The sequence below is a fragment of the Drosophila innubila genome (genome assembly GCF_004354385.1).
Source record: "Drosophila innubila isolate TH190305 chromosome 3L unlocalized genomic scaffold, UK_Dinn_1.0 0_D_3L, whole genome shotgun sequence".
Classification (NCBI taxonomy): Eukaryota; Metazoa; Arthropoda; class Insecta; order Diptera; family Drosophilidae; genus Drosophila; species Drosophila innubila.
The window spans coordinates 14664286-14731479 of NW_022995376.1; the positions used below are offsets into that span (position 1 = coordinate 14664286).

General features: G+C 38.1%; 12 protein-coding genes and 1 long non-coding RNA gene across 17 annotated transcripts; 6 read left to right on the forward strand and 7 right to left on the reverse strand.

Moving 5' to 3' along the window:
- Positions 1-5282: 5282 nt before the first annotated feature.
- Positions 5283-7040, forward strand: LOC117788465 (zinc carboxypeptidase). The gene is made up of 5 exons (XM_034627244.1): positions 5283-5454; positions 5522-6037; positions 6219-6312; positions 6442-6738; positions 6804-7040. The coding sequence occupies exons 1-5, from the start codon at positions 5305-5307 to the stop codon at positions 6995-6997; spliced, it is 1251 nt and encodes a 416-aa protein (XP_034483135.1). The 5' UTR covers positions 5283-5304; the 3' UTR covers positions 6998-7040.
- A 2951-nt stretch (positions 7041-9991) lies between these two features.
- Positions 9992-22742, forward strand: LOC117789007 (PAX-interacting protein 1). Of its 5 annotated transcripts, XM_034627993.1 has the most exons (7): positions 9992-10016; positions 11913-11917; positions 18124-18374; positions 20262-20445; positions 20516-20573; positions 20632-21597; positions 22097-22742. In XM_034627993.1, exons 3-7 carry the CDS (start codon positions 18296-18298, stop codon positions 22322-22324), a joined length of 1515 nt encoding a protein of 504 aa, XP_034483884.1. In that variant the 5' UTR covers positions 9992-10016; positions 11913-11917; positions 18124-18295; the 3' UTR covers positions 22325-22742. The 5 variants fall into 5 exon arrangements, with proteins under 5 accessions (XP_034483884.1, XP_034483881.1, XP_034483880.1 ...); XM_034627990.1 differs by lacking the exons at positions 9992-10016; positions 11913-11917 and adding an exon at positions 16436-16614 and having other exon boundaries at positions 17943-18374; XM_034627989.1 differs by lacking the exons at positions 9992-10016; positions 11913-11917 and adding an exon at positions 16436-16614 and having other exon boundaries at positions 17992-18374.
- Positions 22743-23428: 686 nt separating this feature from the next.
- Positions 23429-29262, reverse strand: LOC117789006 (DEAD-box ATP-dependent RNA helicase 20). Its single transcript, XM_034627987.1, has 4 exons — positions 29060-29262; positions 27450-28825; positions 25057-25235; positions 23429-24981 (listed from the first exon to the last, which is right to left on the reverse strand). The coding sequence occupies exons 1-4, from the start codon at positions 29065-29067 to the stop codon at positions 24205-24207; spliced, it is 2340 nt and encodes a 779-aa protein (XP_034483878.1). The 5' UTR covers positions 29068-29262; the 3' UTR covers positions 23429-24204.
- A 154-nt stretch (positions 29263-29416) lies between these two features.
- On the forward strand, positions 29417-30564 carry LOC117789009. The gene is made up of 3 exons (XM_034627995.1): positions 29417-29564; positions 29670-29841; positions 29900-30564. The coding sequence occupies exons 2-3, from the start codon at positions 29676-29678 to the stop codon at positions 30502-30504; spliced, it is 771 nt and encodes a 256-aa protein (XP_034483886.1). The 5' UTR covers positions 29417-29564; positions 29670-29675; the 3' UTR covers positions 30505-30564.
- On the reverse strand, positions 30524-31678 carry LOC117789008 (ubiquinol-cytochrome-c reductase complex assembly factor 1). Its single transcript, XM_034627994.1, has 4 exons — positions 31522-31678; positions 31233-31424; positions 30917-31168; positions 30524-30856 (listed from the first exon to the last, which is right to left on the reverse strand). The coding sequence occupies exons 1-4, from the start codon at positions 31576-31578 to the stop codon at positions 30569-30571; spliced, it is 789 nt and encodes a 262-aa protein (XP_034483885.1). The 5' UTR covers positions 31579-31678; the 3' UTR covers positions 30524-30568.
- A 344-nt stretch (positions 31679-32022) lies between these two features.
- Positions 32023-33442, forward strand: LOC117787418 (SURF1-like protein). The gene is made up of 4 exons (XM_034625937.1): positions 32023-32308; positions 32368-32489; positions 32550-32744; positions 32803-33442. Exons 1-4 carry the CDS (start codon positions 32096-32098, stop codon positions 33185-33187), a joined length of 915 nt encoding a protein of 304 aa, XP_034481828.1. The 5' UTR covers positions 32023-32095; the 3' UTR covers positions 33188-33442.
- LOC117787417 (UDP-glucose 6-dehydrogenase) lies at positions 33244-37755 on the reverse strand. The gene is made up of 3 exons (XM_034625936.1): positions 37459-37755; positions 34781-34919; positions 33244-34704 (listed from the first exon to the last, which is right to left on the reverse strand). Exons 1-3 carry the CDS (start codon positions 37606-37608, stop codon positions 33563-33565), a joined length of 1431 nt encoding a protein of 476 aa, XP_034481827.1. The 5' UTR covers positions 37609-37755; the 3' UTR covers positions 33244-33562.
- A 613-nt stretch (positions 37756-38368) lies between these two features.
- LOC117788023 (glutamic acid-rich protein) lies at positions 38369-39483 on the forward strand. The gene is made up of 3 exons (XM_034626678.1): positions 38369-38560; positions 38619-38765; positions 38825-39483. Exons 1-3 carry the CDS (start codon positions 38452-38454, stop codon positions 39442-39444), a joined length of 876 nt encoding a protein of 291 aa, XP_034482569.1. The 5' UTR covers positions 38369-38451; the 3' UTR covers positions 39445-39483.
- A 356-nt stretch (positions 39484-39839) lies between these two features.
- LOC117788022 (cilia- and flagella-associated protein 52) lies at positions 39840-42992 on the reverse strand. Its single transcript, XM_034626677.1, has 5 exons — positions 42553-42992; positions 41337-42041; positions 41049-41278; positions 40593-40809; positions 39840-40533 (listed from the first exon to the last, which is right to left on the reverse strand). Exons 1-5 carry the CDS (start codon positions 42975-42977, stop codon positions 39888-39890), a joined length of 2223 nt encoding a protein of 740 aa, XP_034482568.1. The 5' UTR covers positions 42978-42992; the 3' UTR covers positions 39840-39887.
- A 1894-nt stretch (positions 42993-44886) lies between these two features.
- Positions 44887-46897, forward strand: LOC117786219 (putative serine protease K12H4.7). Its single transcript, XM_034624328.1, has 4 exons — positions 44887-45919; positions 45979-46117; positions 46176-46647; positions 46706-46897. Exons 1-4 carry the CDS (start codon positions 45120-45122, stop codon positions 46837-46839), a joined length of 1545 nt encoding a protein of 514 aa, XP_034480219.1. The 5' UTR covers positions 44887-45119; the 3' UTR covers positions 46840-46897.
- Positions 46898-47414: 517 nt separating this feature from the next.
- Positions 47415-48485, reverse strand: LOC117786221. The gene is made up of 2 exons (XM_034624330.1): positions 48241-48485; positions 47415-48168 (listed from the first exon to the last, which is right to left on the reverse strand). Exons 1-2 carry the CDS (start codon positions 48311-48313, stop codon positions 47519-47521), a joined length of 723 nt encoding a protein of 240 aa, XP_034480221.1. The 5' UTR covers positions 48314-48485; the 3' UTR covers positions 47415-47518.
- Positions 48486-48649: 164 nt separating this feature from the next.
- LOC117786220 (G protein alpha i subunit) lies at positions 48650-55494 on the reverse strand. Its single transcript, XM_034624329.1, has 5 exons — positions 54958-55494; positions 50009-50480; positions 49850-49944; positions 49602-49790; positions 48650-49531 (listed from the first exon to the last, which is right to left on the reverse strand). Exons 1-5 carry the CDS (start codon positions 55076-55078, stop codon positions 49341-49343), a joined length of 1068 nt encoding a protein of 355 aa, XP_034480220.1. The 5' UTR covers positions 55079-55494; the 3' UTR covers positions 48650-49340.
- Positions 55495-59350: 3856 nt separating this feature from the next.
- On the reverse strand, positions 59351-60156 carry LOC117787065. Its single transcript, XR_004617658.1, has 3 exons — positions 59815-60156; positions 59647-59753; positions 59351-59579 (listed from the first exon to the last, which is right to left on the reverse strand). It is a non-coding gene; the product is annotated as an uncharacterized LOC117787065 (long non-coding RNA).
- Between the last annotated feature and the right edge of the window lie 7038 nt (positions 60157-67194).

Here is a 67194-nt window from a genome sequence, read left to right on the forward strand (position 1 = left end):
TTCGCTTCGCTTCGTTTCTTTTATTTTATTTTGTAGCTTTTTTGGTATAAATTGTAGTCCTTTTTGGATATTTGCTTAAATCTGCGCGCATGTTTTTTTTTTTTTTGGCAAAATAAAAAATGCAAAATAAATGCGTAAATCTCTAACTGAAAAAAGGGGCCAGCAGCTGCCATTTGGGCCATTTGGGCCATTTGTGGGGCATGGTAAATGTGTCTGCAAAGTTTTGCAGGTGCCATGTCTTTTGTGTGTGTCTGGACAATTTCAGTTTCAATGCAGACGAGAACAACGACAACGACAACGATGACAACGAACAGAGACAGTTCATCAACTTGACTTGTGATTTCCGGTTTACTTTTTTCGCTTGTTACTTACTTTAAAAGCGGATTAGGCTGAGACAACGCCCACGGTGGCATGAGGCAGAAGAAGACCAAGTCTCAGGCTTAGCATGCATGTCTGATAGTTGAGTTGGGTATGTAAAGCCTGGCTGAAATGTCAGGCCTGGAAACCAACAAACATTATGAGAAGCGCAAAGAGAGGTGCTAGTAAGAGAAAGAATCTACAACTGATAGAAATTAGTGTTGACAGAAATTTCTTAATTTTCAGACCAATATGTCCAACATGGTTGAAAATATTACCTTCTAAAAAAAAATATATAATTGTAAATATTTAAATATTTCTATCAGTTTTCAGAAAGCTCTCAGAATCAAGTTTAAAGTGATGTTTTATACTAATTACGATATAAGGAGTTGATTAAAAGTGAAAGCTTGAGATTTTCAAAATATCAAAGGGGTTACCCTTACCAACAAAATCAAAATTTAGAAAACAATTATTTTTTTTAAGTTAATAAAATTTAAATGCAGAATGAATTTAGAGGCCAAACCATGATTAAAATGACATTCCGCTTGAAAATCGTCTTAGTTTTGACAAAGTTATGACGGATTAAGTTGGTCAGACATTGAATTTAGTAACTTTACAAGTCAAAATTTTTGTTCAATTTCCCATGATTTTTGACAAGAAAATGAAACGTCTCAGAACCAAGTTTTAAGTGTTGTTTTATACAAATTATGATATTAGTTGATTGAAAGTGAAAACTTGAGTTTTAAAATTTTCAATTTTCAGAATTTCAAAGGGGGTACCCTTACCATCATCATGGAACCATGGCTAAAAAAGTGGAAAATTAAAAAAAATTTCTAAATGAACAAAATTTGAATGCAAAATGAACTTAGAGGCCAAACCATGATGAAAATTACATTCCGATTAAAAATCGGGTCAGTTTTGTTTAAGCTATGATGATTGGAAGTTGGTCGGACCCGTAATCTAGCAAATTCTCCACGAAAACTGAAACTTATCGCAAATGCTTTAACTATTTTTGAATGCTTTGATCTCACCTTTGTTTTATTTTTCCTAATCTCAACACAAGAAGCAGGAACAGCACATCCATTTCGAGTATTCAACAGCTGCCGTTGCTTGTTTGGAATTCTCATATCCACAACCACGTTTAGAAGCCACCAACTCCCAGCTTTGTTTTCCGAAAGGTGTGTGTGCCGCAAAGCCACCACTTCAGACTAAGGAGGGTATGCCAAATATACATATATATACACATACACATACACATACATATATCTGGCATATTCCCGCACTGCTTTGCAGTAAAAACAAATTTTCGAGCGTAGAAAAAATAAAGCGAAAATGTTTTAACGCTTCGCCGCATAATGACAACAAACAAATCGCTTCATTTAACAAATAATAGCTGCCAGCAGCGACGCTGAAGAACAAACAACAATAATAACAACAACGTTGTCAGTAAAAACAATTTACGGCACAAAGAATTTTCAACTGAAAAAATAATCGCTTATTGAACACGTCGCAAAGACACACGGCAATGTGCCACGCCCACTCTCACTGCCATTTCAACTCCCACATCATGCCAAGTCAAACGAGACGAAAGCCAAGTGGCACTTGTTGTTGTTGTTGTTGTAAGATTGGACTGTGCCTCGGATCACACGAGCGTGCATATTTGGCAATTAGAAATGGATGCCAAAGCTACACAAGGTAGTACAACAGGTGTGTCTAGGCACATTAATTATGCCCCTCCCCCCTGGTTACGTTTCCTTGTCTTTATCAGAGCGTAATTGACGCACAAGGGGGCGTGTATCGGGTGCAGGGAATGCCTGAACATTTTGCTGCAACTTCAGCTACAACTTCAGCTACAACTACAAGCTGGCCTTAATTAACGTTGAGGCAAGCTTACAATAGACAAGCCGTAATTATCAAGATAATAACCACAATTCATTTATGAGGAATGGCCACAAAGCACGCAGCAAACATGGACACAGAACCACAGAGTGTACAAAGGTAGGTCCAAGTATGGCAAGATATCTAGAAGGTGGGGCCCTTGGCCCTAGTTCTGCCAATTATCCAATTGTTCTATGAGAAACTAGAGCTGCCATCAAAATGGTCATAAGGTTATCTCTATCATTTTCGAATATATTTTATACACATTTTTGCCAATTACGCTATTATATAAAATCAAAAATACACCCAAGGATTAAATTCTTAGACAGATTTTGAATAAAAATCTGTGTTACTTATAAAAAGTCTAGATAACATTTATTATGTTGTTGATACTTTTCAACAAATCTGAAGTTGCAAATATGTGCAAAATCATATTATTACTTCATGTTGCTCGCTGAAAAGCGGAAATCTGTGCCGGAATACTGAAACTACTTGAACATAATTCATATAGCGAAAAAACCTTGACATGTGCCCCACAACTTGGGCCAACTTCATAGGTGAGCTGTCCGAAATGCTGAAACTAGCAAATTGAACTTGAAGCAAACATGCAACTTCCTTCCTAACCAGGCTGTTCTTTGGCTTATCCTTGGTTCTTAGCCAGAACGTGGACACTTTATCGAATGGCATGCAAAGTTGCCATTTTGTTAGACATTTTAAGGCTAATTAAATCCACAACATGTTGGTACAACCAAATAAAAAAAATAAAGGGGAGAATGCTAAGCACTTTCCGGCATTGACATTTTTTCCAGTAAGCTGCAAATATTGCGCATACGCCACGTCCGCCAGACGAGCAGCAACAACGAGTTAAGTAGCACGGTGTTCAGATTTATGTAATGTTGCTGGTTTTTTTTCTTTTTTTTTAAGACAATTAACAAAAGAAGTAAAAGAAATGTAAGGCAGGAAGCGGCTGTCCGCGATATTTATGACATTTTAAAGGTTGTCATCCGGCGAACAACTCGAGTCCTTCTCTTAAAGCAGCTCGAGAATATTCCTCCAACGTCTGACCAATTAAAAATGCAGCTTTGTCTTATCGCACGCGCACCCTTGAGTTTTCTTTGGTTAAAAAGTTTTACAGAATTTCCACGCCTCATGCCAAACGGTAAAGGTGTTGAAACTTTGGCGCAACTTTTTCGCCACAGGATACACGCTATCCTTCCATTCCAGAGACGGCTTTAATCCGGCTTGCTTGCTTTATAGCGCTGATAAGAAATTAATGTGCTTGAATTTATTGGTGCGAGTTGCTGCCTGCTCTGGCAATTAGTAAGCTAATCAAATAAGCTGCAGATAATTGTGGCTCAGAAGATTCTCTCCCCAAACCGCCACCGACTCCGCACCCAATTGCACATTATTATAACCATCTCCAACAGCGAAATATACTGCAGAACAAAAATCAGCAACAGAATCAGATGGATGTTGAAAAAGTCAGTCGACTGAAGCGATAATGGTGTCTCTAACACGGCCATCGTATACATGACGTTATTCCAATAACTATTGATGCAGTGCATCAGATAAGGCATCATATACATCCAGTTCAAATTATATCGCAACATATTATTGCCCCTCTGCGGCATCCGGGCCTTTGGTCGATGTGCCCACATTGCTGGTATCGTATAGACATTGGCCTGAACAAATGCTGGCCATATGTTTGAGACCTTTACTCCCAACTTGACTTTATTTGCTTTCGTAACTAACGGCACTGCATACTCAAACAGCTTAATGCGCAGATTAATGATCCAACAGGTAATCAGCAATGTAAGATAGATTTGTAACAGCTTCAACCTCGAGATCATCATTGAAATAACGGATTGCTCTATTTAGTTAGATAAAACACAATTTTTCTATCGTTTGTTGAATTTTAGGAATGAATTTAAATTCAAATTGCAAGAATTTTCAGGTTTACTGGAACAATTGAAACAAATTTCAAATAAGTTTTTTTTTTTGTATTACTAAGTTACAATATTCGAGTTTCAAATTAATAAAAAACAAAAAAAATGTATTAATAACTTACAATTACACTTTACAATTATAATAAGCGGCACAAACAAGTTATTGCAAAAATGTTTACTTATAAGATCATTTATTTAATAAAATGTAATCAATTTAAAACATATTTATTAAATTGCTTGAAATATTTCAAATTTTAAATGGAAAAAGGAAACAGATATTTTAAAAATAGGACCATTTCATAGATAAAAAAAAGTCTGAAGAAGTTTTCAAAAGTATCTATACTCTGGTAGATACAGTATTCGGAACCATTTTAAGCATTCCATACCTGAGATATGCTATATATGTGTATAAAAATTCCCAGCGGAAGTCATTTAGCATCTTTGGCTTTTTCTGTTGCTGTTCCTTGGGGTGCAGGACATTCGAAAGCCTCTGTGATGCGGCTCTTCTGATGACGCTCAAGTTGCCACATCAGAAATCCTCACACCGCCAGTTGGTTAATAAAACACACGTTGGCTCACCTCATGCGGTGACAACGGCAGCAACCACAACACATAAAAAAAGAAAACTACAACGGCTGCTGGAGACAAAATATGACCAGAAGCTGAAAGTCCTTTAAGCACTCGCCACAGGACAGGACAACGTTTCGTTGGCATAAAAAGGCCTAAACAAAAATTCGCACTAATGCCGGCGACAAGTCAAAAAGTGAAGGCTAAAATCTCCGTCAGTTTTGCCACTAAATTTATGTGCTTCGGGGCGGTAACTTCATTATGCAATGACCTACAATGAAATGGGCTGCCGTTGCACAAAATTTATGTGGAAAGTTGGGAGACAGCCTAAGTACCGAGGGGCTTGGCCAGACATGCCCAAGTAACTTGGCTAGTACAAGTAGTCTTTGTCAAGTCATGGTAACAACTTCCCACTGTGCCTGATAAAAAGCCAACATAAAAAGCGTCCAATTGGTTTAGATATTGAATGAGCCAAGCGATAACGTCGTGTAATCAGCTAGTAATTAATACTGCCTAAATAAAAGACAGTCTAGAATTGACTGTTCAATAGAAAGGTATGAGTTTGAAGCTAGTGCTGCTCTTGGCCGCTTTTGGCCTGGCCAAGGGATTAACAGAGGTGCGATATGACAACTACAAGGTATACAACGTGCAAATTGAGAATGCAAAGCAATTGGAGCTGTTAAATGACAAGGAACAAGTGCTACAGGTAAATTAAGTCCTAACAAAAAAAAAAGCTACTGTTGTAAAGTCCACACATCCTGTGATCCTTTCAGCTCAGCAGCTGGCGTGAAGCGCGTCATTTGGGTGAATCCTCGGACGTTATGTTGCCCCCTCAAAGTCAGCAGGATTTTGAGAGTCTGTTAACAAATAACAACTTCAACTATAGCATCAAGATTGACAATGTACAGTCGCTGATTGATGCACAGCGTCCAAAGAAACGCACTGGTTACATGGAATGGACGCAGTTCCACACGCTGGACGAGATCTATGCCTGGCTGGATGTGATTGAGACGCGTTATCCGGACATAGTTACACCCTTTACCATTGGCAAGTCCTACGAAGGACGTCCCATACGTGGCATTAAGATATCCTATAAGAAAGGCAACAATGCCGTTTTCATTGAGTCCAATATTCATGCTCGGGAATGGATCACTTCTGCTACCATCACATATTTCATCGATGGGCTGCTCGTTCCACGTAATCCGGGAGTTAGAGATATTGCTCAGAATGTGGACTGGTACATAATTCCCGTGCTGAATGTGGATGGTTTCGTTTACTCACACGACGTGGTAAGTGCCAATAAATGACTGATTGTCAATATATATATATATACAGAAACTATAGATTAGATTGTATCCGGATCACATAGGCACCGACAACTTTACGATGCGCCATTTAAACCTTATCAGTTTCTATGTAAACATCCAATTGCTACCATTAATTTAATAAATTTAATTGATTTACCTTCAGGAGCGACTTTGGCGCAAGTCGCGTTTACCCTCTGACCCCACCGGCAAATGCATTGGCACAGATTTGAATCGAAACTTCGATTACCGCTGGATGAGTAAGTATAGCAGTTTGATCTGTTGAGATCTTTGACTAAAACTTAATTGCATCCCAGTATCTACTTATTATATTTGTAGTAAACTTAAGATATCATTAATTATATGAAATATTTCTTTTAAATATTCAGTGATTGGCGCTTCTGACGATCCATGCTCTGATACTTATGCTGGTCCCTCTGCCGAATCCGATCCGGAGATCCATCAGCTGACCAGTTACATAAACAATTCGATACCAGAAGGTAGCATTAAAATCTATATATCACTGCATTCCTATGGTCAATATGTGCTCTCGCCTTGGGGCCACACGGCTGACGAGTTTCCCGAGCATTATCCACAGATGATGGGTGTGGCCAAAGGTTTTTCCGATGCGCTCTTGAGACGCTATGGTACCGTATTTACTTATGGCTCAAGTGCTACAACACTCTGTAAGTTCTATCAAAATTATCTTAAAGTTTGCCAGTAGATTTAGTTTATTTTAATCTTTTTTTAGATGCCGTCTCTGGATCTGGCAAGGAATGGGCTTATGGTGTAAAGAACATAACCATACCATATACCATAGAGCTGAGAGATAAGGGAGAATTGGGTTTCCTGCTGCCACCCGAGGATATAATACCTGTAGCACGTGAGGTGACCGAGGGATTCGTGGGCATGATAACGGCTGCCCGTGGAATTGGTGTAATGTAAGGAGCTTAGCACTCAATAAAGAAACTCTTCGCAACCCCCCAAATAAAAAGCAGCCTTACACACACTCACAAAACAGCCCCCACTGACAGCTGGCAAACGACAGACGGCGCCACTGTGCGCTGAGCTTTTGCTCCGCCCCAAAAACCGAGCAGCGCAGCCGAAGCTTCCAATCAGCGACGACGATTGTGGGAAAACTGTGAAACGAAACGAATTGTGCCGAGTTGTGCTGATAAGGAAGAGCAGCTAACGGTACTCGCTGTCAGTCGGTTGCATTCTTTTATTATTTTTTACTGCTTTTTTTCCCTCTTTTGGCCAAGTGTGAAAGGCGCCGTTGGTCGCCAAGTCTCCGCCTATTTTCAACGCGCGCGCAGCATCCTGGCGACAAGGCAACTGGATGGAAAGCTCCATCATGCATGTCGAAAGAGGGCTTCTACACATAACTGTGTATGGCCATATATATATACATATGTAGGAGGAGTGGGTAAGGGAGAGGGAAGAGGGGACTCCTACTCGTATGCGCGTCAGCAAACAAAAATAAACGCAACGAATGGGAAACGGCCAAGGAAAACTTCAAATGCCACAACATGGCGTTCGTCTGTCTTATGTGCTTAGTTTATATACACCATAAGTACATACCCATATACCTATATATCTCTATATGTAGTCTCATATAACAGACATATCGCTGTGTCTATTATTATTGCTGTTGTTGTTGCCTTGCACTTATTTTTTTCAATTTGTCTAATGAAATTGCGTTTTCCACTCTCGTCACACAGCAAACAGAAAAAAAAAATAAGAAAACTAAAATGAAAAAGTCTTGGAAAATTCGAGAAAATATAACGTTGACACTTTTCGCCATGCCATGGATGCACAGACATACATATACTCTAACTATACATGTGCGTGTGTGTGTGTGTGTGTGTGTGAGAGTGTGTTTGCCTTTTTTACTCACTGCTCATTCTGCATATAAATTGAAATTTACGAGTCTCTTCTCGCTTTTCTTTTTCTTGTTGTTGTTGTTGCTGCTGCTGCTGCTGCTGTTGTCAGTTGCACCTTTATGACAATTTTCCTTGCTGCCACTTTTCTATTTTTCTTCTACTTTTTTTCCGACATTTTCCTTGTATGTGCTGCGCATATTGCGGTGATGAATTTTTCTCTTTGAGTTATGCAAGGATCGCAGCAATGCCAGGAGCAGCAAGGGAAAGCAACAGGAAGAGTGTGGATACACTCCGAGACAGCAGCAATAAAAAACTTACTTAGCCAAATTGCAGTTAAGCAAATGAAGAACATGAAATTTGCCTAATAAAAGTTTCCCAGAATAATCACAAGTCCACACTAAATTGATCTTAAGTTATTTAAATATGAAAGAAAAGCGTCTTAAGTTAGAATTTTAAACTGTAAGGTAAAGTATTACATAATTGTAGTAAGCTATCGAGTGTGGGGATAAAATCTAATTTAAAATGTAAAGTATTCCGAATTTCTATAGTTTCAGGTAAACTATGATGTAACTACAATATTGAGATTAATCTCTTTAAAAACATGTTAATAGGAAGGAAGAAGCTCGAAAATATTTATAACTTTTAGAATCTTCATTAGATTTTATAAGTATAGTAAAAATTATTCAAAAAATAATATAATAACTGCAAGCAAAAGAAAGAAAAGGAAAAACAACTGTAATAAAATGGATATTAGAAGGCTTCTGTTTACAAAAAACCTCTTATGACAATTAACATCAATCTATTAGTCTCTTGAACTTATCTTGCACAAACTACTAAATTTTTAATGTCAACAAAGCTTAGATCGAAGTCTGTTAAGCCTTATTATTAAATTAACATATTATTGTGATGAAAGTAAAGATATATTTCTCTACCACTTCCTTAAAGATAATTACAAGAGAATGTTTAAACTTTTTTTAATTTGTAATTAAGATCTTCGTCAACTAGCTGAAAGATAGTTCGACGAAAAATATTTACAGAATTGAATGCCTCAAAAATATCTTACAGTGCCATAAAACGGACAACTCAAGGAATATATAAACACTGAGCCTGAACATTATATTTTGTATAAAGTAAGAACGCACATTTTATGTATTCAGGAATAGCCTACAAAATTTTCTAGGTGCTTTATGAATCATTGCAGAAACTTGAACAGTTAAAAAAATAGTTTTCATCTGGATAAAAAAATTACAATTTTCAAGCAATTTTTTCTGTCAAAATCGTATTCATTCATTTGGCGACTCGTTGCATTCGCTTTGGGCAACAATTATGTATAGAAATCAGAAACGCCGTTCACTCTAATTTGATAATTCAATTCTGCAATCAATTGCGATGACAGCCAATCAAAAATCAAATCAAATGCAATGCCTTTACACATGGCCAAGCCCCAAATCCCAAGTCCCAAACCGAAATGGCTTTAATTGCTGCCAAGGCAATAAACTTCAACGCCAATTGACGCTTGACACTTGAACGCTGAGAACTGCGAACTGAGAGCTGAGAGACAGCTGGTTTTGGCCTGGGACTGAGATTGGGATTGTGACTTGAGCTGAGACGGAGACTGAGATAGTGTCTCTCCAGCGAAAGTATGACGACAATCAAGACTTGGCTGATATTCCCAGCGCGCGTCATGAAGCTGCGGCGTCTGCGCCTTTTTAGGACGCTTGGCAATGAGAATTGACCAGATCCAGAGTTGGAGAAAGACGCATAGTGCACCTTGGTGCAGCTAAAGCTAATGCTGAGGTTGGCGCTCGAGAGGAACTCATGGTACGCCTACCCAGAGTTATGACAGTCCACAGAGTTGTATCCTTAAAAGGCAAAAGTTGCGTCCGTTTATGGACTGACGACGACGACGACGACGATGGCGTGTTGACAATGATGTGGATGATTGGTGTTTTCTGCTGTTTCATAAGAACCCAGGGTACCCTGTTCCCGTTCCCATTCCCACTCCCTTTCTCCAGACGCTTACATTTCCCGTGAATCGGCACAGCCTCTAGAGTAGAGACAGAGACAGAGAGAGAAAGAGAGTTGAGAATTGCAAAAGCGCTACGTCGCCGTTACCATATACGACCAGAGGAGACATTCGTCTAGACGTGCTGGAAAAAATCACAGCAGAATCATTCAGCAATGCCAAGTTTGGAGTCGGCTACTCAATGATTGCCATGAATGAAATCCACAAAGCGGCCAACAAGCAATTAGTATGCGCAGATTGTGATCACTCGGAAGTAATGCTAATTCTTAGTTTGTTTTTTTTATTATTTTTTGTAATACGCGTATCTTAGTTGTACTCCTCCTCTGCTGTTAGCCATGGCCTTTCACTTGGCAGCAGCTGAGTTACTTTTTTCTAAAAGCAAACCTCCTAAAATGGTCTGATGCGGCGGCCCAGGAGATGTCATTAACATTAGAGAGCAGGTGAATGAATGCAGCTGACAGGCGACAGTTGAGAAAACTCAGAGTAAGGAACAGTAACAGAATGGCAACTCCATTATGCAGTCAAAGGCAGCTTGTCTATGCCATTAAGAGCGTTAACAGTGAGCATTAGTATCCTGTGCACAACACCTGACGCAGTCACAACAACAACAACAGCAACAGCAACAACACTAACAGCAACAACAACAACGGGCAGGTCAACTTCAGACAAAGGCATGCAAATTCCATTTGCAGCAGCAGTAGGGAAAAGAAAGCTGGAGGCTTTCCTTGTAGCTGAAATATATACACGCAGAGAAAAAAGCGCATAGTTAAAATAAAAGTAAAAATCGTATTTCAATTTTTTAATTTAAATTAAATATATATATAAATAAAATATACTTTACTTTAACTAAAAACATACTTAAATGTCAAAGTTAATTTGAATATAGTAAAACCCAAGTAAATACTCGTACACTTCAAATAAAAAATGCTGTATTCATTTTTAAATTTAAATCATACTTATTTTAAAAATTTGGTATAGTTAATTAAAATTTATGTTACATATTAATTTTTTAATCTTATATTAAATTTAAAATCATAGATTTATATTTATATATTAAAGTCAAATATTTTTCATATTTGTTTTAATGTTATTTTCTCATTTTATAGTTAAATTTTAACATATTAAAGTCCAACATTTAGTATTTGATATAAAAAATACAATATATATTAAAATTTTAAATAACATGTAAATTTTTTTTCAGTGTGTATGAAAACAACTTTTACGCTAAGCAGATGAACAACATTTGCATACAGAGTCCAGGCGGCAGCGCAGTCAGGAAGCGAAATCAAAAGCTTTTTAAAGGATATTTCATATAATTTCACGCTTAAAAGACAGCAAACGTCCGGACGTCATGGACATTGCAGGTTGTTTGTTTAGCGGCCAAGGAAATTGGAAAAAAGCGCCAGAAAATGCCTGACTGAAGCACTCGAGACGGAGACTAAGACAGAGACGGAGGCGGAGACGGAGACTGAGACTGAGGCCAAGACCCCGTCAAGAGCAGCCGTCGCTTTACCCACGTGCCAAGCAGCTTAAAAAATACGACAGGCCTTGTGCTCGTCCTTCTCGTTCTTTATCCTTGCTTGAGCTTGTTGTCTGTTGTTATTGTTGTTGTGGCGAAATTTGCATGCGCCTTTTAAATCAATTATTGTTAAATATTTATTTCTTGACAGTCCATTTTAGAGGGGTTCGACTGTTGCAGGGCATATTATCCTAACATAAATTACATGATTGATTTCATTCGAGCACAGCAAAAAGAATAGAAGAGCAAGGACTTGCTTCAAGGAACACACACACACACACACATAATGCGTAAGCACAAGAGAAAACAATGGGAAAAAGTAAACAAAATGCAAATGCATAAGAACGAACGCTTCTTTCTTTGGCTTTAGCTTTATGTCTAGCTGTGGGCCTTGATTAAAAAGCTTCTGAATTAGCATATCATTTGCTACAGTACAAGTATTCATATTCGTATCTGGGGCAAGTATCTATAAATACGTAGGGGTATGTGAACAATCACAAGATTGGAAAGTAGGGGTACTAATACAAAGTAGCGACAGGATACGTAACAAAAACAAAAGAGTATAGATGATCTTTCTAATGATGAAATAATCTGGTGAAAACTGTTAGTTTCTCTGTTCACATCTCTGAGAAAGTTAAAAAAAAATTGAATTGAAAAAAGTTCTTTTAATATTTCCCAAATTTTACTCATTTCCGACAATGTTTATTAACTCATTTAAAAAATTATCCTAAATAAATATTCCCTTTGTAATAATATAATTTTATTTCAAATGTTATTCTTACTATCAATCAGAAACGATTATTTAAATTGGAAATTAGTAGAGAATTACTAAATATTAAATAGAGTTACTACAGATCTCACAATAATGAAATAATCAAGTGAAAACTGATGATACAGTTCTTAGAAACTTTTTAAAATAAATTAAACGCTCTCATCTAGAACTTTATATAAAAATTGTAGTATTATGTAGATTTAATAAACATAAATGACCGAATTATTTAAACTAATTTTATTCAAATGTTTAATAATAATAATATATTAAAAGTTGCACATTCTTTCTCCAGCGTTTGTTGTTACTTTCCCGCAGTTTCTATTACATTTATCTGACTTCATCAGCTAATTCAATACTCTTCAATTTTTATTTATTGAAGTTTATATATTTTTATCTTTATTTCTTTGTTGTTGTTTTTTTTAGGCATTTTGTTTAGTATGGGATCTGGGATCTCGGAGTGCGCATCTTTGAAGCAATGTGCAGCGTCGTGTGTTTTGCTCAGTGGCACGTTGACATCGCCATCAAAATGCTTTGACGTGGTTTTTGATTGACAGGAAACTCATAAATAATTCATGTCATTAAATCATGTTACATTTTTTTTTCCAGCTTTCTGCTTCATCTTCTTCTGCAGCAGCAGCCGTCGCAGTCTCAGTCGCAGCTCCAACATCTTCAGCTTCCCCACTGACGTTCCGAGTCGAGGTCGGGGCCACGCCATTGAAACGAGTTTCCTTGGACAACAACTGCAAAGGGAACTGAAAGAGGGACTGAAATTGGGACTGGGACTGAGACTGATAGTAGGAGTAGGAGTTACGAGTGCTGGACATTTAGTCAGCTGAGCAACTTGGGATCTGTGCTGGGAGAGGTCTAGCAATTAAATGTGAAAACAGTTTCGTTCCATTTCCAGTCGCCCCATCGATGCATGTGCTCGTAACTGTAACTCAATTCACTCAGCACTCGGATTTTTTAATATTTCTTGCTGAAAACTTGAAGGAAATAAGTTTTCAATGAATATAATTATGCAAAGCAGGCGAGAAGAAGGACACATTGCCAGGACACTCGCTGGGCGGCGCTTGTCGGACCTTTCTGAGGCCCCAAAAATGAAAAAAGAAACGCATTAAAATTACCAGAAATGACGAAGATGCCAAAAGAAAAAAAAAAAACATGAGGGAAGGAAAATGGCGATATGAAAGCAGCTTGGGCATATTTAAATATTTCCCTCCACTCTGTCATAATATTTTCATATTATTGCTTGTTTTAATTCCTTGTTTCACGATTTCATATTCTATTTTTTTTTTTGTTTATCTACGCATTTTCTCTGTCATTTTCTTTGCATTTGCTGTCAATTGTCCTTCAGCTGGGAAAAGTCTTGACGGGGAAAAAAAAAGTTTTTAATTTTTATCAAAGATTTTTCGGCGCAGTTTTTAATGAAATTTCTGGCATTGGTCTGCCAAAGGATTTTCCTGCTTGCCGCGCATAATTTGCATAAATTGCTGCTCGCTCTTAACTGGGAGCAGGAGCTGCAATTTTTAATTTGTGATATTCTAGCGAGTGTCCTTAAGGAAGTTTTGTCGACAACTTTTTCAGTTGCGGTTTTAATTAAAGTAATTTATGAGCTTGTTGCAGCTCCTGTTGCCGGAATTTTCCCCCTGCTGCTGGTTACTTAAAGCTGGCAAATCATTTTAATTGCTTTGCAATTTTTCGCAGCATCAGCAGCCACGCCCCCCAAGACCATCTTCAGCCTGCCTCCATCTCAGTGTTTTGTGTGTGTGTTGTGTGTGTTTGTTGTGGCATTGCGCTTTGTTGTTCTCGATGGTGTGCGGCGATAATAATTACACGTCACGCTGCCACGCAATCAAAACATTATTTGTGCAAAATCACGGAACTGAACTGAAGCGGAAGTGATGAAGGACTTCAGGACTTATTGGCTGCACGCGTCCTCGTTGACGACACCAACAAAAAAGTTTAAAAAATTGTATCCTCGACCGCACCCCATTTAAATAGCACTGAAGCCCCTGAAGTCGGAGTCAGGGTTAGAATCAGCGCCCAATCCAGAGCTAAAGCTTAAGCCTGATCGTCCCAAGCGTCGCCATCGTCGTTGTCCCCGGGGCCGCCACTTCGCGCGTGTTAAATTCAACGCAACGCGTGCGGTCACGTGGCCGGCGGGCGGACGGGCGGGGTGACGCCGAAACGGCGTTGAAACGCGGCACGCCCATTTTCATGATAGTCGCAATCGTTTTGCTGAGATTTTAACAAAACACGGCCAACACATTGAACAGCAACGTTGATTTCTGGCCAGCACCGCAGCAAAACCAAACAACAACAGGGGAGAAGACGGAAAGCGGAAAATCAACGAGTAACAACGGAAAATCGTTGAAAATTATGTAAATTGTACTCAATTTGAGCATGGGGATTCCCAGTAAAAGCAGTGCGAAAATTTGCCTAAATGCTTTAAAGTCAACTGAGAGACATGACGGCTGTCTGTCCTGCAGGGACACAGCTCCAAACTGTTGCACGCTAACAATGTGACAGAAACATATGTTGCCACAATCAACGCCGGCAAATCCCGTTCCCAGTCGTCGAGGATGCAACCCTTTGACAGCCCCACAAAATTGTCAATACCCGTAGCAAAAATTTGGATTTGTGAATAAGTGAATCCTACTTGTATCTGGTGAGAATTTTTGTTGGAATATATACTTCCCTTTTATATCAAAGCTGATTGTACCTATATACTATAAATATATCATTTAAATATTAAAATAATTTGTAGTCCAAAAAAGTCTTATTTTCCATTATAATAAAAATGGAATGGAAATATCTTTCAATATCCGTTTTAAATTTGTATAATCATGCTATTTTCCCAATCATCTAGATAATTTTTTTCGAGTATAATATTTTTTTTTAATCATAAAACTTATTTGCTAACCCTATTATAAACAATATATAAACTTTAGTTTATTTAAGAAAGCTGAAGAATCTTAAACCTTAAAACAGAAATAATAAGAGCAGTTATAATAGTGATGTGTTTATTTTTGGTATAATAAGTATTACATTTTTGACATAAAAATTAGACAGTTCTGAAAAATATTTGAATAATCTATTTTGGTTGTCGATAGGATAGCATGGAAATATATTTTAATATCATATCCAGATCAATGTAGTGATACTGTTTCGCATTTGTTGTATATTACTTTCTGTTTGCCGTTATCGATGTCATATTTTTTTCCCACCATTTAGGACATCCCCTCGGAACTAACCCACCCCCTTTCAGGATAGTCAGGATAGTCGACACACGTCCGCGGCAATAAAAGCGCAAACGTTTCAATTCCGTTGCGGCTGACAAATGCACAAGAATTGCGAATGTTTCTGCCCCAAAAATATTATAATGATAAAAAATACGACCGAAAACAAAAACCCCGCAGCAAAACTTTATCTCGATGCTGTCGAGTGTTTTGATTTGTAACGTTTCTCACTTCATTATTATGCAATAAATTCACATGGCCAGCTCGCATAATGGGCATCCACAAACATATCCCATCTTCACAAGCAAGGGGAAGTTTTACCAAAATATAGGGGTTAGTTATTGGCATTGGGCGGCAACGGAAGTAGAGCGTCGCACTGGACGCTGAAACTGTGAAAAGTAATGAGGCATAGCATGACAATATGAAGATTTTTTATTTGTAAATAAGATTCAGAAGATTTTCACAATAGTTTCATACAGCGTGGACTCTTGAAAGCTTCAAATACTTGGTTGTAAAATGAGCTGAGGTAAACTTTTTCCGTAAAGTGCTGCCAACCATTTTGATAAACTACGAAAAGTTCTTACAAGCTTTTGTAAATCTCAAATGTAAAGCTTTAGCCCGTTCAAGGGCGCATTTCACATGAGCTTTAAGTTGCAGATAACTTTCACCGTTTAGATAAATAATCTGTATCTTTCGACAGCTTTCAATGAAAGCTTCAAACCCCTACCGAAAAAAATGTAAAGCACACATTCCAAAAGCAGTGCCCAAAACCCACCCTTTGGACAGCGGGAAGAGCGCCGAGCATAAAAGCTCTCGCATGTGTTGGTATGTAAGCTGCGCTCCGCTCTTCTCAGTAGTTGTCGCTGCTCTCTCTCTCTCTCTCACCGCGTCGCGACGCGCCGAATGAGAAAAGCACAAAAGTGCTGTGTGACACAAAGAGGAGTGTCAGGCAGCATAAATTTCAGCATACAAAATTCCATACAGAAGCGTCGCGTCGCAGCTAAAACTTTTTCGGCGAGTTTTCCGCAGAAAATCCATAAAAATGAAAGAACCGAGTGTAAATATTAAATGAAAACTGATGCGCAAAAGTTCCTTTAGTCTTAGAATAAATGTGTAAATAAAAGTAAGCGGTAAATGCTGTACGGCAATTGTGCCGCACAACCAAATGTTTCCGGAATCTCAATCGAATTGTGAATCTGAATACGAATATACCGAGTGTGTGTCCAAGTGGCGCTGCGTATAAATCAAACAAGTTTCTATAAAAACGCGCAGAAGAAAACTTCGAAATGGGCAAATAAAAAATGCCAATGGGAAACGAAATTCATAAATAAAACATAAATTATGTTTTTGGCAGCGGCAACCAAAATAATATTCCATACAAAAAAAAAAAAACGCCGCGCAACAAACGAAAATACAGATATATTTTGATTTTTTTTTTATAAATAGAAAAATCAATTTCGCACGCAGCGCGCACTCAAACACACAAACACACACACGTACATATCAACGCATACAGGAGCAAGCAGCAGCAAATAAAAGAAAGAGAGAGTCGGCGAGCACTGGAGCTTGCTCTCTTCGCTCTCTGAACGATTGCTCGGCTGTTTGGCGCCTCGCTGCCTGCCTCATTCGACAGCCTGCTGCCTGTATGTTTGTATATGCATGTGTTTATGTGTGTGTCTATTAAAAGCAAAACTGTGAACGAGAAAGAGAAGAGGCTATCGCTCTGGTTTAGTCAGTGCGCTGCTCCGCTATGTGAGAATAATTGAATATAATTCAAGTGTTTTTGTTGCATTATTTGTTGTGCTTATTATTGTTATTTGTTTAAATTAGCAACAACAACACAAGTAACAACAAAGCACACGAGTGTTGAAAGCTGCAAAACGCGCGCGTCTTTAAAACAAAAAATAAAAACAACAGGGACAGCAACAGAAAAAAACAACAAGCAGAGAAATTGTATTGCAGCCCTGGCCAAACCCTTTTATGGGTTTGCCCTGCCCTGTCCAGTGTTGTCCTGTGCCGTGCATGTTTACAAATTGACGCTGCAAATTGAATTTATAGCTCACAAAGCGAAACAAGTGGTTGGATAGTGGGTTGTTGGGTGGTACAGTGGCTCAGTGTTGCCTGTCGGTGGGGTCGGCATGTCCGTGGTTCGGTCGATGGTTCTGTCGTTCGTTCCAAGGTAAAAAGTTAATTTCCGCTACGTTTAAAAGTTTTTGCGTTTATGTGTTTGGTTTAAACTGGAAGTTGTGGGTGGGCGGGCGTTTTACGCACAACGTCAACGACGATGACGACAAATGAAATTCTCGAACAAGTGGCTAAAGCGGAATGTTCCATTCTCTCAGATGTTGTTGCTGTCTTTGTTGATGTTGCTGCTGTCGCATAAAAACCGAAACGATTTCGAAACGTACACAATAAAAAGCAGCGACAACAACAACAACTAAAACCTCTTAGCAGCAGCAACAACAACTGCAGATCAAATAAATTAAATTTACACACATAGTTAAATTAGTGAAAATTGAATAAAACACAAGAAAGCAAACAACAGAAGCAGCATAGACGTGTGACAAAAACGTAAATAAGAGAGAGCCAAAGCAATCGAGTGGCAAAGCAAGAGAGAGAGAGAGAGAGAGAGAAAGAGATACAGGTCGTCAGCAGACTACGCAGAACGTGTCGAGCAACAAATTAATAAAAAATTGAAAACATACAAAAACAACAACACAGAAAGCCAACCTCAACGTTAGCGTCAACGTCAGCGCCGCCGTCAACAGCAGTCGCAGCAGCAGCAGCAGCCGAACAGTCAGAAAATGGGCTGTGGACAGAGCAAAATACATTTATATCCCAGAAAATCGAAGAGTAAAGCAAATGGCAAGAAAGGAGGACACGGTAAGCAGAGACAGTATTTTAAAAGGAGTCTTCACTGTATGTGTGTTGCCTCTGTTTGTGCCTTAGCACATACATACACTTAACAAAAGCTTACACGCATGACGACATCAATTTGCCTGCAGCCGTGTGTGCGTGTAGGCTGAGTGTATGCGTTCATGTCTGTGTGTGTGTGTGTGTGTATGTGTGTATAACCCACCTGTTTTCACAATGAGGACATCATTGATTAATATGTCAGCAGCAGAGCTTATGCCGTGCATTCGCCTATTCGCCTGACAATACACATACATATGTATGTATGTAAATAGACCTGGCTTTTAGCCTGCAAACCTGCATACTATAAATATTACAAGTGTGTACACATGCACGGCATGTCTGTGTGCGAATTTATACAAGTGCAAACTTAATAAAGTTAGTCAAGTAATTGTTTTGACAAAGAAATGAGTTCATATCAGGGAGCACAATCATTGTAAGTTATATTATACAAATTTGATAGTAATGATTTATTGATGATTTTTAAAAATGTTTACCAATGATGTGTTATTAAGAGTAATTTTATAAAAAACTGATTGAAATCATTATATTTAAGCGTCTGTATGTTTGCTCCTTGTCCTTGATTTTTTGAATTACAACAAAAAAAAATAAATATTATTATATTATTATTTTTATTATTATTATTACTTGTTAATATAATGAATAAATTATAATTGAAATACTTGAAATAAGGAAAAATAATGCATACTTAAATAAAATACAGATTTTGATTTTTTAATGAAATACATATGAGCATTTTTTTGTCACGAAAATGATTTGACTGACTGTACTTCAAAAAAAAAAAGAAAAGTATATAAAAAAGTGTTACTGTAGCCTACATTTCAAACTTTTGGCAGTTTCCCGAGAGCCTTTTGGCATTGTTGTTGTCGCTTTTTGCAGCCTTTCTCTTCCATTTTCAGTCTGTTTCTCTCTGTGTGTGTGGTGTGTAATTAACTGCTAAAAGGCAACTTGTTGTTGCAGTGGGCGTAACAGTTGAGTGGGTGTGGCCCTTTGGGAGTCATGCCTCTATTTATGTATGCTTGAGTGTATTTGTGTGTGTGTGTGTGCGTTTGAGCTGCGTTCAAAACGAGTTAACAAAAGTGTAGCATACACAAAGGCGCCATTGTGCCATAAACGACCCAAATTTTGTTGGCCTAAGCTTTGTCAGCCTCGCTTTTGCTTATTCTTCATCTCCTTTCATTTTGGACGAGCTAGATTAATTATAAAGTTTTTCATTCATATTTTGTTGCGAATGCCAAATTGGCATTAATATGCATAACTCGTTTTTATTAAATTCGAGAGAATTTGCGAGCATACTCCTAGTACGAGCAAGTATAAAATGCACCAAATTATTTGATTTCGAGCCAAGAAATTATTATATATTTTTTTAAACTCATTTTTCTATATAATAATATATTTTAAATGGGTTATGGGTTAATGAGAATTATTTTAAAGGTTTTATTTGTAAGTAAAAAAAAAATAGAACGTATTCCAAACTTTTATTTTAAATCAGAAATAAGTGTGGTGATAAAGATTTTAATAAAACTTAAACTTAAATACTAAAATATTATTGTTATGTTGCAATTTAGATTTTTAAACTTATGGGAGCTGCGTTCCTTGATTACAGCTAATAAATATAAATGATATAATAGAAAATCTTATCTCGTTTCTCTGAAATTGTTATTGTAATTTTCTACGACTTCTTTGTGACATTTCATGGCCAACAACTAAACATATTACAACGCTTACAACATTTTATTACTAAAGTTTGCTACTTGCTTGCCAAACTTGTTGTCTAGTTACATTTATTACATATGTTACAAACTCCTCTCTCTGTCTTTCTCTGTCGTCACGCAGCCGATTCAGATGCCGAGACGGATGAGGACGAAGGCCACATTGAGGATGCTGAGAAGGCACAGCAACGTGAGCGCGAGAAGCATGAAGAGAGCGAGGAACAAAGCAATAAGGACATTCAGGACACCGAGGAGGACGTGGCCGTGTCGCTGCTGCGTGCCAAGAATCTATCGCTGCTGCAGAGCCAGTAAGTAGTCATTCAATGTCACTGTGTGCCCCCCTAAATCCTTTCAACTAAAACTGCCTGCACCTTGCAGAGAAATATCATCAAGCCAACAGAATTTCTTCCGTATGCTGGACAAGAAGATCGACGAGGTGAGCACAGGAGCTTAACAAAGGAGAACTTACTTCTAAAATGATTTATTTTGTGCAGGGTCCGGATTACGACTCTGCCAGTGAAACGGAAATAGCCTTGGAGGAGGCACGACTGAATGCGCTGGTTCAGCATTGGGAGTCCGCCAGCATCACCGCATCCATATGCTCCTCGGCCAGTCGATCGCTGCAGACGACGCCCATTCGGCAGGTGGTGCAGGTGCCGCTCAAGACGAGAGGAGCAACTGGCGGTATCACTGGTCATCTGCTGCAGCCCTCCTCGGCTTGCAATACAATGCCTCCGACGGAGTATCTACCTCAACACGTCTTGGCGGGGCGACAGCAACAACAACAACAACAACAGCAGCAGCAGCAGCAACAACAGCAAGCGGCAAATCTTTACCAGCAACAACAGCTCATGCTGACGCAACAGCTGTTACCTCAGCTGGATGCCAATCTTGTCAATACGTCCAATGCAAATGCAGCGGCGGCCGCGCAGCTTGTCCAGCTGCAACAGCAGCAGCAACAGCAACTGGTCATGTACCAGCAACAGCAACAACAACAGCAGCAGCAACAGCAACAACTTGCTGCATATGGTGGGCAGTTACTAACGCTGCCCGCGGGCGTCAAGCCACAAAGTGTCAGCCCCAAGCGGTTGTTATATGGCGCCGTACCTTCGCCGCCAGTTAGCGCTCCTGTTCAGTACATTGCCGCCAATTCGCCGCTTATGCAGACGGGAGTAACGGGTTTCCTAAATGGCGCTGGCGCAACAGCCGGACGTGCACCCTTGCAGCTGTCCTACTATGGCGCACCGAGCACTGCCCCCCAAATCGCTGCCCAAGCAGCGGCCTCAATTCCCATTGCCTCCGAATCTTACGAACCACAAACCGCTCCACACAGCCAAAGTCAACAGCAATTGTTGCAGTCGTTGCAGCCACAAACGTCGCAGCAGCAACAGCAGCAGCAGCAACAACAGCCTCCACATTCAACGGGCGCTTACTACGGCGATGTCATGCACTCTGTGCAGGTAAGAAAGGATTTAATCCACATATTAGATAATTTCTAAGCTTCAATGGTAGGACAGTTTGTAGGGATTCTTTTTAATCTTACTCTAAGAAAATTTAGAAAAATGTCAAGGATTCAAACACACAGATTTTGGTAGGGTTTCTCTAGTTTGACCTGTTCTTTTAAAGTGATATAAATAATATTTTATATATATAAATTCATCAATCCACAGTTTTATTTCCCCCTAGTTGATTTTACCTCAACTCTTGTTTAATATCAGTTATTAAAAGAATAAAAATGCTTTAGCCTTCAACTAATAGAAAGAATAATAATATAAAATCAGAATAACCGAAAATACACCTATATAAACTTTATTATTCGATGGTACACGCTTTTTAAACCTCAACTTAAAAAAAAAGAATACCTTCATAAAAACCGCAGCTTTAATCTTCAAATATTTTCTTAACTTTAATGTCAATTTCCCAAGCTGATCGACTAACTGAATCTTTTTCTATTGACAGGCGGCGCCGCCAACGGAATATAAATTTCCGCCGGCCATAAGTGTACAGCGATTGGCGCCACAAGTGCAGCGGCAGTTGCGGGAGACGCAGGAACTCATAAAAGACTCGTGTCCGCAGCTGTATGCGGCGGGCTATGGCAGCCCAGGACCACCGATACGCAATCCCAACAGAAATCCAAGTAGAACTAGACCCACCCTGGAGACGCAGTTCTCGCAGGAACTCTCGTGATATCTATATATGTAAAAAGCAAGCAAAAACCATAGCAAAGCAAAAGTAAAAATATTACAAAAAAACAACATAAACAAAGGAGAAAACACACACAGAATTAGTCAACTGCGCCAAAGAAAATTTAAGCGAAATTAAACAAAAACAAATATATTATAAATTAAATTAAATTAAAACTAACAACAAAACCAAAAAAAAAAAAAGAATAAAAACAAAAAAACGAAGAAAATTGTAAAACTGCACTCAATGTTTCAATCCTCGCCCCCTTCCAAGGGGTAGAAACCCCCAAACGACAATTTGTAACAGCAACAACAAATGGAAAAGCAAAGAAAAAAACAAGAAAAACTACTACAACTACTAAAAGTTTTGCGAAGCAACAAATAAAATGCATTATAACTACATATTAAAGTCAAGTATGTAATCAACAAACAGCCAAAGAGCGAAAGATTGAATATAGATGGATTAGAATGCGCCAGACAAATAGTTTTAGGATCGAGTATAACATAACGATATATATATATGTATGTATATGCAAATGAATATAACAACCACACCCATAAACAAAACAAATTACAAACAACAAGAAAAACAAGTAAACAAAAATGACTTCTACATTCTCTCACAATTTCGTTAGTCATAATCATTATTCATCGTGTAATTTTGAAAATTATTTCTGTAAAATGTGTGAGCTAAACAACTTTCGGACAAAAGTGTTATACGAGTAATGTTGAAGCTAGAAAGATCTATGCATCTAGGAATGAGATGAAATATTTGTATACTTTAGTTCTATTTATTATGATAATTTTGGATGTATAATAGTTTTTTCTTATATAAAATATATTTAAAAATGAAAATAAAAGCAAATCAATTAAGTTTAGAAAAGCAATTAATTTCTTAACTAACTCAATTACAGGAAATAGTCGAATAGAAGGTAATCCAGATATTAAATATTTATACACCGCACAACATTATCCCATCTTTTTAAGCATGGATTTTTGATATTATTTAATTGTTTTCTATTTAACTTTCCAAATACTTAAACCTTATTCCGTGGGAAATTGCTTCTTCATTCCATTACCATTTAACAAATGAAGAGAAGTATTCAAAGACGTCTAATTAATTCCTTTATTCATAGTTTGTAAATCAATTCATATGTTTACATTAAATGGAATTGTACATTCATTTCATTAATTATTTTGTTGTTGTTGTGGTTGATGTTGTGGTAGTTTTTGTGTATGTTCCAGCTAAGCAATTAATTAGACTAGTTACATAATATGGTTTAATATTCATTTGATTCTAATAAATTGACATTTGTTTGTCTGTGTGTCCGTGTCGTATTATTTTGTTATAAGTTGGAGCATTGCAAATAATTAATTTTGCACATTCATATAGATTGATTGAATAGAATAGAATATTCGAGAATTATTACAGAAATCAAATACGCTAGGGTAAAGAAGCTAAATGCCAACAGTGAGCGGGCCTGTAAGTGCCCTTGTTTTGGACTAAGCCATACAAAGCCTAGCCTAGCAACTATGTGTTGAAGTTGATTATTTGTTGATTATGGAAACGAAAAAGAGGGATTCATCAAATAGTAAGCGTATTTGATTCCAATTTAAACCATATTATATTGCTAACATGTGGGCGGAGGAGATCTACACAAGTCTGGGACCTCAGCGTGTCTCTAGCACGTAAGTATACTCATGTGTTTTTTGTTTCTGTATGTTAGATTGAGTGTGTGTGAGTGTGTGTGAGTATGTGTGTGTTTGTGTGTGCATGTGTATAGTGTCTGTGAGTAGGAAAGGAAATTACAATAGAGCAAAAACCTTGGACCTACTAATACTGAGGTCCTACAATTTAAGCTCATACAATTTGGCGTTTACTGTTTAGTTTTGTACGGGTAATGGTGGTGGCGGCATCACATACGGCATCGCATATGGTGCACGGTATGCACTGGCTGGTATGCTGGGAGCGCCTCCATTCAAGGATACCGTCGCCATACTGCTCGACATGCTTGTATATTGTCCGTAGGCCTGGGCTTGTGGCATAGCTGTTGTTGCACCACCGGCCACCACCTGCTGCTGCTGTTGTTGTGGCTGTGGCTGCTGTTGTGGCTGCTGCTGCTGCTGGGGAAGCGGTGGCGGTGGCATATTAAAGTTCAAGGCAAAGCGAGATCGTTTCTGTTCAACACCATAACCATAGCCAGCTGCTGCGGCTGCTGCATTAGCGGCTGCTGCCTGAGCTGCGGCCAAATGTGGTGGCTGATGTTGCTGCTGTACGGTTGGTGGCTGAGTTTTTGGCTCGAAGCAAGCGGCATTTGGATTGAAACGTGAATACTGCACACCATTGGCTTGTTGTGGCTGTTGCTGCGCCTGCTGATAACCACCGCCTGGTGGACGATAGCTGCCACCACCCTGGGCGGGCGGTGAGTTGCGTGAAGGCTTCTGATCGTAACGTGGTGGACCACCGGCATTGTAACCACTGTTGTTGTTGCCATTGCGATGCATATTGTTGCTATTGTTTTGGTTGTTGCGATAGTTGTTGCCACCGCCCATCTGTGGATTGCGTCCTTGATAGCCGCCACCATTGCCCCGATAGCCCATTCCGCCGCGCTTCTGATAGCCACCACTTGCCGCCATATTCATCAGCTTGGGATTAATGGTCTGCAAGTGGAGATAAGACAAGAAAAATGGCAAGTTTGAATAAGGTAATTCCAAACATTAAAATCTCTTTCTCACCTGATGTGCCTCGCGCAGCACCTGAATCAAATCATTGGCCTTGTTGGCATTCGAGTGTGTGAACAAGGTGTATGCTGTGCCCGTGTTGTTGGAGCGACCGGTACGTCCGATCCGGTGCACATAGTCCTCCGAGTTCGAAGGATAATCATAATTGATCACAAACTTGACATCGTCAACGTCTGTTTGATTTGAATTCGATTTGAAAATTGAAGAAGTTATCAATATGTTAAAAGGATTTTCGCAATTGTACATTTAGCAATACATATTTTCAAGAACTATAAACAAAAACAGAAACTTATGTGTGTGTTAAATTAAATATTTTTTTTTTTTTTTTGGTTTGATTGAATATTTGCTAAACTTAAATAAGCACTTGATTCATTTGATTTCGTTTTGTTTATATGTTTTTTTTTTTAATTTCTATTGTTTAATTAATTTTTTTTTTTTTTTTTTTTGGTTTAATTTTGTTTGTACTTTGAACAAAAATTTCGCCATCAATACTATTTAGCGTATATTAATAACTATACATCTTTGGCAAACAGATATATGTTTTTTCTATACTGCAGAAATGTGGACCTCGACCTTTGTGTTTGTCATTCTTATACTTTTTAAAATACACAAATCTTTCATTTACAAGTATATATTATATGTATATATATGTATGTATATATACTTTTAAGCTTAATGCATACAAGAGACGGCTTGATTAAACTTAAGATGTAGATTATATAATAATAATAATGTTATGATTTTCGGGCGGGTGCTAGGGATATAGTTTAGATCGGTGGGATTAGTTGGGTTGAAATAAAACTAAGTTCAAATAAAGAAGAGAGAGTGAGAGATGAGAGGATCAAGTCGGAGAGAGTGAGCGAGAGTTGGTTCAAAATTATCCTAGTACTTACCCTGTGTGAGATCTATGATTATTATTAGATAGGGCTTACGTAAATAATGTTGTTACAGCTCTGTTGTTGTTGCGGTTGTTTTTTTTATGTTGTTGTTGGTTGGTTGGTTGGTTTTTTGTTGTTGTTGTTGTAGATGTCTGTTGTTGAGCCTGGAGCCGCGGAGCTTAAGTGATGAGAGTTCCGCGTTGCTAAAAACTTAAGAATTCAACCCTCACCTTGTAAGTATATAAAGCTTAACTTGTTCTTTTTCTTTCTGTTTTGTGTATACAACTTTTTTAACATTTAACTTTAGCTTTGCTTTGTTTTGCATTCATTTCATTTCATTCATTTTCTTTTTGTTTACTTTTGCCATGTAAAAATCGAAGTCCATTTCAAAAAGTGCTGATGATATTTTTGTTCACACACAAATTTAGGTTTTATACATATAGGATCGACGTAATATACGATATAAATACATAATACTTTTATAATAAATACAAATAAGCTACGGATAATAATAAGCATCAGTCAAAAACTTCTTGGCCGCAAAATACACAACACGATTTCAATTTTTATTTTATAATTAGTATTTTACCGATTTTTATAGATTAAAAAATTACTATAAAAAAAAGATTGATTAGTTGAAAAAAAAAGTTCCATCAGCTGGCAAACCAAGTCTGTCTTTTCGGCAACAAATTTCAAATCAATCTTCAGATTATTCAAGCATTATTATTATTCAATATTAATCGGATTTTGCTAAGCCATTGACTCCTTGACTGACAACGAATTGCATATGGTAAGTTAGTTTTTTACTCAAATGTGATTTGACGAGGCACAACTAAAGACTATATAGAAAGAAGGAGGCCACCAAACTAAAAGTACAGCGATACATACATAGATGTATATAGTATATATACAAAGAATAAAGAACTTTATATAACCAGCAAAATGCATGGAGAACACATTCCCCTCATTATTTCGACCACACCATTTTCAAATACTTTTCTTTTGTTTATAAGAATAGCAAAATAAAATAATAAAAAAATAATACAAAAAAAAAGAAAAAGAATAATTAAAAGAAGTTCAATTGCTTCCCTGTGCGGAAGCTGGAGAAGATTGGGAGAATGGTTAGACATGCAATGCATAACTTAACCCTGTAAAATTCGCAACGGTCAAGTTTATCTCAGAGAGAAATATAGATATATATATAGAGAGAGAGAGAGAGAGAGGAAAGCAATGAAGTCGAAGAGTAAAAAAGAGAAAAAGACTGGTCGGTGTTGGCCGATTCATCGGTGACGGTCGCTGCCAGGCGACGACGACGTCGACGACGACGAATCAAATAATGAAAGCAACCATTTGGCCTTTATTTTAGCCATTTTGGGCATGTTGTTGATCCACAGCAACACTTGCTTGGTTATTGGTTATTGGTTATGGAGCGCATCAAGAAAAAAGACAACAGCGCAGCTGTTTAGCCAACTGCAAACTGGCAAATGCAAATGCTACGAGTTAACTCACCCAATCCGCGAGCAGCCACATCGGTGGCCACCAAGATGGAATGTCGTCCGTTGCGGAAACTGGACAGAACAAAGTCACGCTCCTGCTGCGACTTGTCGCCATGGATGGCGCATGCACGCCAGCCCTGACGTGATATATTACGGGTTATCTCATCCACACGCTTCTTGGTCTCTACAAAGATGATGGTCTTGGTCTCATTCTCGCCAGAGATTTGTGTCAGCAGCTGAATTAGCTTGACTATCTTCTCCGACTCATCGCAGACATCAACGATCTGGAGTATATTATGATTGGCGCTCAGCGAGAGTGAACCAATGTTGACCTGGATGTAATTGTTTAGGAATTCCTCAGCCAGCTGACGAACTTCCTTTGGCCAGGTGGCGGACCACATAAGCACCTGGCGATCGGGACGAATCTGTTGCATTATTTTACGGATCTGAGGCTCAAAGCCCATGTCCAGCATGCGATCTGCCTCGTCCAGCACCAAGTAGGTGCAGCGCTTGAGAGTGGTCGTTCCACGCTCCAAGAAATCAATGAGGCGTCCCGGTGTAGCTATCACAATTTCAACACCTCGCTCCAGGTCACGGGCCTGCTGACCTTTGGGGGCGCCGCCAAAGATGCACGTATTGCGCACCTGTGTATTCGAGCCAAACTCAATGGCCACCTGCTGAATCTGCTGGGCCAGCTCACGTGTGGGTGCCAGCACCAAGGCAATGGGTCCATCTCCGCGCTCCAAGCGCGGCTGATTATTGATGTGCACCACCGCCGGTAGCACATAGGCCAGAGTCTTGCCAGAGCCGGTCTGAGCCACAGCCACAAGATCACGTCCGCTTAGAGCGATGGGCATACCCTGAGCCTGAATGGCTGTGGGCTTCGTGAATCCCTGTTTGCGTATCTCATTCATGACATAGTCGGGAAAGCCACCCTCCTCGAACTCAATGCTGGGAGTGGGCACCTCATTGCCCTTAATCGTGATCTCGTTGCTGCTCAAGAAGCTATCTGTTTCGACCTGGGTGCGAGCCAGCACCGAATCGCATGGCTTATAAAAGTTCTTGCGGAACGGAGTGAGCGAGACTTCGGACCAAACAATCGTCGGCAAATGAGCGCCATGAGTCGACGTGCGATTGTTGTTGTTGTTGTTCTGACCACCAAAGCCGCCGCCATTGTCGCGATCATTGCGGATTCCTGGGCCACCATTCATGCGGCCACCGTTAAAGCCTCCAGCTCCGGCGCCAGCTCCAGCGCCTCCTCCGCCGCGAACATATGGAGCGGACCGATTACGCTGAAACATACCGGATCCGCCAGATGCGGCCATGCGATTGTTGGGCATGCCACCGGCTGGGGCGTCTCCCATGGAACGATATACCTGACAGTTATACCTGGAACGAGCGTTGTGCGCCATTAATTATAATTTTGAGCATCAAAAGCAGTTCTAAAAAGTGATTTTCTACTTTTCGATGTGATTTTCACTTGCTACTCTCTCAGCCATTTTGAATTATCGATTTTTAGCCAGAGTTCGAGAAAATTTTCTACCCATTCGACCCACACGTCGGTCATTTATGAAAATACCCATTTAATATGACGTGCCCCCATTGAATTGAATGATCACTTACATATTCATTGTTCGACCACGTAAATTGCACAATAGTTTTCCAAATATTATACTTTATTCACTTTTTTTTTTGCAATTTTCACTTCACCTAAAAATTTTCCAGGTTTTTGTTGCTCGCCAGGTTGCTATTTATCGAAATCGTTGAGACTTGCGATTGATTTGCCATTCACAAACTTAACATACTGTTATACTCTTAACAGTTAACATTTATTGTTTTTATCAAAAAAATGGCGGTTATTGTCTTTTTAATTTTGCATAAACTATTTAATTATATTTTAATTCAGCCAAATACTTTATGGTAAGAATGTCGCCAGCTTGTAAATTGTTTCAAATCAGTTCCTGACAAATTATAACAGAGCTATGACAGAGCAGCTGACATTTAACATTATTCGATTATTTATCAGCCAACAAAGAGAGAGCTCGAAGAAACAGAAAAAGATAAATGCGGAATAAAAGAGAACCAAAAATAGTTTCAAACTTATTTTCTGTTGAGTATTGTGGAAAAAGTAATTTAATATTTATGTTTCTAACAGGAAGTCAAACACAGTGCACATTCTTCGTTGTAGATATTTTGAAATTTCATTTGAATTTCAAATTTCAACTAATTTTAGCTAAAGATGCGCACCAGTTATAAGAAGAATCGTCCATTCGATTTCAAGCTAATTGATCATGTTGAACCAAATACTTTGCTATATAAACGCCAGACGGGACTTTCCAACTATGATGTGATGAAAGCCAAAACCGAGATCTGGTCCAAGATAGCCGAGATAATGGATTGCGATGGTAACTTCTTGGGGTTCCCCCTTTACTGAATGTTACTAACGATGCTTTACTTTTCCAGTGGATTTCTGTTTGATGCGTTGGAACAATCTACACTACCAGTATCGAAAAGAGGCACGACGTCCCGAGGGTTCAACATGGCCATATTATGAAAGACTACGATTTCTATCGGAGACACAAGTCGGATCTAAAGTGAGGTCCAGAACACACTGTCCAGCCCAACAACAGGATCAATCTCAGTCTATCGAGATGCCAAAGGAGACTTTGTTGGATCAGGATAATGCCTGGCAGTCATATAATGATTGTGTGGTAATGCAAGTCAGTGAAATTGAACAGCATGCCGAAAGCACATTTGTAATTGAGGAAATCATTGAATCTCATGATGAAATTCTGCAAGAGGAAATCATTTATGAAGAAAGCGAACAATTGGAGCCAGAACATATGAAAATAGAATCCACAGTTGAAGCAGTTCCACCTTCCACAGTAAAAACACAAATGTCCGAGTTCCTCGCATCGCCTGTAAACAATTATCTAAAAATGGACAGAATCCTTAAGCAACTCCAGGGCAATCATAAAAAGCTGGCGGAACGAAGGATCATGGCTTTTCTGCTCAAGTGTCAGCTCAGAGCTCTGGTAAATGAGTCCATCGACGACCTGGTAGTTTAGAACTGAGTTGACTAACAACTTGTATATAATTTGACTTTAATAAACAAACTTAAAAGAACATTTTCTATGCATAGACTTTGCACTTGTCCAGATCATGCCAAGCAATCTTTGGCTTCGTGATGAACTCTTCCCGGCTCAAGTTATCCAGCATGACCGTCTGCTTCCTCACATACTTGACCAATCGCTCGATTTGGCTATAATCATCGCACTCCTTCTCAAAGAAGCGTCTCCACAGAGCACAGGCCAAGACCCGATCATCGGACATGATTCCCTCGTCGTAGGCAATGAGTGCCGCTTGAAATTGCTCCGAGAGTGTCTCTATTTGCTGCCTCGTACGCGAAGGATTATTGGCCTACAAAAATTACAATAAATATAAGCAAATACTTCTTTCAAACGAAGTCTCAATACTTACTCCCAACTTCTTGGCCCGGGTATTTACATCTCCCCACATGGCCTCCACTATGCAATTGCGCAAGAAGCGTCCATCCTCGCCGGTTTCAGAGCCTTCGGCCATGGAGCGCATCAACAGGAGCCAAACATGCAGTTCAGTTACCAGAAACCAGGAGTTGAAAGTATTCGGCAGATTGAAATCCCTAAAGAAGGCAACATAGTTGATCTTATCCGCAACACTCTCGTACAACAGATGGCTGGTTACCTTAAGGCGCTGCAAGAGTTAAATTGTTAATGATTTATACACTATTTTATATATAAAATCCGTAATTACTCACAGCTTTTGTGTTGGGCGCAAATCCGACTTTGGTGAGAACCCGCTTTAATATGCTGCCATCCTCGGCTGTTTGTTTTGCTGTCTTTCCCCCACTGTCCACAATTGATCCTGTCGAGCAGAGTCTGCATTGCTCGTTAATTCTCGCTGCCACAGCTGCCGTCACCCTATGATGTTTATATGTGTGTTGTCCCACCTGCGGGATAAAAACAGTGTGTGGTTTATATAAGAGTGCAATAACAATAACAGATTCTGTGCATTCAAACACCCGCTGCTGTGACTTTATCACTTACCCGTGCTACTGTGGTTAAGCCGGTATGCAGAATAGCTGCTGCGCGTGTGCACAACATTCTTGATTTAAAACGAATTTAATTTGTTTAAATCAAAACGCAATGTTTTTTTTACAAAAGGCAGACAGTGCTGCCAACTCGGCAAGAACTGATTGCGAAGCTGCTGGCGAGCATCTGACTTAACAGAACTGCTACTCAATTAACAGAAAACTTACCTGCAGCTGAATTGTGCTGTAAATCTTGAAAACTGCCACCAATTATAAAATATTATTTGTATTATAATTTATTATTATTATATTTAAAATTTTCAAATTTAAATGCTTTCAAATGTTCATTGCTATTTACATTACATGTAAAATCCACTGTTAATTATTTACTTACAGTAAACTGTAACATTTCCGTTACTGCCACTGTTGCCAACTTAGCTATTTTATAGCTAGTTCTGGCTATTTTCATAGTTCGATTGATAGAAACAGCTATTTTTCTCTAAAAAGTGGGCAGCACTGCCAACAGCTGCTTAAAATCGTTACCGCCGGCGTAAAAGTTTATATAAATTTATTAAAAACAATCTACAATAATGATGCGTATAAATGCTCAAATGTGGAAGCAAATCTGTACACTGCAACGCTTGCCGGCTGGTGCAAGTAAAAGTCGCAGCATCTCGCTGCAGTTTAGAAGAAAGATGACACAACAGACGCAACAACAGCCAACAAAAATTGACTTTACAACGAGCATTCCGATTGGCGCCAAGGACAAGGACAAAATCACGACTCTGGGTTGGTTTCTACTTGTGAGTTGAATTCATATAAGCAATACTTCTATTTTGATTTGCTGGTTTTGTTATTGCAGCTGATACCCGCCACAACATTTGGCTTGGGTTGTTGGCAAGTGAAGCGGAAAATCTGGAAGGAGCAGCTAATTAAGGATTTACATAAGCAACTCCATACGGCACCTGTGGAGCTACCTGAAGAGTGAGTACACAAATAAACTGGAATTTAAGAGGTTTATTATTTATAACGAGCACTTTGCAGTTTAAGCCTGTTGGCTGAGATGGAATACCGTTTGGTCAAGTTGCGCGGTCATTTTCTGCACGAGAAGGAAATGCGAATGGGACCACGATCTCTCATACGACCCGATGGCGTGGAGACCCAAGGTGGACTCTTCTCCCAGCGTGATTCGGGCAATGGCTATCTCATTGTCACACCATTCAAGCTAGCTGACAGAGAGTGAGTCGAAGATATCAACTGTCAAACTGTCTATTAACTCCTGTCTATCTTTCCCTAGTGACATTGTGCTTGTAAATCGCGGCTGGGTCTCGCGAAAGCACGTTGATCCGGAGACACGGGTCCAAGGTCAGCTTAAGAAGGAGGTGGAGCTGACCGCCGTTGTACGCAAAGGCGAGAACCGTCCGCAGTTTACACCGGATCACAAAGATGGCCAGGTGTATCTGTATCGCGATTTGCCAAGGATGTGTGCAGATACAAATGCAGCTGCCGTCTTTCTCGATGCTGTCTACGATCCAAAGGTTGACCCAAATAGTCCAATAGGTGGACAGACGCGGGTTACACTGCACAACGATCATCTGTCGTATTTGATTACCTGGTTCAGTTTGTCGGCAGCAACTTCATACCTTTGGTATCGACAGATTGTTAGGAGAATACCATTTTAAAATTCGATTCACAATTTTTGAATGATTGTTGTTTTTATTTTATAAAAATTTACATGTTTGTGTAAATGTTTGTTTAATTATTGTATTATCGTACAATCCTACAGATATGGAAATTCTGTAGCGATCTAATTGCGGGTCTCCGTTTGCAACGGCAATGTTAATATTTATGTTATATTGCAACTGGAACGACATTTGGTTGTAGGAATAGAAATAGGAATACTTAGGCGTATCTAGCGAAATACAAATACTCGTACTTGAACTATTTATATAAAAAACAAACGCATATTTACAATTGAGTCTCGTAAATACTGGAAATTGTTGACACCTTTAAGTCTTTATGCCACACACAGACACATAAACACATCTGGACGACGATTACAGCTGTGGCACAATGCCCCACGATCTTAAGAGGCCAGCACGTTGGTACTTCTTTCCAATGGTCTGCACATGGAAGCCAATCTGCAGCAGTCGCTCGTGATCTAGGATTTTGCGTCCGTCAAAGATGTAGGCTGGCTTCATCATGGACTGATAGATGCGCTTAAAGTCCAGATCCACAAACTCATCCCATTCCGTGCAGAGTACAAGGGCATGTGTGGCACGCACGGCGCTATAAGGATCACTGTGTATCTGGACCGCCTTCTTGACATTCTCTGGAGATTCCGTTACGCTCGGATGCGTTAGATCATCAATTATTTGCTCCGGTTCCACTTTCGGGTCATAGATGTCCAGCTTGGCGCCTTCCTCCAACAATGTCTGACACACGGTAATTGCCGCCGTTTCGCGAGTATCTCCAGTGTTCTTCTTGAAGGCAAATCCCAGGATGGCAATACGTTTGTCCGACACCGTGTTGAACAGGCTCTCGATGATCTTCTGCGAGAATCGACGCTTCTGATAGTCGTTCATGTCGATAACCTGCTGCCAGTAGGCAGCCACCTCGGGCAGATTCAAGTTCTCGCATATATAGATCAGGTTGAGTATGTCCTTTTGGAAACAGCTGCCGCCAAAGCCCACCGAGGCCTGCAGAAACTTGGAGCCTATGCGCGAGTCCAGACCCACGGCCCGTGCCACCTCCGAGACATCAGCTCCGGTTGCTTCGCACACCGCCGACAAGGAATTGATGCTAGAGATGCGCTGTGCCAGGAATGCATTGGCTGCCAGCTTGGACAGTTCGCTGCTCCACGTATTGGTTGTCAGTATGTTCTTTTTTGGTATCCAATGCTCATAGATCCACGACAGCTTCTCCACTGCCTGATGTCCCTCTGGCGTCTCCTCGCCGCCAATTAAAACGCGATCCGCATTCAGCAAATCATTGATGGCCGTGCCCTCGGCCAAGAATTCCGGATTGGATAGTATATCATAATGGATGCCTGGCTTCTGATTTGCCCGCAATATATGCATAATACTCTCGGCGGCACGAACTGGCACCGTGCTCTTCTCAACCACAATCTTGTTGGACTGTGCAATCTCTGCAATCATACGCGCCGCACTCTCCACATATTTCAGATCCGCAGCACGACCTAAAAATAAATCAAATGCCCATGATGAATTTAGCATATGTGTATATATGTTTATATGGGTTTCTATAAAACTTACCCTTGCCACTGCCACAGGTTTTGGTGGGCGTATTCACCGATATGAAGATCAGATCAGCATCTTTGATGGCAGTTGTTATGTCCGTGGAGAAGAACAGGTTCACATTGCGACACTTCTTAACCACCTCATCAAGACCGGGCTACGGAGAAGGAAAGAAGTACATCAATTTAGATTTATTAACATAATTGGAATTCGTATGTAGCATTTTATGTTCCTTAATTTTATAAATGTTTTGCTTTTGAAAATAGTTAAACCTAATGGCTGTAATAATTTCTCCTTTTCAACTTGTTTTAAGAAATATATGCATCTTTATTCAAATAAGATATTTAAAAAAAAATTTATGAAAATTACAAGACAGTATATACATAAATACACATATTTGATTTTGATTTTTAAAAATTGCCTAGCCCAGCTGACCACATGTTTATTTAACTATAATAATTTAGAAAAAATAATAATACAAGATATGGTTTGTTACAAAACAAAACATATGAAATTGTTAATATGCTAAAATAATTAAATGATTGACATGCATGTTTGTCTAAGACATGTAAATAAAACCGTTAGCTGAACCAGTTTTTGTTGTTAATGATCTTTCAATATTACCAACTTAAGAATGTTGAGGCAGAAGTTTTTCAAACTATAACGTTACATTTTGAACGACAAATGATGTTTCTATAAGAGAAGCTTTAAATTCCATCTATGTATTTTTATTAGCTCAAATTATTTTCATTCTATTCATATTTGGTAGGGTCAATGAACCTGTTTACGTAAAAAATAATAAGCAAATAAAATTGAAGATAAATTGGATAGTAGCAGGAAGGCGTTAATGGCAATGTTTATTTGGAAAAGATTTCACAATAACAAACAAAAAACGCTGAAATAGCCAAAGCAGCTGCAATTTTAAGAAAAACGCCAAAAACAATTTCTAGAAAAATTGACTGCGCACTTCAAAAAACTTCATTTGAAAAATGTTAATGAAATGAGTTTGTCTTTTCTCGATAAGTGCAAAAAAGAACAGAAAAAGCAATTGCAATATTTGTAAGTTGACAGACAGAAAAATAAAAAAAAAGAACAACAGTTGACGGGCACTTGGACAAATATGTGGACATGAAAAGAAACAACAACAAGAGGTAATCAACAGACGATGTACAGTGTACACTGTACACATCATACTGACAACTCGACATTGGCCAGTATAACTTCACCTACTATTCCTCTATTTTTTTGTATTGTTTATTTATTTTTTAATATTACTTATTGCATTGCCACGACGGTATGATGCAATCGCAGACGAGATAAACGGCGATAAATGAATAATTAAATTCCAACTGTGCCTTGGCCTAATCAGCAGATAATACTCGAACTCCTACTTTAAGAATGTTGTTTAATTGTTGTCTATTCAATATTTACACCAAACATTTAATATTTCTGATTTCTTAATTATGTTTGCGTGTTTTTTGTTGGATTCACCCAAAAACAATTAGTTCCGATCAAACAATCTTTGAGGTTGTCGCGGAAAAGATTCCTGGAATTGTGGCAAGCTAAAAACACACTCGCATTTCTGACATTATCCAGCTCCGGCTGATAGCAACACGTATTGTGGCGTTGCTTATCTCACTCACTCACAAGACGTAATGTGGCCCGGTCTAGCGGCTGATAAAGATTGGGATTGTCGTTGTCGTTGTCGCATGAGGGCGCGGACGGAAACGTGTGAACTCTATCATAAAAAACGGAAATGCGTCAACAAATAAATAAGAAGTTTCCGAGTTAGAAAAGTTTGGCACATTTCTAAGTTGATTTAATCTGTATAAAATCCACAATTTTGTTTACGAATTGTTAGAAAAGTTTGGCAGATTTTTACAATGATATTATCTGTCTAAACTTAAGAACTTTGTTGCACAGTGTAGATCTTTTAAAAAGTAGAAAAGTTTACGAATTGTTAGAAAAGTTATCTGATTTTTAAGTTAATTTCATCTGCATAAAATCCACAATTTTGTTGCACAGTGTACATCTTTGGGCACTTTAATAAGCTTGCGTATTTTTATTGTGTATTGTTTATGAATGACTAATGAACGCTGTGTTTATATTGAGCTTCACTTTTAGTTAGGATGACCATTGACCTTGTGTGGACTAACACCTGTGATTGGAATTGTTACTGCGACTGTGATTGTGATTGTGATGTACTCGATCATATGGTGAAGAGTTCGCAATCAGGCAGCAAACGTGAAGAGAAGTCAAGAGGTGCGTGTGGTATACAAATCAGTTTCAAACAGTCGCTGGACTGGGAACTGGTTTGGGTTAACAAATAAGAAAGGGATGGGGCGATGGGAGGAGGGGGACGGTTGCTGGGCTACTTGAAACATGAGCATGAGGAGGTGGAGTTCATCGACGTATTCACCAAGTATATATTCAGTATTCAGTCTGTGCCCATTCGTATCTGCACCTCTGATTGATGTGTCTGCCTGTTTCAGTTGTTTGTTTAGGATTTTTAGTCTATTCTCTTTTTTTTTACAGCACGAACCATGATAGATCTATATTCACACATACACACACACAGCGAAATTATTTAAAATTAAAATGCATACATGTTTGTTTGTATGCGTGTGAGCACACATGATCATTTGCCCGCTTGACCAATTGGGAAAACAAAAACAAAAAACAGTACTTAAACTAACCTCATAAATGGGCAATTTCTCCGAATTCCACTGTGCAATTCTTTCGGCACTTTTATCGACCAGCGTTATGGTAATATCCGGACACTTGAGTGCCATTACCGCACATGTTGGGCCGCCAACATAACCAGCGCCAATACAGCAGACTTTCATAATTTAACTGGTCTAATTTCACACGCGATTTATCAAAATAACGCACAGTTATTAAAAATTACCGTCAAATTATGTTTAACAACTTTTTCAAACGACAACAATGCAAATAAATGTTTAATGCTTCCTCCACGGCGTCCGACTAACATCTGTTAACAATAAAATCCAATCAGACTGTTAATAACAACAGCTCTACAGACAAGATGTTAAGTGGCGGTATACTCTGCAGTGAACAAAGTATATCTCATTTATTATAAAACACAATTGATTTATTTAAATATTTTCTTTATTTCTTTAATAAATAAAATATGCAGTTACTCTTATTGCTATTTTGAGAATCTGGACAATAGCTTAAGCAATATATTGCCACTGTCATGTTTTCCATGTTAATAAATATAAGGGTATTATTTAAATAATGTAATTTTAACTAACAGTGCCGATAAAATAAATGTGCAAACTAAGCTGTAAACTATAACAGAATTATGTTGTTAAACTGTTAAGTTAACATTTTACCCTTATGAGTATATTAAATAACAGTCGATAACGATAGTCTTTGGCGCCACATAAAATTTCGTATTATTTAAACAAATGAAGGTAGGAAGTTCGCTTAGAAATTCACGAACAGATTGCAATTTGAAAATTTAATTAAATTTGAATTATAAAAACAAATTTTATAGAATTGAACACTTTTCAAAAAACGATGAATGCACTAGTCAGTATAGCGATGCCTTTTACTTTATAATTGTTGTTCATTCATTCGAATGTACAGATTCAGTTCAGACCCAGATTATTTAAAATTTTTACATCCTCTTATGTTCCAAATCTCCCGCACTTGCGCCAAAAATCATGCTGCAGTTATTACACGTTGCGAAATGCTTCCGTTTGCCGTACCGTATAATTCCAAAAGTTTCGAATGTAAACTCTCGGTTCAAGTCTGACAAGTGCCAAAAGGACGGTAAATATAATACTAAAAGAAAAAAAAAGCAAACAAGCGGTAAGATCACTGTTTTTAGGGGACAAGAACAAGAATAAGGAAACTAAGGAAACCAAATGCCAAGCCGCTAAGAAAGACGAGACTGCCATTTCTGGTGGTGCCAAGTGCGGGAGTAAGAAAAAAGAAACTGGCCCAAAGTGTCCTCCGTGCTCGTGTCCATCAAAAAGTAAGATAGTCAAAAAAAAATAGAATGACGGCATTTTGTTAATAATGTTTGAAATATAGCATCTTCAGGTCACCATGCCAATTTCTGGAAGAAGATCACGTTCATGGGCGTACTGCCAATAGTTGCCATACTCACAGTACTTGTATTCACCTCGCATCACGAGGGTGAGCGACCTGAATTCAAGCCCTGGCCCCACTTGTACAGACGTACAAAGTCATTTTACTTTGGTGACGGCAATCGCACAATGTTCCACAATCCCCATTGGAACCCCTTGCCGCCAGAAGGATACGAGGATGAGACGGATTTAGATGCAGAAGGAAAGCCTGCCGAAACGGCCCAGGAGCGGGACCAGCGACTTAAAGAATTCGGCACTGTCCACAAGGAATGGAAAAAGTTGGCGTCCAAACGTGAGGCTGAGGCCAAGAAGGCGGAAGCAGCAGCCGAAAAGGAGGCCAAGAGGTTGCAAGCCGAGGCCGATAAAGAGGAAAAGAGGCAACGGGCTGAAGCTGAAAAGGAACGCAAGCGACAGGAAGCTGAAGAAAAGAAGCAACGGGCAGCTGAAGAAAAGGAGCGCAAGCGGCTGGAGGCAGAGGAGAAAAAGAGACAGAAGGAAGAAGCCAAGGCCCAAAAAGTGGAATACGTCTTTGAAAAAGAACCTTACGACCTTCGTGATGAATAAACTCCAAATTTTCCGTATGATTAAATATTAGATGTTAAATATTTGTTGAACTATCATTGTGAATAGCAGTCCACGCTAGTGACGAAAGCATCACAATAGCTGCGAAAGGCAGACAGAATGCAAAATTTGAGTCGAATGTCCGATTAAGGACAGGTTTATTGATTTTAGACTTGATAGATTCAAAATTCAAAGTATGTTGACTATTTAAACATAAGTAGAATTTATTACTTGAACTTGATAAATCCCTTTTTCCATTTTTATACATATTTTTAATGCCGTGGTACACTACAGAAATATCTGGAATATAAATTCCAAATTCCCATATGATTAAAGATTACTTTGTCTAAGATGCATTCTTTTTTCAAATATTAAAGATTACTTTTTTTTGTATTTTCTTTGGTATAATTCTTAAAACGGATAAATTAATTTTGAACATATAGAATCTAACATTTTCTTACATCCGGCACAATCTTACACTCGGCGTATGCATTTGCCGCCTTGGTTTCCTTTTTGGCGCAAGGTGGACACTCGACACAACAGATGTCATCCTTTGGTGTAGCCTTGAGTAGTCCGTTTATATTCTCTCCCGGAAGTGGCTTCACACGTGTGCCAGAGTCCACACGTGCCTGTATAGTTTTACCCTTAGGAACTGCCTTCGATGGTGTATAAGTGGGTCCATCTGGGGGATTAGGTTGTCCCCAGTATTCCTGGGGTACATCCCAAATGATCAATGATCCATCCGTGCTGCCAGTGACAAATGTCTTGCCACAAGGACTGTATGCAGCACTAATTACAGACGAAGCGTGCTCTGATCCAACTCCTACAACATCGCCGCTATTATAATCCCACAGCTTGACCTGAAGATCGCTGCCAACACTAACAAAATAGTCGCCAGTAGCATTCATGGACAAACAGTTCACGGATGACTTCTTAGACGCGGTCAGTTCACGTATGAGAGCGCCATTATAAACCATCCAGTAGATGATTCTGCCGTCCGATCCGCAGGTTAGTATCTGTACTCCGGTAGGGAAATACAAAACAGACATGAACTGCGTATTGGCAGTAACAACCTGTTTGCGGGTCATGCGACTGTAAATTCGGTTAATTAAAGAAATTTTCCCAATTAATTAATATCGTATTCTACTCACTTGATATCCCAAATAACACAAGATCCATCAGTGCAAGCAGAGATTACCTCAGTGTCCAGATAATTAATGTCGAGTGAAGTAATGGGACCTGAATGATCCTTTAGTACGCCAACCAGATCCTGACGATATGGTTCTATCTTCCACACGCGCACCTGACCCTCAATGCCGCCCGTGACGATAAAGCGACCTGTGGATGCGACGGCCAAGGCACTGCATCCTGATATTAGAATATTGATTAAATAAAAAATAAGTCTACAAATCTATACTGAAAAATGTAAGATTCTGGCATAACATCGAGTATGAAAAACTTAATTTAAGTAATTTTTTACTTGAATAAAATATTTTTGGCTTTTTTGACTATTGTAATTCTAATTCATTGTAATTTTACAATTAAGTATTGCAAAAATGTTGAACTAGAATTTGAAAATAATTTCTTTTTTCTGTGTATATATTTACCCTTATTGTGAGCATTTGGTATGGCATAAATGAGACGCCCTGTCATGGGAGTAAAGGCGCGTATGATGCCATCGTTCCACACCGAGACAATGCTGGTGCCGTCCTGGGAGAAACGCACTGCGGCACAGTTGAAATTGTACACCATGATGCGGAGTAGTTCCTGCTTGCGGGATGAGGACCAAATGCGAATACTCTCGTGACCAGCAGTGGCAAAAACCGCAGCATAATTTCTGTTAAAGATTAAAGTACTAGAGCAATACATCACAGAGTTTAGAGATGGATACCCACTTGGGAAATGTGATGAAGTAAACTGCCTTGGCATGACAGGTGCGCAGCAGTTTCAGCACCCAGGTGGATATATTAAGCATGTAGATCTCATTGGTGTCCGTGCAGATGTAGAACTTCTCTGGTGTGGAGCGCACAAACGAAGAGATGCGTCCAGACACCCGAGTAGTCTTCACAGTGCGCAAATATGGCCAGGTTGGTCCGGGATACTCTCGAAAATTGATCAATGGTACATCGGTGCGTTCCTCCACCAACTGCACTTCACCGTCGCCGGCTCCAATTAATAGACGACCTCCCTCCAGCACATAAAGAGCACGCACTCCATTCACATAGCGATTGCAATCTCGTCCAGTTGGCTTGCGTGGATTATGAGTACCAAATGCACCTAGAATGCCACTGGATGAACCCTGACGTGTCACATTGTCCCTGTCGCAGCAGTTGAGCACGATCTTGATAATGTCGCCAGTGCCGCTTCCAAGATAAGCAAACTCATCATTCTTATCGATGCGGGCGCAATAGAATTGCCGAGATTTGGAGGCCAGCTGCACGTCCTGTACATAGAGTTTCTTCTGCTCCCGTAGAATGCTCCACAGACGAAGATGGCGATCGCCGGCGGTAAGAAAGAAGAACGGATTGTTGTGCAGCGGACGCACTGTTAAGGCGTTCCCTGAGATGGCCCTAGAGGCAGGTTGACGACAAATAGGAGAACTGGAAGCGTAGATCATTAAGATAAACGAACAAGTGGAAAGGTTACAGTCGAGATGCTCGACTGAATCAATTATCATGAATGAGATACATTAAAAGGAATATAAAAAACTTGAAAAAAAAATGAAATTATATAAAATAGTACCAAAGTTTGACTGAGGGACTCGTAGTTATTGTCAAAAAAGCATTTTTATACTAAACAAAATAAATAACTAAAATAAGGAATACAATAAGTATACGTTATGTATGTTTCATGTTTGTAACGTTTGTTTAAGTGTTATATTCCTTTCAAGTTTATTATCCAATCGCGATTAAATTTTCATGACAGGTCCTGACTAAAGTAAAAATCATATGTGCAAATGCTCATGACGATAGCTTTTAATTTACTCCTATTATTCGATATTTGATGTATGTCTTAACAGAGGAACATTGTTGCTCAAATTAGGTTGGTCTTAATGTTATACTTTCGGACAACCTTTGGATACAAAAACATATCTTGACATGAAATACATACTATGTCTGCATATCAAAGACAATGACAGAGCCATCATCCTTTCCTCCAATAGATATTACAAAGCGATCCTCAGCCGTGAAACAAATTGCCTGCACTTTCACTTTGTGCAGATCGTGACGTCCGATTTCCTTACGTGTCTCGTAATCCCATACAATAACGTAGCCGCGAAATCCCATGTGATTAACCTGACCGGAGGCAATATATTTGCCGCTCTTGCTGACATCCAGGCAGGATATGCTGTTGGTGTGTCCGGCAATAAACTCCTGTGTGTTCTTTTGAAAATCGGCAATTGCAATCTTGTTGCCCAGTGGAAATATGGCCGCCTGGGTAATCGGATGCTGGCGTACGCCATTTTCCACCTTGCCATTGATGCCGAAAATTGCTCGCGGCTGCAGTTGCTTACATTCTTTTGTTGCATTCGACATTTTAGTAAATAAATATATATTTTCAATAAATTGTGTTTTTTTACCGGTCCACTGTCAGTAAGAATAGCAAACTGCTTACTTTTTGTTTGAAAATCAAGCAACCGTTGCCTGGGAGCCCTTTTCAAACATGGTGACAACGCTCGCTTTATAACAACTTTTGGTATTTTTTTTATGTATTATTTAGGTATTATTACAAAAAATAAAACGGATGTAAAAATACTTGGAAAACCCGACAATTTGATTTTCGTGGAGCGATTTTAAGTACATTTTTGACGATCAATCGATTAGATTTAATCGATTTTCGTAAAATAGATCGTCAACTCAACTCTCTGCATCGAATTTTCGAAAATTTCATTTTGTCTATCACTATCCATTTTTTTCATACTTTCTTTCCCTTTGACGCTATTTCGAAAACTTAAATTTGCCATAGCTTTATCAAATTTTAGCCGATTTCCTAACGGAATGTCAATTTATTAATTATTACTTAATTATATAATTTTACTATATCTGTCCACATTTTTTCATACTTCATTTTTTCGACCTTTAGCATTGAGTAATAATTTTTTTAACAAAATTAATAAAACTTGAATGCCGAAATTTAGAGGCCAACCCATGATCAAAATGACATTCCGCTTGAAAATCGGTTCACTTTTAATAAAGTTATGACCGTTTGAAGTTGGTCAGACCTCGGATCTAGCCGCTTTACAAGTCAAAATTTTTGTTCACTTTCACATGACTTTTTACAGAAAAAGAAAGGTCTCAGAATCAAGTTTGAAGTGTTGTTATATGCTAATTACGATATAAGGAGTTGATTAAAAGTGAAAACCTGACATTTAAAATTTTTAATTTTCAAAATTTCAAAGGGGGGACCCTTAGCATCAAATCGAGCCTAGGTCGAAAATAATAAAATATTCTAAATAAACAAAATTAATATGCAGAATGAATTCAGAGGCCAAACCATGATCAAAATGACATTCCGCTTGAAAATCGGTTTAGTTTCGACAAAGTTATGACGGATTGAAGTTGGTCAGACATTGGATCTAGTAACTTTACAAGTCAAAATTTTTGTTCAATTTCCCATGATTTTTGACAAGAAAATGAAACGTCTCAGAATCAAGTTTTAAGTGTTGTTTTATACTAATTATGATGTAAGGAGTTGATTAAAAGTGAAAGCTTAAGATTTAAAAATTTCAATTTTCAAAATTTCAAAGGGGGTACCCTTAGCATCAAAATCGGATTTTAGCAAAAAATAATTTTTTTTTTAAAGTTAAAAAAGTTTAAATGCAGAATGAATAAAAATGCCAAACCATGATCAAAATGACATTCCGCTTGAAAATCGGTTTAGTTTCGACAAAGTTATGACGGATTGAAGTTGGTCAGACATTGGATCTAGTAACTTTACAAGTCAAAATTTTTGTTCAATTTCCCATGATTTTTGACAAGAAAATGAAACGTCTCAGAATCAAGTTTTAAGTGTTGTTTTATACTAATTATGATGTAAGGAGTTGATTAAAGGTGAAAGCTTTCAAAGGGGGTACCCTTAGCATCAAAATCGGATTTTAGCAAATAATAATTTTTTTTTTAAAGTTAATAAAGTTTAAATGCAGAATGAATAAAAATGCCAAACCATGATCAAAATGACATTCCGCTTGAAAATCGGTTCAGTTTTGCCAAAGTTATGAAAGTTTGAAGTTGACCAAACCTTTTATCTAGCACCTTTACAAGTCAAAATTGTTGTTCAATTTTACAGATTTTTTACAGAAAAATAAAAGGCCTCAGAATCAAGTTTAAAGTGTTGTTTAATTACAGGGTATAATAAAAACAATCGAGCAGTGTAGTTTAAACTAGGTGGCAACGCCGCTGCGCAGCCGGCAAGAACGAAGCAAAAACAAATAAACAGAATCAGCAGCAACAGAAACAGAATAAAGAAATAGAAACGTTCGCAAATAAGTACATACATATGTATTTACATGCGTGTGTACATAAATAGAACTATATAAGCTGCATTCTTGTGCCGTTTTTTACAGTTATTCGGTCAAGCAGCACTCGCGCTAATCAAATAACAGCTCATTTGACCCAAGTAAATCACACGGACGGACAGACAGACTCAAACAATTGAGATTGTGATTAATACGCATCACAATGTTGCGATTCACAATGCACTTCAAGGGGCGGTTGAGGGGTTTACTGCTCCTGCTGTTTGTGGCCTGTCTAGTTGCTTCAGGCGAGAGTCTCGGTTTCCGTCGGGGTCGCCAAGTGGATGGATTTCTGGGTGAGCCCAGCAAAATTGTTAGTCTGCAGCGTGCATTGGACGTGGATGATTTGTGGTTCGAGCAGAGATTGGATCACTTCCAGTCAGAGGAGAAACGCACCTGGAAGCAGCGATACTTTGTGAACGATGCTTATTACCGGAATGACAGTCATGCTCCCGTGTTCTTGATGATTGGTGGTGAGGGGGAGGCCACTAAGAAGTGGATGCACGAAGGCGCCTGGATCCATTATGCCGAGCACTTTGGTGCTCTGTGCATTCAGCTGGAGCATCGCTACTATGGCAAGAGTCATCCAACCAGTGATCTGTCTACCAGCAACCTGGCCTATCTCAGTTCGGAGCAAGCCTTGGCGGATCTGTCCAGCTTTGTGATCGCCATGAAGACCAAGTTTAATCTGGCGGAAACACAGAAATGGATTGCATTCGGTGGCTCTTATCCGGGTTCATTGGCTGCCTGGGCCAGGGAGAAGTATCCAAATTTGATCTATGGTGCCATCAGCTCAAGTGGTCCATTGCTGGCCCAAGTGGACTTTAAGGATTACTTCGAGGTGGTGAAGGAATCACTGGCCAGCTACAAACCCGACTGCGTCCAAGCTGTGCAACGTGGTTTCGCCCAAGTCGAGATTCTGCTGAAACATATGATTGGACAACGCAACCTGGATGATAAGTTCAAGTATGTTACATTATTAAAACATCTATTTATAGTAAATTAATCTAGAAATCTTGTTTTAGAACTTGCACTCCCCTTAAAGATTCAATTGAAAATGCCTTGGACATCTCGAGTTTCTTTGAGAATCTGGCTGGAAACTTTGCTGGAATTGTGCAGTACAACAAGGACAATTCCCCGCATGCCAAGATCACCATTGATGAGGTATTTAGTCTGTATATAAGCTGATTTCTTAAGTAACTTTCCCTCTGAATCCTTACAGATCTGCGATGTCATGCTAAATACGACAATGGGTCCACCTGTGACTCGATTGGGAGCGGTTAATGACATGGTGCTGAAGCAGTCCAAGTCCAAGTGTTTGGACTACAAGTACGACAAGATGATAGCCGATATGAAGAACGTTTCCTGGGACTCGGAGACGGCAAAGGGCATGCGTCAATGGACTTATCAGACATGCACGGAATTTGGATTCTATCAGACGTCTGAGAAAGAGACGGACGTATTTGGTGATCGCTTTGGAGTTGACTTCTTTATACGTCAATGCATGGATGTGTTTTCTGAGCGCATGGATGCCAAGTACCTGGACCAGGTCGTGTCCAAAACTAATAAATATTATGGTGCACTCAAGCCGGAGACAACGAATGTGTTGTATGTGCATGGTTCCATTGATCCCTGGCATGCTCTGGGTCTGTATGTCTCACCGAACGCCAAGACGCCCACCATTTATATAGAAGGTAACCAGAGTCGATGTAATTGATAAATAATAAATTAATGTTATAAATATCTTTACAGGCACCGCTCATTGCGCCAACATGTACGAGCCGTCGATTAAAGATACTCCGCAGCTGAAGGAGGCACGCAACAAGATACTCAAGTATTTGGCCAAATTGCTGGACGGTTATGCCAGCTTGGCTAAATTCTCTTGAATTTGGAGTGCAATTGAAAACCAGCAATAAATGTGTCAACTTGGCAATATTGAAATACCAGGGACTGTAATCATTATAAGTTTTATTGTAAAAATCAAATAAAACTCATAAAATAGTAATTATTTCTTAATTATAATTATTATTTTATTTGTTTGATCCAAAATAAAATTCAAGTTGTTATTTTGACTTTTTACAATGAATATGGAAAAAATGTATGCATATTTCTAGTCAAAATAACTTAATCAAAAAATAACTCAAGAAATAATCAAAACTATAACTCAAGAAATAATCATTATTTGATGAGTTTTATTTGGTTTACAAATAAATATTATTTGAGTTTTATTTGTTTTTTGCTCAAAAATAATCATTATTTTACGAGTAAAATAATAATAATCAAAAATTGAAGAAAATTGTGGTATATTTCACGCTCTTTTAAAATAACTAAAAGTGAATGACTTAAAAAAAAAAAAAAAAAAAGAATAAACATTATTTACCGTCCCTGATTTTGAATGCAATACAAAACCAAACAAAAAATGTGCCAACTTGGCGGCATACAAATGAAATACAAATACAAATAGTTCTTGAAATTTGAGATTTATCAGCTTTGTTTAACGTGTTATGGACATGTTCAAAATGTGGTTGAATTCTGTTAATTGTAACTGATTTAGAAAGCAGTGTTTTAGTCCTTCTTGGCCTGCTCCATCTTATCGTGGAATTGCTTCCAGTAGTGCTTTACAGTGGCGTTTTGCAGGATCTTCTCGTTGACAAAGCGAATGGTCCAGGTGCCCGTCAAATAGAGTATATCATAGACAAAGGCCACCACTCGAAAGACAAACTTCTCCACCTGCGCCTTGCTGGGCAGATTGGCAGCCGCTTCCTGCAATTGCTTGACAGCATCGTCGGCCAAGTTGCTAACTGAACCAGCCTGGCCGGAACCGGAACCAGTCTCCTTTTTTGGCTTTGTTGCCTCAGCCGATTCGGCAGTGCCAATCTTGCCACACTCTGTCAGCGATGGCGTGGCATGCAACTGCGATGTTATGTTGCCCGCTTTGGTCTGATTATCACACTGCTTGCCAACTTTATCGTCACGAGTGCCAAAGGTTGCCGCCTGCACCTGCACCTGAGCACACGTGGCTGCATCGCTGGTGCCGGCTGCTTGTCCCATTGTCGCCTGTGAACCAACGGTGCCTATGATGCCACCTTGATTGGCGCCCGCAGCTCCCTTGATCCTGTCATCGCCGCTGGCAAAGCAGCGCACCAGCTGCCGGGATCGGGATGGAAACAGAGACTGCGACAGACGCAGCTTACTACCAGCCAATATGGTGTGATCTGTGTGGAGAATTGGAATTCAATTCATATTCGTCACTTGTGACTTCTTCAGTAGAGAAAAAGGGGACTTACCCATGGTCTTCATCAGAATCACAGCATGGGGAAGTTTGACACGTTGACTGACCGAAAATACTGCACGTAACATTGTTTTTTTTGTTGTTGTTTAAGCTCAGCTTGAATTCCGTGTATTACACAATACTAAACAGAGCTACTTGAATAACCAGAATATTGTGAAATTTTGATTGAATTATTTAAACTCTAATCTAACTCTTTCAAAATCTGACAGCAAACAGAAGGCAAGACTCGAGGTGAATTTGACACTGTCACAGACTCACCACTCTAGGAAACAAGCGTGGTGAATTTATAAACAAGCAGTGTTGATAAACGTGCTCTTAATAAATTCAGCTTTGTCGAAAAAGGACAACGCTATCTCTGTTGGTTACCTGTTTCAGTTGCGTCATCATATTAAAAATCACACTTGTTAGTTGTTGTGTTTTGTCTTTATTCAAACTATTACTAACAAAAATTAGTAAGTTTTCTAGTTACATGTAAAAAGGGCATACATAAATTAAGCCCACGCTCACTTCAATGGTGCGCTAAGCTCTTGGCAAAATGTAGTGTTGCAAAACGTGGCATCAAAGTGCATGGCGCAAAATGAGAGAATGACGAATTGTGTGAGTCTGTTGATTTTGCGCCATGCAATTTAGTCACATGAATTAAACTTAACTAAAAGCAAAGATAACTGGCCACAATTGTGCGCAGTGCATTAAAACAAATCTGGGCAGTTGTCTTTATCGAACTCCTGTCGCCTAATTTACACTTGTTAAATTACATACATACATGCGTATTTTAATTAGTTCACTTATAGCAATTTAAACTTATTATTTGTTCCTCGACTATTGGCAACAAAATCGGTTCGTATTCATATTAACATATGTATATAGATAAGTTTATCTCAAGAGCATGTAAAGCATTTAAAATGTTATAATAGCATATGTACGTATTACTATACATAATGGAACTACATATGTATATTGTATGTAAATAGTATGTCTCTAGAATTAATTAATTTATAATGTAATGGAAATGTTTGCGCGTTTTCCTTTAATACTAAGACGCACTCTAGTCGTATTGTATAAGCTGCTTCTACATATACATATATATATATATTATTAGAATAGGCCAATTTGTTTTAGATTGTTCTTGATGATAACATCTGTAACGGCATCGAATACAAACTTCACATTATTTGTATCTGTAGCGCAGGTGAGATGCGTATAAATTTCCTTTTGGTCTTTTCGTTTATTGAGATTTTCAAACTTCATGCGTATATAGTTGGCGGCTTCCTCAAAGGTATTGGAACCTGTAAGGAAAGGTATATCAATCTATTAGTCATACAGTTTTAAGAGAATTAAATAGAGTGCTTGTAATACCTGTGTATTCCGGGAAGCATATTGACAGGGGAGATCGCTTGATTTTCTCCTCGAACAAATCCTTTTTATTCAAGAAGAGTATTATGGACGTTTCGACAAACCACTTTGAATTGCAAATGGAGTCGAAGAGTTTGAGTGATTCAATCATACGATTCATTTCCTCATCCTCAGCCAAGACCAAGTCATAACCTGCCAGAGAAATGTTCAATTAAATACTGTATATAGCATAATTCAAGACGGAATCTTACCAGACAGTGCCACACAAAAGATAATGGCCGTGACGCCCTCAAAGCAATGAATCCACTTTTTACGCTCCGATCGCTGACCGCCCACATCAAAGAGTCTGCAAGGATAAAGATTGATTTGAAATTTAAACAAATAATGCTAAATAAGATCAGTTTACTCACTTGAAGTGCAACTGTTTGCAGCTAAAGTGCGTCTCAATGATCCCTGTGGTCTTGACCCGAGTGCGCAGCACATCCTGCTGTGTGGGAATATAATTGGGCTGCGCAATGCGATCCAGGGAATTCAGATAGTATCCGGCCGAGTCATTCAACTGATATTCGCGAGAGCGTGAAAAGGATTGCTGGACACCGGCATCTGACCACAGTTTCTTCATGAGCATCACAATTTCCGGTAGTAGAATGCCTTCGTCTGCCGCCGAGGCGTGTGTGAAGAACTGGCGTGCAATGTCCGTTTTGCCGGGATCCGCAAACTCGATCTTTAGCCGACCCATGGCACGAATGATGACCATCAAACTCTGCACAGTGTTGCTGTAAACCACACGACGATATTCCTCACACTCCTCCTGCGAGTAGCCCGTCTCATGGATGATCTTCATTTGTTTCACTATCGTCGATTTGCCCGATTCACCGGCACCTGAAAATAAGCAATGAAAAGTAGAATTACAATTGTGTAATAAACTCATTCATTATAATCGGAAAGGAAAATTTCCATCTTTCTTTCGTTTATGGCATGCGTGAAACGCGCCAATGAAATGAATCAATGAATTGCCGAGTCGCTTTACTGTCTTTATGAATGAATACCACAAATTGCTCAATTGTCTTTGGGTTCAAGAGGCCAAAAAGCTCGCTGACTCCGTTGCTAAATTGCGATGGTCATGTAATCTTGAGTAATAGAGCTTGTTACACACATACATATAGGTTTTTATTACTATCCAACTAGAAGTGATTGCAATTTATTTATTTACAAACAAAACAAAATATAATGCTGAGCATAATTATAACTATTACTAATCCTTGTGCTTATAATGATATTATTACTAATACTTTTTAAAACATCTTGTACAATTGTATTTTATTTTATAATACAATTACTAATACGAATACTAATCTGAAATTATTTGGTTTTGTTTTATTTTTTCAGTCTAAATTTTTAAAAAATGTATTTTAATTTTTAATTAAAATCAATTTTTTAAATCTTACTTTATTTTTAACTTTAAATATTGCTGTTCTTATCGTTGACATTAAATAAAAAAATAATAAAAATAATAACAGGTGTTGTAACTAGATTCAATAGATAACCAATAATATTACGTGCTGTCTAGTTTCCTCTATTTCTTAACAACTTCCACAAAAAATAAAAATAAATCAATAAAAAATGTTTTCATTACCAACATGATCTTTTTTAGCTACCGGTCTATGCTGGTTAAAGTTATAAAACGATATATGATGTTGATGACTGCAACAATGGAACATTAAGCTAGCTTTTTTTTTGTATTTTAAACTTTGCAATATTCAATACTGTTGTCGTTGTTGTTGTTGGCTGAGTGTGTTTATGTGTGTGTCTGTGTGCTAGTGTAGTTGGGTCCATTCCCAGACAGAAGCACACATGAAGACGGAGACGGCGAGTAAGACTGATGGATGGTTAGGTAATTGCATTGCCTCTGTGACTGTACTTTCACTTTTACTGCGCTTAGTACTCTCCAAGTCCAACTTACAGCCCACCAAAGCGAGCATTAACAGTTTGTTGATATATTAAGTTTATTTTTTCGAACAACAATGCGCACTAATTTAGCAATAAACAAAAATGTCGTTATGCCAAAGTGATGGCTTAAAAAACGGTCAGCCAAGTTACTGTTGTTGTTGTTGTTTATAATAGGGGCCCTTGCCAATCGGAATACAAATTGGGAAATGTTTGAAACTTGCCACCGAATGATAAAACAAAATGTAAAAATATAAACTGATCGCAACAATGGCGAAAAAAGGTCAATTTAATAAAAACAACAACAAAGATACACACACGCATACATTTCATTTATCAATGCACCGTTAGCTGTGCCATAATAACCGAACAGTGAGAGAAGTTCTCAAAGAGAAAGAGAGAGCTGAGAACGTTCCGATTGGCGGTGAGTACAAAGCGTGCCTGAACAGCAGCAACAACAAACACATAATGTTCATTAGCATCGCTCATCATGATAATCAGCGGTATTAAAATTAACTTCATTAGCACACTCACACACACACACCACACGTACAGACTCCGTCACCCCAAGCTAGACTTTAAGGCGTGTCACACACACTTCAACGCTATAATTTCTATCTGATTGCAGTTCCTGTGCAATTAGATACACACACATGCATGCATACCCATGTGTGTGTATATTAAAGGTGACTAAAAACAAACACTGCGATTCTGACAACAAAAGAAAGCAGAAATCATTCCATGTCGCTCGATTAGTTGCATGAGTAATCGTAATCGAGTTTTATTGGCGCCGCCAAGCGGCTGGCGTCTGAACTTTTAGATAACTATAGTGAGAAAATAAAAGAAACATTAATCAGAAGTACTTGCACTTATTACTCGTAAATAAACACTCGGAATCATAATTCAATTGGCAAACGGAAGTGGGAACATTAATCAATATGTAAATGTGTGTTAAAATAACTATTTAGAGAAATTGTTGTTTATATTTACTTGTAGTTGATAATCAAAAGAAATCAGAGTTCGACCAATAATTTAGTTGAAAATACCAGTTGATAATTGACGCAAAGGTCATTTATTGATAATACTGATAAGGCGTGGAATGAATTATTGCGACAAGCGACAAGAACAGCACATAAAGTACATTATATACGTACAGACACAGACTTAAGTATATAAGTTCTTAAAAATTGTTGATTAAGTTATTTGTGTTGACAGTTCGTGTTGTATTTCAGGGGTTCTTAAATGTATGTGTGTGTGAGTGTATGTTTGTATGTCGAATATTGTTTATCTGTAATGGGGAAGGAAGGCATCATGTGCTTTCTTATTTATTAATTTCATTTACTCTGCTCATACATTTCTTACTCACGCCTCAAGTGTGAGAAATGCGAGACTATCGCAATCTTATGCAAATACAATAAAAACGACATGATATATTTCAAATTACAGACGAAAAAAGAACTGAAATGAAAGTTGCACTGTCAATTGAATATCGTGTCATGGGTTGGAGGGAGATGGGGCATAAAAGAGTGAAACCGACAGCAAATTAAGTGGTGTAATTCAACTGGAGAGGCTGCGAGAGAGAGAGAAAAGAGGGCAATGGTCAGACACCCACTGCAACAATAGCAAAATTTTATTAAATCTACACAATACACAATAAAAACGAAGCCTCAAACGTCACAGAGTCGCAACAACATCGCAAACATCGCCAACATCGCTGCCAAGCCACAAGCGCAGTTCAAATACACTCACCGACACATGCACACACCACACTCAAACACTCACACACACACACACACGCAGCTGCATTTGATGTGGGGGCCATTTATTTGCGCTAATATCGTTCACCCCACTTTAAATGTCAGTGTAAAAGCAACAACAACAACAACAAGAGTCGCTGCCCCGACCAATTAGGTCTGCGATAAAGAGGCGGCTAGCAGCTGAGTGACACTTGAAGAGGACAGAGCGAAAGAGCGCACAAATGAGTGAACGCAGGCGCAGCAGCCAAAAGCCAAAAGAGATACATAATACCATAGAAATAAAAACAACAATAACTAGATGTGTGCACAATTAAATAAATACGAGCGTAAATGTTGCAAGGTGTTTTCTACACTACACTAAAAACACTGTCTTGCATAGTTGCTGAACTTGTCACTGAACTGTTTGATTTAACGAGCAGCTGGAAGAGCAGATCAATGAAATTCTGTTTATGTTAAAACTACATACACACATACTTTTATATTTTTTTTTAAAATACTTATTTATTTACGGCAAACTATTGTTAATTGCAAACAATTTATTATTTTTATACGATTTGTCAGCAAAGTGCAAATACAGTATGTCAAGTATTTGTTATGATAATCTTAAATAAAATTACCTATTTTATTTTGATATTCTATTTTAATTTCTTAAGAATCTTTTATTTATTTTGTTTTGTTTGGTCAAAACAGCTACTTGACCAACTGTATGTCTAAGGTTCCAGTGATTTCTAGCTGCATTCCAATTTAGGGTTGTCGAGTGTTATGAGTTCATCTCGAGTATCATTTAACTGGCATGTCGAATGTCCCTTTCGCACCCCCTGCGGCTGTCATTTCACTCACTCGTCAGCCCCTTTTGAGTCATCGTCGAGCAAACGGAGCGCCGCTTCATTAACAATGCGGCTAAGTGCAACTATGTGTGTATGTATGTGTATGTTTATAACTATGTATGTATGTGGTAGCTTTTGTTGACTGCTGCTTGAAAGTTGAAAAAAACCCATTTCATTGTTTTAAACATTGAATGAATGAAAGTGCGCTTGCGGAGCATTCAAATATAATTTCTCGGTGTAGTTTTTTTTCTTTTTGGTATAGAAATTTAATTGCAGAAGGCTAAGACGTGAAGTGGTGTTTAATTTCACTCTGCAAGAGACTGACAGAGGTCAAAGTTGATATGCTGGCGTCGCTATGCCTCAATGCACAATTCTCACAGAACCGCAACAACAAGTGCCACTCATATGTGTGTATGTATTTGTACATGTGTATGTGCATGTAAAAAGAACCGCAGTCCAAACATGTTTCCATCTGCCAGCCGATTGATGGCGCCCCAGTTGCGGGAGTCGTCGACGCCGCAGCCGCCAGTTCGACATTTGGTTTCAATTTACGTTCAATTTCTTATCGCAATCGAATTATTAGACATATGTATGTTTGTACATTGCATAATAGCGTTTCGAGTTTCAAAGCAACTTCTTTTAATTGAAAAAAAAAACAAAAGAAATGCAGCCTGCAAAAGTCACCCCATATAAAAGAATGTTTTGTGTGTTCCGCATTTTTCGCTGATGTTTGTGGCTGAAAACCAAGTGTAGATGGCGTCACATTCTTATGCACTAATTAAATATTGACGAAACAACGAATAAAAGAGATCTGATGATGAAACGCACCTAAAAGCAGGAGTTTAACCTCCGAGGCGGCACGTTCTCCTTCTGCTCTCAACGCCCGGTCTATGCTTTTCGAACGCTCGATGGCTTCTTTATCTCGTGCTGTACTCACGGCACAACCCATTTTGTTATAAAATTTATTTTATTTAATATTGTTAAGCAACTATGAATATTTTTGGCGAACTTTTCGCCAATTATTAATTAATTTTCACTCGCGTTTTTCGGTACTTTTAATTGGCCACTGCAGATCGTTGCGTCTGCGCGTCGTCTGTACACTTTTTTTGGTTGCTTCTCCTCCTCCTTTCACACAGGCACATACACACACATGCACACGCACACGCGCACTCAAAGTCAGAGCGACGCAGACTCAGCGGGGCCGTCGATTTACACTTTCCAAAACACTCGCGGCGGCCTTATTCAGTTATTTAAATTTTCTAACGCTATGTCTGGCGGCAATGCTAATTATTATTATATTTTTGGCAAATTTGCTTCTGCCGTTCGTTCGGTAGCGTGAATCACTTTTTAACTTCTACTGCGGTTTAGAGTTGTAACGCATCGATCAGAATTAGGGTTGTTGATATATAATGTTGACATATCGATATCATTGTGCGATAGCCAGCTCTGGCTATTTTCAGAGTTCGATTGGTAAAATTAGCTATTTTTTCTCTAACAAGTTGGCTGCACTGCAGTATAGTGGGGCAACACTGACATCACACACACAGCTCTAGAGTTGCCAGACTGTTGCTTAGCCTCATATCTTTGTTACAAAATTTAAATTGACAACAATAATATGTCCTGACCGAATTCAATTTAAAATAAATTATAAATTTGACTTAATTTTTTTATGCTAAATTTATAATCTGTCTTAAAATCAGAAGTGGTCACACTCTTCAATCCAACTGTCTGGCAGCACTCCGACATTATTGGCGCGCTATTAAATAAACATCTGATTTTTTGAATAATGCTTTGCTTATGTTTGAAAAAATTATGCATAAATTTTTTGAGTAAACATTTATTTATTAGTTGACAAAGAAGACGTTGATGATTTTATTCCGGTTTAATTCGATATGTCAAATGTCGTTCCCAAACATAAAGTATGCAAAGGCTGCACATATTTTGGAATGTATCAACATTTCAATATCAAAAATTTGCCCTTTACCATGCGATGTTTATTGAAACAACGCTTTAAGTATAAACAAACAGGGAACAGACAAATTTGTGTGCGACTCGGAAGTACACGGCGTTTGCTCAATGTGGGCACAAACCGAAAAAGTTCTCAGGGCCCGAACGGGCGCATACTCAACACACATACATACATAAGTATGTAAATACATGCATAAATAATATTTGCTTTGGCCTTTCGGGACAATGCAACCATGTTGAGGATGAGAATTGCCGGTCTGCGCTGTCGGCCAACATAGCAGCAGGCGCCAAATGGCAGCAAGTTGCATTCAAAAACTTCAATTAATTGGAAATCGATGATTGGCTGGACAGGGCGGCAGTACTGGATAGGGGAAGTACAGCTTTCCTCAACTAATTTGTCCATATTTGTAAATTGAAGATCACTGAAAGCGATACAGAGAAAAAAATCACTTTTAAATGTTATTTAAATACTTTTATTTTATTAATCAAATTTAGTTAATATTTGCTATTAAAAAAAAATTCAAAAAAATGGTATTGGTATCAATCATTTCTTTTATTTTTAAATTTTTTATGTTATTGAAAACTTTTTTTTTATCAATTTTGATTATTTTCAGTACCTGGCTGATTTAAATGTGATCTATATTATATCAAAATTTAATACATAAATTTTTAATTATATAGCTATTTTTCTAGTTTTCTGGTATTTCTTTTTATCAGTGGAGCTGAGGTCGCAGTGCAAAAGTTGTTGGTTTCGTCGAGGACGTCACATGTTGCTTTTCTCCCCACAGTACATTGTCTACGTGGAGGCGATCAACGGGTCATGATTTACACATGTTTACACGAGCCGCGAGCTGAGAATGGGAAAGGGGGAATCGGGATCCCCTCATGAATGAATGATTGCAGCATTGCTGCTGTGGTGCTGTAATTTATCGTAAAAAGTAAAAAGCCAACGGCAACGACATCGGCGGCAACAGCAGCAGCAGCAGCTAGAGAAATATGGATTGATGCGGTTTTAGGGGTTGGAGATGGCGGGGTTGGGGCTTGAAGCTTAGGGGGATATGGCGCGAGAGGGGCGCGGACAGTCGACTCTTTGGGTGGTCCAATTGGTGGCCGTCGAGGTTGCAACGCAGCGCATGCAAAGTCTCTTCCTCTTTCTTCTCCTACTCGGCTGTCTTACTCGTCATCGGCATCATCATCATCATCATCACCATTGCTGCTGTCGCTGATCTCGTACTTGTTCATGTTGTTGTTGTTATTGTACTCTCCAATGAATTCAAACCGTTTTGCCGTTTGCTGATGCCAACAAATTTGACGAACGTCGACGTCGGCGTCGGCCAAACTTCAATCGGCGTGCGCACAAAAACAAAAACCAAAGCAAACAACAGCAGCAACAGCAACAACAACAATTAAAGGAGTCCAAGGCCTTGAAATAGATATGCATATGTATACGTGTGCATGTGTGAGTGTGTTTTACAGTTAGCTCACTTCTATACACCTACACACACACACCGTTTAGCACATGTGTTGAGCAAACTCAAGATTAAGATTAATTTCGTCGATAATTTGAAATAGAAAAATCATTTGGGAAAAACTTTACGCCTCGTCTTTTTATGCGTTGAAAGGTTGAACAGAACGAAGGCGGCTGTAAATTTGAAAGATGTACGTTTTTAGTTGGGAGATGGGAGATGAAGGCAATGGCGACGCAGCTCCACACTCTAAACTCCACACTCCACACTCAAGTGGAGTTCCAGACTTTTTAGACACTGAAGTGATGGATTCTTGACCGACCGCCCGTCGATCATCGCCTGCGTCAATCGATCGATTTTCGGCACTTTTGAAAGTCGTCGATAGAGTCTATCGGTTGATTGTTGGATTGACAAGGAGTGAAAATATAAATAATTTGAATTTTGGAAAGGGAGAAGTGCAGTGTGACCATATATAACAAATTTTGCAATACCTTTAATTGAAATATTTAAAAATGTTCATTTCTAGAAAAAGGTCAATCTGAACCCATAACTTCAAATTGATAAAAATTAATGTATTCTTGAAAAGCTAATTTTCAAGTAACAATATACAAATGTATTAAATTAAAAATGTTTTAATTTAAAAATTTTTTCAATTAACTAATCTTTAATAAAAATGTATTAATTTAAAAATTTTTTCAATTAACTAATCTTTAATTTAATTCTTTTTCTGTCAAGTTATCTTTAAGAGAATTGATTATTTCACAAAATCTCTATCGATTCAGCAAAAATATAAAAAAAAAAACGTTTATCTCAATCAGTTTGTTTAGTGTATTTTTTTATTTCTAAAAAGTATTAAAAATATATTAATTTATACATAAATCTTGGAAATGCCCATATTTGAATATTTAAATGACAGCTTGTCATTGTTGATGCGAAATGAGGGCGTTTGTAAATTTATATTCGTATGCCCATAGACTAAATTTAGCAGCGTTGTTTACATTGAAAAAGTAATAATTACCCAAAATACAGAGAGTGTAGTGAACAGGAAGAAAAAAATGTGCCTGCACTACCGTATGTACATTTGATGTGTAGATCCGATCGATCGTTTGAAAACCCAAGAAAAAGTAAAAAAAAAATAAAAATAAATGATGAAAAAAAGTATTTTAACTATTGAGTATTGGGGCACAGAGCAACAGCAGCAACATCGTTCGACAAATGCGGCCCGTGTCTAGAAATGGTTTTGTTTACATGAAGCATAGGGAAAACCGAAACGTACACGGCCATACGGCTGCAACCTGCCCGGGAACGGGTGCAGACTTGGTAGCAGTACCAGCAGCAGCAGCAGCAGCAGGAAACAAATATCGATGCCAGTGCAATTGAATTGCCATAAAAATTGACTCGTCGGGGATGGGTGTGAAATTTATGAATTCCCATTGCAGTATTACAGTGGAAAAATCTTTTGTCATGGATGCCAGAGGTTGAGATCAGAGAACAGCATCTCGCGGCTATGGTTACGTGGGAGCTTTTAAGCACCTGCCAGCTGATATAGTGCAGTTTTTCCCAAGAATAATGCAATTATTTTTATAAAAGTTTCTATATTTTCAGAAATTTTTCACAAAAATTTTATGCGTTTCGAGATTTTACACCATTAATTTTGAGTATATCCGTAGTTTCGTTACTATCAAGGGCTACGTACCATGTGTACTCATAGGAGCATTAGTGGCATCGTCATAAAATGTCCATGGAAATTCAGAGACTTTTATCATTGTTTATGGGTTTTTTTTCTCTTTTCTCCTGTTAGTTCCCCTTCTGGCCAGCTATTTTTGCGCCGATTTTACTTGTTGCTTTATGGCTTTATAATGTCTGAGCGTTCCGTTTTATGATCTCTGTGTGCCTGGCCAGCCGTAAACTACTACTGATTCATGTCGTTCCGGCAACATTATAACAATTTGTGATCCATTATGTGTACTGATCCACACCCGGTATTTGCAGAGAAGGCGCCAGACGGTCAGTTGCCTACAATAATTGCCATTGGTATAGAGAAACAAGTGGATTACGATTGCAACTCTTAGATTTTACTAACCGTTCGGTTCAGGTACGACAGTTAGATTAGACAACATTATTATTTCTTAGCTTTTCCACCCTTGCCCCCTTTTCCGTCCTTACAACGTGGAGAGGTTGGTGTGAGTACTAAGAAAAATATTAATTAACAACTATACAAAAAGTTTAGTTTTTGAATTAGAAATCATACCTTTACTACATAAAGATTTTCCTTTGCCTTCATCCTTTTTGCATGAATCAGACTTCTTTTTACAGGGATCAGCCTTCTTTTTACAGGGATCAGCCTTCTTTTTGCAGGGATCAGCCTTCTTTTTGCAAGGATCAGCTTTCTTCTTGCAAGGATCAGCTTTCTTCTTGCAAGGATCCGCTTTCTTCTTGCATGGATCCGCTTTCTTCTTGCAAGGATCCTTTTTCTGACCGCTCATTTGCCGAAGACATGATATATAAGACTCGCCCAATCTTAAAAGTGAAAAATTTATCAAACGATTCATACTGAATTTTTGAAACTAAGCCGAAAATTGAATATATTTTGTTTAAAACTATACTACGTTTTTACACTGAAGTCTGGAATATAAATGGCACAAAGTTGAATTCTCATAAAAAGTCGATTTTTTGATGGATGACTTTGTTTTCAACGAAATCTTTTTGTTTTCTTTAACAAATTTTCTGAATCTCAAAGTGGTAGCACTAAAATCAATCTAAAAGCTGGCAAATATAATAAATTATTTTTTATAGAACGAATTTATATGCAAACGAACGATTTTATTGTTTTAATTTTGCTGTGACTCGCGCTTGGTATTTGAAATTTCAGTATCAAATTTCACATTCTTGTGAGCTGCCCCCACCCCGCTACCGGATCTCAAGTGTCGACCACACATTAGCCTCGATTTGTCTGAGGCAACGGATACCCGGGTCCGAGCATCAAGTGGTTTGGAACCACAGTGACAATGTCTCGGCGACGCCATGTCACAATATTTGTCAGCGCCTCGATTTACGGCGGGTAATTAGACGACAGTCGCTGCGTCAGGATGTCGCCTTCGATTAACCCAAATTTACATGTTGTATTTTACATGTTTCGTGTTTTGTGGCCTCCCTCCAAGGTACTTGAGAGTATTAGAAAAAAAAAACGGTGCATAGCTAATGATGATCTGCTCAGTTTTCAACTAATCTGTACTTTAAAAAATAAAAACATTTCAGAGGTATTACTTTTTGGAGGTACATTAAGCTATAGTATTTATTTAAATTACTAAGCTATGAGTTAAGAACAAAGATAACAAAAATTAAATACATTTTAAATGAAAAACAAGACTATTGATCTGAGAATCAATTTTTGAGAAATTTGTATTTTTTCTATTTATTTTTTACAGTTCCATACGGCACACAGGTGCGCTGTTTTCGAAGGCCAAAGTTCAGTCGCTTATAAAAAAACACTGAAAGAGATTGGTATAAAATCTACAAAAGCCAAGAACAAAGCAAAAAATGTGAGCGACACCATCAAGAGTTGTATCCATGCCAACAACAACAACAACAGCAGCATCTACAACAACCACATCAATTCAATGACGACAATACGTGTCGATTGAAAAGAAACAGATGCCCAAAAAAAAAGTTCGAAAAAATGAAGATTGGTGCACGTTGTACAAGAACTCGTAGCTTTAAGAAGGGCGCCGCATGCCACATGCCACATTGTTCGATTATTTGAGTGTATTGTAGAGCTTGGCATTTATCACATAATCAGCGATGTGTTTCCTTTTTGGCGAAATCGCCTGTAATTAATTAATTACGATCTGTATTGCAAAATTGAGCATTGAAATCGATGAAAAACATATAAAATCCCACTCGATTATTGCTTGTTGTTGAATTTCCTGTTCCTACTGCATTCTTCATTTTCACTTCTTATTTTTTATGTTTTTCTTATTTTTGTTTTCTTCCTCCTACTTCAACCCGCTGTGAGTCAACGTGTTTTTAAGTACCGGCTATTAAACTAAAAGCTAAACAACAAGCCAAGTGGAAATGGCTTTTGTGAGGATCGTCGATTTGACTGTTCGACCTATTGACTGTTCAACCCATCGTCGGGTACTTTCCGCTTCCTATATTCGTGCTCAGCCTTTGTTGTTGGGGGCCTTTTAAAAGTATTTCGCTTCGTTGCTTTTTTCTCTTAATTTCTGGTAAATTTGGCGCAATTATTGCGCACCAAATGGATCGCAAGTCTATAAATTGTACAATTTTATTGCGCCAGTTTCGACAGCTGAATGGCGCACAAAATGCTCTCTCGACCGATCTTCGGGGGGTCCCTATATCTGTATAGATATATATATGTGTGTATGTGTGTGTGTGTGTGTGTGTAAGTCTGTTGGTGCTTTTATTATATGCCATAGTTTGCATAGTAGTTTGGCAATGGCACACAGATCGAAAGATCGAACGTTTACTGGCAGCTGGCAGCCCAAACACACGTCGTGTTGGCCATCTTGCGCAAAACTTTGGCGGCCATTTTGAAATTGTAATCGTGTGGCAAGGTGTTTATAGCTGGCCCTGTCCGACTGCCAAGTGTGGCAACATGCAAAGCAACAAACATTCTCTTTTCTCTGCAGCGACAAGACTGAAAAATATATTAAAAACTAAGGTAAAATTAAAATTAAAATGTCTTGCTGAAGTTAAATAATTGCTATGTATAATTAAAATGGTGTGCTCTTCTTAATTATTAAAACAATTAATAATGTAAAAATTGCACCAACATTTATAAAAGTTCTGCTTTTGTAATAATTTCTAATTATATTTACAAAATTAAAAAAAAACTACTGAATGTGTTTTGTTAAAAAATATTTATAAAGAAAACATAATTTATTTTCCATATTAAAATGAAGATTTCTATTTCATTTTTAGAATATTTTAAGTATTGGAATTTTGAGATTTGTATGTAGTTAATGTCTTCGTTAACTAACACAATAATAATTTGATGTAATAAGTTTAAAGTCTATTAAATATCCAAAAATCGGGCGGATTTCCAATGTCTCATTCCATTTTTTAACAGATATTTTAAATTTGACATTAATTTGTATACATTTCGCACCAAAATATCTCTGATATAGTTATCAAACACCTTAAGAAGACATTGGATAGACGGCTGGTGAGATGAAAATCGAAATCGAAACTATTGCAATTTACTGAATATTTCAGACAAATATCTTATAATATATTATATAAGATTATATTTCAATAACATCTTTTTAGTTGTGCAATTTTAAATAATATTGATTAGTATAAGTATTAAATGACCTTTGAGTATGATTAATAGCTTAATCATAGACAACAATTTCGCAACTTTTCTATTTTCAGTCTATTTACAGATACCTTTTTCTTGTTTAGACCAATAGTATTGGATTGGCTGTCACCAAAGTTTATCCAAACAGAATCCAATAAGCCGATTTCCACTTAACGGCCAACCGAGCGAACTATAAATATTTGATAAATATTTACAAATCAAAGGCGTGGGAAAAACGCAATAACAAGACGTCAACAAAGAGGCCTTAGTTAAGCACAAATACAAGAATAAAAATTAAAATAATTTGTTTGCATCAATATTTTTTGTTTGATGTTGTTATGGTTTTTTAAAATGCGTTTAACAGCACGTGATCTTTGCATATGAAAGGTTAAATCGGGAATCGGAATAAACAAAGCAATATGTACTAGATGAAGATATAGAAACGGTTGAGTTAGAAATTGCACAAGAACAACAAGAATTGTAAATATTTAAAGAAAAGAAAAGCAGCAGAAAAGAGCAGACAAATAACTAAACAAGAGAGAGAAAAAGAGAAGGAAAATGTTAACTAGACGGCATAATTTGCTCGTAGAAACTCTATGTAAATATTTTGAATTTTGGACTATTTGATTATTTATTGTCCGGCGGATCAACGTTTTAATAAACGTCCATGCCACAAGGTGGTGAGGGGGGTGGAGCACGTGTCCGGGGAAGCTGCAATTGTTTGCTTTTGCCTGTTGTTGTAGGTCAGTGTGCAAAAACAAATGTGCCGCAGCTCCAACTTGTATACAACTTGGAATCAGAGGGGATTTGGCGTCGAGGGGAAGGGGAGGGGAGGGGGGATCAAGTGTTTAGAGTGTGTGTGTTTAATTGTTAAATGTTTATTAAACTACAACACGAGGCAAGTTTAAACAATGCTGCCCATGGCCGGCATTTGGTATTTGTTTGGTATTCTTTTGGTATTCCTTCGATTCCACATAGAGCCATAAGGGTGGAGAGGGGTGGAGTGGGGGACGGTGGGGCAGGAGGAGCAACGTTGAATCAATGGGATCGTCGCTTTGTGTACTACAACTCAACTTGCTGTGGCAGACGCGTCGTATACATAATTTTGTTTACAAACGTGCATAATAGTAAACAATTTGGCCATTTAATAACATTAACATTAAATTAAAAGCAAAACAAACGCCGTACAAGAAGCCCATAACAACAACTGCAAGAGCAAGAGAGCATGCGTGCAAGCGAGATAGCGTTATTGAGTTAAAAAGAGCTAGAGCTATTGTATATGTATTTATATGGTTGCTGCTTATCTTTATTATGATTATTTGAACTTGAAAACTGAATGATGATGACGAGTTTTGTTTGGGAATTCCCTCAACGGATTTGTTGTTGTTTGTTGTGGGCGTTTTTAAAAGGAATACTTAGAACAAGATCTGAAGTGTTTTTAATGCAGCTGTAACTGGATTAAGACCTCGATCACATAGCTGCAAAAAATTATAATATGACTGAGAATTTTGGCGGAACTGTTGACCCAGTTAAGATGACGCACGGACACGGCTCATGTCCGCGTTGTGTGGCATTTTGCATTGGAATCGATGTCTATAAATATGTACAAGGAACGATGTCATGTCGAAGAAATTTCGGGTAAAACGTTTTCCAATGAATTTCGACAGAAACGAAATAGAAAATCAAATTTGATCGTCTTATTTGAATTTTAATTCGATTCGATAATTATATGTTAAATTATATTAAATGATATTTTAAAGATATTTAGCAAATATCTCAAATAAAAAATGACTTAAATGAAATATAATCAGAATTATTGATTCAGTAATTTCAAAATAGAAAATCAAGTTTGATCGTCTTATTTAAATTTTAATTCGATTTCATTTAAAATTCGGAAAATATGTGTTGAATTATTTTAAGTGATATTTAAAAGATATTTAGAAAATTTTTTTAAGTAAAATAAGATCTCAATAAAAGTCATTTTGATTGATTTAGTAAATTAAATTGAATTTTCAGATTTCTACGTTTGACGCATTATGGCTAATTATTTTTGTACAATTAACAGAAGCTTTCTCCACCTACGTCAATTTTTAGCCAATGTCATTTATCAATAAAATGAAATCATTTTCCTGTTGTATTTTCATCGGCACCTGGGCTGGGCAATTAATTAATCGCCAGAGTTAATACAGCGCAAAGTTAAATGGTAAATTGCGTTTTTCAGTTCTGTGCTGGAAACCTGTTTAATTTATTCCTCACTCACAATAAATTCCGAATATATGCACAAGCGAAAACAGCACGCAAAATAACCGAATAAGAAGTAATAATAATCAAACGTAAAAATAATTTATGGCCTTGCCGCAGCGACCAACAGGAAAATAGCCAAAGAGTTTAAGATACAAATATATGTACATATATGAATACATATATATTCGTACAGTGACTATGTACAGCCGCAGATTATGCCAAAAACACACACAAAATGATTTTAATTGCCCATTGTTGTTGTTGTAATCGCTTTATTGTTGTTGTGCGGTTATTGTCTGCAAATTCCACGAAATTCTCTGAAAATGACGAGTGCTTCGAAAAATTGTCTGCCTGTGATATATTTGCAAAATGAAATTAAAATATCTTTCAGGCCAAAAGTCAAGTCAAAAAAAAATCGAACAAAAAAAAGTAGCTAACAAAATGTGCGTTGTTGTTGTTGCTGCCAACAGCGCCAATCGTGCCTGACGTGTTCGACAAATAGAATTCGTTAAATGTAAACAAAACTCCGCCTCCGTGTGTATCTGTATCTGTAGCTGTCTGTGTAACTCAGAGCGTGTGCGTGTGTGTGCGTGTTTGACTGCTTGGGGATTAAAACGTTGCGCGATCTCTTGGCACAACAACAACAGCAAAGATGCGTTTGGAGAGCGTAGAAAGCAGAGTGGAGAACAGAGCGCAGAGAGAAGAGAGCGGCAACGTCGCCATCGTCGTCACGGTCGCGACTCGCGAGTTGGCGTAGTGCTGACAGCAATGGCGGCACTCAGGGAGCAGCCGTACCAGGCAGTAGCTGAGACCCACAACCGAAGCCCCGTACTCGTACCCATACCCGCAACCGTACCCCTTGCCGTACCTCGGAACCGGGACCATAGAACGGCTAAATCAATTAACAGCTCGTTTGAATGCCGCCAGCAGCGACAGCGACAGCAACAGCGGCAACAATTTCCCTTCCTTTCCATGAATGCTAAATGTTAATTCATTCGCCGTAATTTGGGTTTGAGATCTGGGTTTTTTTGACTATTTATTAACTGTTGATTGTTGACTGTTGGCTGGAGAAAGGAGCAAGAAGCAGGAGCAGAAACTCTGCGGGAGTAAGACATTGAAACTCGGTTGAACTGCTTCTTCTTGTGATTGTTGTTGTCATTACAGAAAGTAATTGAATTCTGCAGATGCAAGCAGTTCAAAGTCAATCGCATAAATATATGATTTTCCAATTAAATAAATTAAATAAATAACAAGAAACAAAATTAAAATAATAAAATAAATCTTACTTAAATTGAGATTGTTGCTAGTGCCTTAAAAATATAACTTAAATAACTTGTAAGTAAATAAAATTTATTGATAATAAAAAAAAGGTATTAAATTTTTAGCTCATATCTACCTTTAATAAATATATAATTATACTCAAATATTCGCAAAACAAGTATTGGGCTTAAGGAAATATATATTTATACTTAAGTCTGAATAGTTTTTGTGACTTGTAGATACTTGCATATCTATTATGTTAAAATTATATTTTCAAAACTAATTTATACTTGAATTTAGCATTAGGTAGCGGCCACTCATATTTTTTTTTTAGTAAAGTATACGTTTGATCTACCACTTCTTTTTACAATTTTAAAACTTTAATAATAATATAAAAATAGTATGTAAATCTGAGAAAATCTTTATAAAATAGGCGTCTAATCTCAACAAAATCTAGTTGTATTTTCTAAAAATTTGAAAATATATAAACGCTATAGCTCTTGTTTTCTATGTTACACAGAAAAAAATCTGGTGTTCGGGGATCAAATCAATTACATTTGGAGTCAGAAGTACGGTAATCCCGGATTATCTAAAATCATGTATGCAATACTTTGAATTTCTGTCAAATTTTTTTTTTAAATAGATCAAAAAATTAGGCTTCTTCTTACCATTTTCTCTGCTTATTGTCTTAATTTAACAACAAAATCCTGAATAAATAATTTAAAAACATACCTAAGTCAAGTATTTTAAACTTAAATATTTAAAAACATACCAAAGTCAAGAATTTTAAACTTAAATTTTAGA

What these genes read in the sequence shown, in the direction of transcription:
- LOC117789009 (XM_034627995.1), top strand. Translation starts at nt 29,676, where the DNA reads ATGCGCACCAGTTATAAGAAGAATCGTCCATTCGATTTCAAGCTAATT. An exon ending in CGAGATAATGGATTGCGATG is followed by an intron (nt 29,842 to 29,899) that starts GTAACTTCTTGG and finishes TTACTTTTCCAG; the next exon opens with TGGATTTCTGTTTGATGCGT.
- LOC117786220 (XM_034624329.1), bottom strand. Translation starts at nt 55,078, where the DNA reads ATGGGTTGTGCCGTGAGTACAGCACGAGATAAAGAAGCCATCGAGCGT. An exon ending in GGTTAAACTCCTGCTTTTAG is followed by an intron (nt 50,481 to 54,957) that starts GTGCGTTTCATC and finishes GCTTATTTTCAG; the next exon opens with GTGCCGGTGAATCGGGCAAA. An exon ending in CTTTTGTGTGGCACTGTCTG is followed by an intron (nt 49,791 to 49,849) that starts GTAAGATTCCGT and finishes TTTCTCTGGCAG; the next exon opens with GTTATGACTTGGTCTTGGCT.
- LOC117786219 (XM_034624328.1), top strand. Translation starts at nt 45,120, where the DNA reads ATGTTGCGATTCACAATGCACTTCAAGGGGCGGTTGAGGGGTTTACTG. An exon ending in AACCTGGATGATAAGTTCAA is followed by an intron (nt 45,920 to 45,978) that starts GTATGTTACATT and finishes ATCTTGTTTTAG; the next exon opens with AACTTGCACTCCCCTTAAAG. An exon ending in CCAAGATCACCATTGATGAG is followed by an intron (nt 46,118 to 46,175) that starts GTATTTAGTCTG and finishes GAATCCTTACAG; the next exon opens with ATCTGCGATGTCATGCTAAA.
- LOC117788022 (XM_034626677.1), bottom strand. Translation starts at nt 42,977, where the DNA reads ATGTCGAATGCAACAAAAGAATGTAAGCAACTGCAGCCGCGAGCAATT. An exon ending in ACCAAATGCTCACAATAAGG is followed by an intron (nt 40,810 to 41,048) that starts GTAAATATATAC and finishes TTCTAATATCAG; the next exon opens with GATGCAGTGCCTTGGCCGTC. An exon ending in TGTGTTATTTGGGATATCAA is followed by an intron (nt 40,534 to 40,592) that starts GTGAGTAGAATA and finishes CCGAATTTACAG; the next exon opens with TCGCATGACCCGCAAACAGG.
- LOC117787418 (XM_034625937.1), top strand. Translation starts at nt 32,096, where the DNA reads ATGATGCGTATAAATGCTCAAATGTGGAAGCAAATCTGTACACTGCAA. An exon ending in CCTGTGGAGCTACCTGAAGA is followed by an intron (nt 32,490 to 32,549) that starts GTGAGTACACAA and finishes AGCACTTTGCAG; the next exon opens with TTTAAGCCTGTTGGCTGAGA. An exon ending in TTCAAGCTAGCTGACAGAGA is followed by an intron (nt 32,745 to 32,802) that starts GTGAGTCGAAGA and finishes ATCTTTCCCTAG; the next exon opens with TGACATTGTGCTTGTAAATC.
- LOC117789007 (XM_034627993.1), top strand. Translation starts at nt 18,296, where the DNA reads ATGGGCTGTGGACAGAGCAAAATACATTTATATCCCAGAAAATCGAAG. An exon ending in CTATCGCTGCTGCAGAGCCA is followed by an intron (nt 20,446 to 20,515) that starts GTAAGTAGTCAT and finishes TGCACCTTGCAG; the next exon opens with AGAAATATCATCAAGCCAAC. An exon ending in ATGTCATGCACTCTGTGCAG is followed by an intron (nt 21,598 to 22,096) that starts GTAAGAAAGGAT and finishes TTCTATTGACAG; the next exon opens with GCGGCGCCGCCAACGGAATA.
- LOC117787417 (XM_034625936.1), bottom strand. Translation starts at nt 37,608, where the DNA reads ATGAAAGTCTGCTGTATTGGCGCTGGTTATGTTGGCGGCCCAACATGT. An exon ending in AGAAATTGCCCATTTATGAG is followed by an intron (nt 34,920 to 37,458) that starts GTTAGTTTAAGT and finishes CCTTCTCCGTAG; the next exon opens with CCCGGTCTTGATGAGGTGGT. An exon ending in AACCTGTGGCAGTGGCAAGG is followed by an intron (nt 34,705 to 34,780) that starts GTAAGTTTTATA and finishes ATTTATTTTTAG; the next exon opens with GTCGTGCTGCGGATCTGAAA.
- LOC117786221 (XM_034624330.1), bottom strand. Translation starts at nt 48,313, where the DNA reads ATGTTACGTGCAGTATTTTCGGTCAGTCAACGTGTCAAACTTCCCCAT. An exon ending in GATTCTGATGAAGACCATGG is followed by an intron (nt 48,169 to 48,240) that starts GTAAGTCCCCTT and finishes TTCTCCACACAG; the next exon opens with ATCACACCATATTGGCTGGT.
- LOC117789006 (XM_034627987.1), bottom strand. An exon ending in TGTGGCTGCTCGCGGATTGG is followed by an intron (nt 25,236 to 27,449) that starts GTGAGTTAACTC and finishes CAAATCAAACAG; the next exon opens with ACGTTGACGATGTCAAGTTT. An exon ending in TGCTGCGCGAGGCACATCAG is followed by an intron (nt 24,982 to 25,056) that starts GTGAGAAAGAGA and finishes CTCCACTTGCAG; the next exon opens with ACCATTAATCCCAAGCTGAT.
- LOC117789008 (XM_034627994.1), bottom strand. Translation starts at nt 31,578, where the DNA reads ATGTTGTGCACACGCGCAGCAGCTATTCTGCATACCGGCTTAACCACA. An exon ending in TTGCGCCCAACACAAAAGCT is followed by an intron (nt 31,169 to 31,232) that starts GTGAGTAATTAC and finishes TAACTCTTGCAG; the next exon opens with CGCCTTAAGGTAACCAGCCA. An exon ending in CCCGGGCCAAGAAGTTGGGA is followed by an intron (nt 30,857 to 30,916) that starts GTAAGTATTGAG and finishes TAATTTTTGTAG; the next exon opens with GCCAATAATCCTTCGCGTAC.
- LOC117788465 (XM_034627244.1), top strand. Translation starts at nt 5,305, where the DNA reads ATGAGTTTGAAGCTAGTGCTGCTCTTGGCCGCTTTTGGCCTGGCCAAG. An exon ending in TCGTTTACTCACACGACGTG is followed by an intron (nt 6,038 to 6,218) that starts GTAAGTGCCAAT and finishes ATTTACCTTCAG; the next exon opens with GAGCGACTTTGGCGCAAGTC. An exon ending in CTCAAGTGCTACAACACTCT is followed by an intron (nt 6,739 to 6,803) that starts GTAAGTTCTATC and finishes ATCTTTTTTTAG; the next exon opens with ATGCCGTCTCTGGATCTGGC.
- LOC117788023 (XM_034626678.1), top strand. Translation starts at nt 38,452, where the DNA reads ATGCTGCAGTTATTACACGTTGCGAAATGCTTCCGTTTGCCGTACCGT. An exon ending in TGACAAGTGCCAAAAGGACG is followed by an intron (nt 38,561 to 38,618) that starts GTAAATATAATA and finishes CACTGTTTTTAG; the next exon opens with GGGACAAGAACAAGAATAAG. An exon ending in GTGCTCGTGTCCATCAAAAA is followed by an intron (nt 38,766 to 38,824) that starts GTAAGATAGTCA and finishes TTTGAAATATAG; the next exon opens with CATCTTCAGGTCACCATGCC.